The 71435-nt window shown below is 34.1% G+C and overlaps 6 protein-coding genes across 7 annotated transcripts in view; 1 reads left to right on the top strand and 5 right to left on the bottom strand.

The window, feature by feature from the left end:
• Window positions 1–4200, bottom strand: part of LOC100262635 (uncharacterized) — a 15240-nt gene extending 11040 nt beyond the window's left edge. Inside the window, exons 1-5 of the mRNA XM_003634345.4 lie at window positions 3807–4200; window positions 3368–3498; window positions 3033–3260; window positions 2692–2947; window positions 2422–2606 (exon numbers count right to left, since the gene is read on the bottom strand). Coding sequence (XP_003634393.2) covers window positions 2422–2606; window positions 2692–2947; window positions 3033–3260; window positions 3368–3498; window positions 3807–4068 — 1062 coding nt within the window. The 5' untranslated portion in view covers window positions 4069–4200. The remainder of the gene's footprint in view (window positions 1–2421; window positions 2607–2691; window positions 2948–3032; window positions 3261–3367; window positions 3499–3806) is intronic.
• Window positions 4201–15276: 11076 nt separating this feature from the next.
• Window positions 15277–38251, bottom strand: LOC100259195 (protein FREE1). Its single transcript, XM_002271069.4, has 10 exons — window positions 36838–38251; window positions 35824–35910; window positions 35566–35697; window positions 34878–35009; window positions 31055–31120; window positions 30845–30955; window positions 23742–23831; window positions 22835–22868; window positions 15713–15783; window positions 15277–15592 (listed from the first exon to the last, which is right to left on the bottom strand). The coding sequence occupies exons 1-10, from the start codon at window positions 37792–37794 to the stop codon at window positions 15515–15517; spliced, it is 1758 nt and encodes a 585-aa protein (XP_002271105.1). The 5' UTR covers window positions 37795–38251; the 3' UTR covers window positions 15277–15514.
• Window positions 38252–40039: 1788 nt separating this feature from the next.
• LOC100252373 (probable BOI-related E3 ubiquitin-protein ligase 2) lies at window positions 40040–41890 on the bottom strand. The gene is made up of 2 exons (XM_002279367.4): window positions 41161–41890; window positions 40040–41048 (listed from the first exon to the last, which is right to left on the bottom strand). The coding sequence occupies exons 1-2, from the start codon at window positions 41476–41478 to the stop codon at window positions 40506–40508; spliced, it is 861 nt and encodes a 286-aa protein (XP_002279403.1). The 5' UTR covers window positions 41479–41890; the 3' UTR covers window positions 40040–40505.
• Window positions 41891–43641: 1751 nt separating this feature from the next.
• LOC100248972 (uncharacterized) lies at window positions 43642–48471 on the bottom strand. The gene is made up of 6 exons (XM_002271752.4): window positions 48074–48471; window positions 47814–47948; window positions 46121–46208; window positions 45704–45798; window positions 44195–44362; window positions 43642–44086 (listed from the first exon to the last, which is right to left on the bottom strand). The coding sequence occupies exons 1-6, from the start codon at window positions 48393–48395 to the stop codon at window positions 43926–43928; spliced, it is 969 nt and encodes a 322-aa protein (XP_002271788.1). The 5' UTR covers window positions 48396–48471; the 3' UTR covers window positions 43642–43925.
• Window positions 48472–54445: 5974 nt separating this feature from the next.
• On the top strand, window positions 54446–57701 carry LOC100242117 (uncharacterized). 2 transcript variants are annotated; one of them, XM_010666546.3, is made up of 3 exons: window positions 54446–54750; window positions 56192–56531; window positions 56671–57701. In XM_010666546.3, the coding sequence occupies exons 1-3, from the start codon at window positions 54670–54672 to the stop codon at window positions 57579–57581; spliced, it is 1332 nt and encodes a 443-aa protein (XP_010664848.1). In that variant the 5' UTR covers window positions 54446–54669; the 3' UTR covers window positions 57582–57701. The 2 variants fall into 2 exon arrangements, with proteins under 2 accessions (XP_010664848.1, XP_010664847.1); XM_010666545.3 differs by having other exon boundaries at window positions 54451–54750; window positions 56668–57701.
• Window positions 57702–58227: 526 nt separating this feature from the next.
• Window positions 58228–61950, bottom strand: LOC100264402 (protein kinase STUNTED). Its single transcript, XM_002279418.5, has 9 exons — window positions 61406–61950; window positions 61244–61299; window positions 61004–61163; window positions 60022–60930; window positions 59654–59902; window positions 59415–59566; window positions 59085–59312; window positions 58820–58969; window positions 58228–58613 (listed from the first exon to the last, which is right to left on the bottom strand). Exons 1-9 carry the CDS (start codon window positions 61572–61574, stop codon window positions 58401–58403), a joined length of 2286 nt encoding a protein of 761 aa, XP_002279454.1. The 5' UTR covers window positions 61575–61950; the 3' UTR covers window positions 58228–58400.
• Window positions 61951–71435: the final 9485 nt, after the last annotated feature.

Raw genomic sequence — 71435 nt, 5'->3', positions numbered from 1 at the left:
TTTTAAAAAAAAAATAATAATTTTTATTTTCTATATTGTCTCTTTTTGAAAATATGTTTAATTAAAAAATGAGAACTATTTTTAAAAATGAAAATTGAAAACCTTGTTTAGTACTATTTTTTTTATATGAAAAAAAAATTATTTATTCATTTATTGCGCCACTATACAATTGTATTACACTAACTGTATAAAGAAAATGTACTAAGTGTACAAAGACGTACAAGGTTACAATTTGTGAAAGATTATAATAGATTATGAGTCATTCCTTTATTTTTCTTATCACTCATAATTTTGTATATATGTCATGCACTTTATTTAATTCCTCCAATAATTATATTTGGGGAAAAAAAATTTGATATTAAGTCATCCACTATCTTCTCAACTAAATCATTGGAAATATGGTTAAATACTCCTACATGGACATGGACACATAACTTAGGAGGGATATGAAATTTGTGTCATTGTACAAGGGTATTACACTAACTGTATAAGGAAAATGTACTAATTGTACAAATATGTACAAGATTACCCTTTGTAGATTATTTTAATCAATTTTAAACCACTTTTTTATTTTCCTTGTCACCCAAAGATTGTACGCCTATGTCATGCATTTTATTTAACTCTCACATGGAAATTCTAATATTTTCCCCAATAATGATATTTGGGGAAAAAAATTGATCATAACTCATCCACCATTTTCTTAACAAAACCATTGAAAATATGATTAATATACCTACATGAACATATAACTTATGAGAAATATGAAATTTGTGTTATTGTACAAGGGTATTACACTAACTGTACAAAAGAAAAGTGCTAAGTGTACAAGGGTGTATAAGACTCGTAATAGGTTTTGTACAATTTTTAAACAACTTGAAATTGATATTAAGACAATTATTGATAGTTTTTTTTTTTTTTTCTACCAAACTATGTCATTATGACATTCCCTACAAAAATTAACACATGAGAAATAAAATTAAAATCAATCATGTTTGAATTGTTCATTATAAGTAAACTAAATGAAATATATGTTTTTACTATTTTGCCTTTATAAACATAATTTCATTGTTATCAATAGAGATTAAAAAAATAATATTTAAATGGAATTAAAAATAAACAAAAATTATTTTTATAACATTTTTATTTTTTAAAATCATTAATTTAAATTATGAAATTAGTTTTAAAATTAAAAATATTTGTTGTAATTATAGTTTTGAAGATTTCATGATTTTTACTTTGAAAAAATTGCTTTAATAAGAAAATATTTATTTTAATGATTTTAAATATTTAAATCTTTATTAAAAAATATTTAGGATTAGTGTGGAGAGCAATTAGGTCATTTTGGAATGGAGAAATTTTGAATATTTTGAAGACTTTAATTCGGCCAATTACCCAATTTACACTTTCAAAATTATTGGAAGGTTGGTAAATTAGTATTAAAAATATTGTCTTCTTGATTAATATTATATATATATATATATATATATATATATATATATATATATATATATATATATATATATATGCATGTGAGTGTTTACATTATTTTCGAAATAATAAACACCATGTGTCTAATTTGCAAGTTAGAAAAAAAAATTAATAATATTTTATGAGGTATTTAAAAAGTATTTATTATATGTTGTATAAATTTGAAAAAATATAATATTTGATGATACCTAATTTACAAGTTAGAACAAATAAATAATACTAATATTTTAAAACAAATTTGTAACATTTCATATAACTTATTACTAAAAATCATGTTCAAAAAGTTATTAAAATAAGGAAGGAAGAAGATTAAAAAAAAAATTAAACTTTTTATTTTATAATAGTAAAAAAAAACTTTAAAATACTTTTTAGTATAAAAAAATGAAAATAGTGAATATATCTATTTTAAATGGTATTTTAATCATTAAATTATTTACTTCTAAAATGTAAAAGATAAAAATAAATGCAAAAGATAATTTTTATTTATTTAAATTAATATTTTTTTAGAAAGTATTTTCCAAAATAGTCTTTGAATCATTAATATAATTTTTTTTATAATTTAAAAATAAAAAATAATGTTAAATTTTCAATTATTTATAAAAGAGTTTAAAAAAATAAGGAAAAATCCAAAAATGGTTAAATAAGAAATAATAGTGGCAAGTAATAGAATAAAGACAAAAATGAGTCAAATGGGTATTTTTTTCAATTACTATTTCATATCCTTATCATTAATTATGGATGATTGGAGGACCATATCTTAATTATAAACCCAATATGGGTTGAAAACACAATTGTCCCTCGAATATGTTGTATTGGGATTGATACATAAGATAATCACAAAAACAGGAGGATAACATTCAATTTCACCAGTACAAATAATTAAGGCAGTTGGTATATGGGTTGTTGAAAGAGGAATGAGTCTGATCAGAAGAAGCTATCCACATATCCCTGGAAGATCTCACCAATTATAGTCTTGTACGCTCGTTCTGTAGGATGATAGCTGTCCCAAAATACATACTTGGTCGCATCATTGCAAGTAAACGGATTCAATTGGTCACATAGCACTGAAACCTCTATTAACCCCGTGCCACAGCATCCTTTATTCACTACTTCAAATCCTGAAACAATTAAGTGGATAATAGATTTTCCCATACCCGTGAAAGAAAACCGAAAAACAGAACAAAACAAAACAAGAGGTATTACCTGATTTTTGAGGGTTTTGGATGATATCAAGCAAGGGGTTGTAGATATCAACATACACAAACTTTGCAAGGGGAAAGTTGGTGTTGAGAGAATCCAATCCAGATGAGAGCTTAGTGTTGAATAACTGGGATGCTTCGTTGTACTTCTCTACACACTCTCTTTGTATCCCTCCTGCTAAGCTTCTCTGTGATGGCAGGCACCCTAACGGAGGTGCACTGAAAACACCTATTCTTCGTGCCCCCAATCCATACAATTCCTTTAAAATTTGCTTTATATAAGATAATTATTAAATAATTGTATGTTAGGAATTGGAATTGGAAGAGCATGGCAATTGAAAGTACCTTAAAGAAAGAAGAAGCCCAGATTACCAGAAGATCTGCATAAGAAGCAAAATCATACTGCCCTCTGCGTATGTTGAAATATGTAGAGGTAATGTCATTACTGCCTTGTACCACGAAAAATAGGCTTTTGCTTAGAATGGTGTTTGTTCTTTCTTCTCCAACCATGCCTTTCAGCTTTCCTATGTACTCTTTGAACATTTCTAGTTGATCCGACAGTGAAAAAACTGACTGATTTTTTTTGTTTTTACCAGACAGTGGAAAGAAAATTAAATATAAATATAAAGTAAGGAAATGGTTAATAATTTAATATCATCTTTGAAGGAAAATTTATGTACCGGAATCTTAGGTGTTAGAGGGTCATATCCTGAAGCGCCTGAAGCGAAGCTTACTCCAGTGAGGAGATCACTAGGTTGAAGAGTTGGGTCTAAGTATGCCGGCAGTAACTTTTTGATTCCCAATTCTTCGGCTGTTGCTCAAAGTGAGAGAAAAGATTAGTTTAATATCTCTAACATTCAATAATCCAAACATACCAAAAAGAAAAGGAACATGTTATCATTCGAGAATTATTCTGCGAAAATTTAACAAATGGGACAGAAATGTAATTTGGTTTCAGTTGTCAACAGTTTAATGTAGGAGTCTTGTGTATTTACTATTTACTCCTTCAAAATATAAATAATCCTAAATACCAAAAAAGAAAAAGGGTGTTTCATCGATCTGTAGAAGGAGACATGAGGGGGTGCAGGAGAAAAGAGTAAGAGGAGAATGGGGACGGACCAATGAAGTCGGAAGGAATTTTGCCATTGCTAAATCTTCCGGTTGGAATTCCGCCAATGAAGTCCCGCCCATAGGGTGGAAAATTGCACTTAGCCACAGTAACAAGATTGTTGTTATTGCCAGGGTCCACGATCGAATCTCCGAAAACTATCACTGCTGGAACTTTTTCATTGTCCGGTAGCTTTACCAGGGCTTCTGTGCTGCATAAAGAAATAAAAACGAAAACAAGGAGTGGAATAGTGGAAGAAGAAGATGAAAGCATTTTTCATCCACTCTTTTTGTTTGAAACCCTGTCTAAGCTAAAAGCCTATGAGAGGAGGTTGAAAAATTGGTTCTAATGTCATGCTGCTTAAGATCTTTATGTACTGGCAAGAGACCATGATCTGACTCTCCTTTGGGACATTCCAAGTGGGATCCCACACTTCCTCATAAATAAGTTAACTATTCTAGTTACAAATCAATACATGATTTTTTTTTTTTTTTTCCTTTTAATTTGGATGACTTTTTTTGTACATGATGGAAAAAAAATTCTTCCCTTAATGAAGTATGAAAATTGTCAGGAACAAAGAAAAAGACAGCAATTTGAAAATTAAAGACTGAGAGAGCGATACTTAAAATTAGTTGTTGATGCATTAAATTAGGATGACAATTTTATTCAATTGTAGTATTTTGTCTAATATACAATATTCTAGAATGTCTTATCAATTAGAATTGAGTTTGAGTTGCTTCATTATCAATTCATATCAAATAATTTTGATATTTTAGAATACAAGAAATAGCTAATAGATGTGTATTAGGTGAAATTATGAAAAAAAATGTTTCGAAAAACAAAACCAAACAAACGAAATGAAGCGAGGACATTCAAATGTCACGCATGGGATGTTCAAACGTTGCACATAGGGCATTTGATCGTCCATTCAAACATCACACATTGGTCATTTGAACCTCATGCATGAGATATGTTCAAACTTCATGAAGTTCACACATGGAATGTTAATTTAAATGTTCATGGGCAATCAAACTCTTGCTACTAGGTGTTCAAACATCCACAAGATGTTCAAACATGCCTTGCCAGGGGTTCAAAAGCTGATGTCTCCACTTTCATTTCTTTCTTCTTCTTTTTTTTATCCATTTTCGTATTTTAAGTTGTTCTTTAATAATTTTAATTTTCAAAAAATCCCTCCAAAATACTCTCTAAGAGTTTTGATATAAATAAAGGCTTTCTAAAGTTGAAAATTTTGCACAAGAAAACAATCATCTCCCCATCCTAAAATCTCCATCTCTTAGAGCTTTCAAGAGCAATCTTGAAAAAGATTTTAGCAAAGAAAAAGGATGTGACAATCCAGTAGCCTCAACACAAGGGTGTGTCATCTAATATACTTGGTGTATAATTGATTTTATCTTCAATGGTAAAATATTTTGAATATCAAAAATTGGAATAAATTGTTTAGACTATCCATTCACACGATCCCCTCCCCTCTCTCCCTCTAGTTAGTTTTGGAAATCAAGAATAAAATTATAAGTGGTATCAAAGTAAGTAAAAATATTTGATAAACTTTTTGAAATAATGAAATTGGGAGTTAGAGTACAAAAAATGCATAAGATGTTTGAAAGTTAGACATTAAATGTTCGAAAGATCCAAATTAGTGAGGAACATTCAAACATTCCAAGTAGGAAGTTCAAATGCTCTTCTATAGAAAGGCTTTCGTCAACCTTTTAATACCTCATTTCTCATTTTCTTCTCAACCTTTCCTTCCTACATTCTATATTTTCTCATTTCCTATGAACATTTTCTCAAGTTTTTACACAGTGTCACTTCAAATATATCTTCGTAGGGCATTGATCGCAAATTTCTATTGTAAATAAAATTATAAAACTTAAATACATGATAACTCTAGTCAAGAAAAACCAAAGATAGAGTTATCATGATTTTGTAGTATTCAGGGTTGTCATCCTCTAAGATTAGCTCTAATATGTATATTTGTTCTTAGATTAAAATGATTAATTACTTGCTAAGATGAAAACCTAATTTAAATAAGTAGGCATAAACTAATAATAAATATTTCCTAACATATTTAATAAAATAAATCAAATAAAAGTAAGAATGTTTCGAAGAGTTTCACAATCCAATGTCAAATCCTTAAAGAGAGAGCATTATAAATCTAGGGCTTAAGACCAAAGTTAATATGTAATCAAATTGAATCTTAAGACCAATATTGCATCCAAACTTAAATTTTTCCTTTATAAAACAAATTCCTAAAACCATCAAATAAATGAAATTAATTACTGATTTAAGGTTTGTCTTTTTAACCATTCGTACTCCTTGTAGATTTGTTTTGGGATAGATAACGATAAAGAAGATCATGATAACTAATAATCAAGAGTTACCAAGAATCACAAGTATCGACTAGTAATAACCTACCATATCATTCCCTAATATAACTCACAAAAATGGGATTAAATATTCATGATTCATAACCCAACCAATCATTAATCTCATTGTTATAATTCTTAAACCAATTAGTTATGATGGTTAATTTTGATTTTCAATTTTATTCAATCAAAAGTTTATATCCATCTTTGTAGATTTAGCCTTAAGATTTAATAACGACAGGATCAAATTATTGTAACTAGTGATTAAGATCTTTCCAAGAATCACTAGTCTCTTGATAAGAATCCTCTGTAATTTATCTAAGGTGATTTAACATAAAGGAATTATTCCTACCAATTAAAACGTGAAAAAAAAAATCAACCCATTTAATACATTACTATTTTTTGTTACTCTTCTTTGGATTCTTCACCCTCATGTTAGCATCTCTGGATCAATCAAGTTAGCCAAACATGGTGGAGGATTTCTTCTCACAACTCATGTTTTGTTACTAAGAAAATAAAATGCAATATGAAAAAAGAAAAGAAAATAAGAGAAAACTTAAAACTTTATTAAAAACTTTCAACTTGAGAGAACAATCTCTTTTTCTACATTCTATCATCTTCTCTTTTTCCTCCTTTTATTCCTAAAACCTAGAACTAAAAAAGTTTTTATAATAAATTCAATAACCTAACATGTAGCACACTCCCATTGGCCACTTATTACAAAGAAAAATCATAAATATTCTAAAAGACTTAAATTATTAAAAATTCTAAATAAGTATCATGCATGTCAAATTGAATGGAGGCATTTGGAACTCATTTCAACATGTTTTGGGACAAAAAACTTGATCACCAGTGGCTTAGTTCAAATTAAGGTTAGTTTCAAATCAATTTCGAACTCATAAGTGGAGGAAAAATGGCTAATTCGAAGTCCAACATGTGAGTTTGAAATTCTTTATGAATTTCGAACTCACCTATTGCTAGTTTGCTCCCAATGCACATAACTTCCTCCTTTCAACTTCGATTCACACATGGCTTAAAGTGTTGGACTCCTTACTTCCCAAGCTTCGAAATGATATATAGCATGCCTAAAAATGGCATTCCAAATTTCACCTCAAATTCAGAGTACATGTTGTGGCCAGATTTTGAGTTCCAAATTTCCATGTGAACTTGATTGCATTTGCTTTAAACTTCCTCCATTATGGTTGTTTGCCCTCTATCTCACTTCATAACATTTTTTGCTAGTATTTCATGCCTATAACTTACTCATTATGCCCTTGCTTGGACTCTTCATGGTTCACAAGTCTGGAGACTTTCATTTATGCATATTCAAACCCTTCTACTCTCTCGGTTAAGAATGACTTTTGTACTTACCATTCTTTTCATCCCTTAAACCTAGAATTAAGCTCCAAATAAAAGTTACATCCATAACTAAGGTCTTATTATGCATTTAAGTTAAGTTTGATTGTTTGAACTTTTTATAATACATAAAATATGTCATATTTATGTCATTGGAGAGCACATATATTAGCTCCAATCAGGCATTTCAACTCAAATTCTAAGATACTTCTAATCGTACAATTTCTTAGGTTAATTCTTATTTCCTTCATGGCACCTTGTACAGATACTAGGTAGAAACCCACATCTTCTTTTAGGTTCTCAAGCCCTAAGACTCTAATCCATCATTCTTATACCATAAATGATATCTCTCTATCCTTTACTTTCAATCTCCAAAGCATAAGGAGACTTTCTAGCAACGATTATTTGAGATGAGTGTTGAGATTGAGTACTAAATGGATCTTTCCACTTCTGAGGATACTTTAATCCCCTATATTATTTGTGATCATGGGTAGAAACCCTTGACTTTCCATTCAATTAAGGGGGTTGTTAAACTTCATTATACATGAATGTTCTATATGAACATCTTCGACTTATCTATCATGTAAAGGTACACTTTCAATCTCACCCCGAGACTTATCTATCAAGTCACGAGTCTTACATTATACCAGGGCTTTGCTCTACCAATGGTACCTAATGTCCTAACTTTTTCACCATCTAAGTGTGAGGTCATAGTTCATCCTCTTTAAGGAAGGTTGAACCCCTTATTCTTTTATATTCCACTTATAGATGTAGTCAAGCTAACTTGACTTTTGGGCACATTCATATGTTCAGCCTTACTTCTGACCACACTCAGATTTATTGTTTAGTTTCTCAATTTGTTCATTGCATTTTCATCATAAGGGATGTCAGCATGGGTCAATTTATTCTCGATATATAGGTTCTTACCAATGTTATAAAAACCGAATTGAACTTATCAATTTGACCAGTCAAACAATCAAATGGACCTTAATCCGATTTGGTTCACCTAGTTGAGCTAGAATAGAGTTGAACTGACATCAAACCGATCAAACCGACAGTCCAACCGCTATTAGTGAGTCGACACAACCAATTCACCTCAACTTTTCTTTTCTTTTCTTTTTCTTTTTTTCAAAAACCCATTTATGAATATCAAGTTCATAAGCCCAATATCCAACTAAGTTTTAAATTTATCTTAAAGCTCATCAAATTAGTAAGCCCTAAGTGATCAAACAAATTTTTAACTTATTTCTTAAAGCCTACCAAATAAGTAAGCCCAAAGTCATACCCATCCATAATTCTTTGAATGAAGTTCACTGGTGTTGTCTAAATGGCTAATTATAGGGTAAGTTTGGAACTTTGGGTCACTCATTTTTCCAATGTGGGATTCGTCTGGTGTTGTCTAAATGGCCAATTATAGGGTAAATTGGTGAATCATGATTATCGATAGCCTTACATTATAATTCACTATAGGTCCTATTTAATGTGCATCACATACACTAGTGCACTCACAATGGGAAACTCATCCCAAAAGCCAAGATAAGTCACCCCTCTAATTAGAAAGTAATGTACTATAGTTTCTACTAGATTGCTCAAATCTATAAACTGACTATAGACAACTTATCTATTTACAAGGAACTCATAACTTATATCATCTATACAACTCTTAATGCACTTAAGTCATGTATAAATTAAGAGATATAAATTGAATGCTTAAATTAATATCAATGTATAAAAGGGATAGTAAGAAAACAGTTAAGTTTGACTTTGTTACATCATGTCTTGATTTTAGAGACTTAATCCCAACAGATTTGAGCATTGAACTCATATCACTTGCATTGTACATGAGTTCACAGAGGGTACAAGTCATGGGTTTCTTACAAGATGATAAGTTGTTTATAGTTGGTTCATGGATTTAGGCAATCCAGCAAAGACCATAGTGCATTACTTCCTTAATAGAGGGATAATTTGTCTCAGTCATCGAGATAAGTTGTCCCTAGTGAGTATACTAATGTGTATTGTTATTGTTGGCAGATCGAAGGGTTGTCTGCATCCATCAATTCCCCTTGTGTTCGTCGTGGGCACTTGGGTGAATGCACTATAAGGTTAGGGTATGCACATTTCCTACAAGCAACTGCTTTTAGGAGAGTTGGTAGCATCTGAGGTCCTACAAGTGATATTAGAGTCGAGGTCACGGGTTTAAACCCCAAGGATGTCGTTGGGAGGAGGGGGGAATTTTGGAAGATTGGAGGGTTGTCCGCGTCCATCAACTCCCCTTGTGTTCGTCGTGGGCGCTTAGGTGAATGCACTATAAGGCTAGGGTATGCGCCTTTCCTACAAGCAATTGCTTTTAGGAGAGTTGGTTGCACCTGAGGTCCTACAGTTACATATTGGACAAGACCTACAATAAATCATGATGTAAATCTATCATATTGTCATGATTCACCAAGCTACTATATTGTATGGACTCTTAACCTTGAAATGAAATTTAGCTTATATTGAATCAACAGGAGACTTTGTCTTATGGATAAGATCTTAAAGTGGTCAAATATTCCATACAGATTTGGTCACTATTGATATTGATGGAGGCTAGTGGCAATAGGTATTCTTAATAGAGACACCATGATATCTCATAAGATTGAAATAGCGTGTCCCTTTGGGTGATCCAAAGGACATGTGATCATGAAATATATGGTTGCATTAATTCATTTAGTGGAATTTGACATATGCTCCTTGGAGATAGAGCATGTCAGTTGATCGCATAATAGGTAAATTTGTAACTTAAAGATTGGACAGATAATTTTAATGGGTTGATAACATTATCCCATTAAATTACGAACATCAGTTCATAGGAAGTTTGCATGCAATGGATAGTAGGTTATGGACCTGAGTTTTGTCTTATTGTAATTTCATAAGATATTGAAGTGCACTTGACTCTGTTTAGTGGAGTGTCAACCAACTTCATAATCGGATTCTAAATGAGCCAGTATTTTCCTATGGGTCTCAATAGTCCCTATTCAAGCTCCTAATTCATGGTGGCACACACTTTGAGGGTATTTTTGGTATATAGTTCATAAGTGTGGATAACGATTAGATCTTATAAACTAACTTTTTGGAATGGGTTAATTAATTGATTAGAGCTTATTAGGACTAATTAATTAATTAAGACTCAAGTGAGATAGATTAGGTGACCTAAGCCCAATTTGGGCTTAAGTGACTTAAGCCCACGAGGAAGCCTTTATAATCTTAGGGGTTAAAGCTTCAAGCTTACAGTTTAGTTTTCTAAAATTCTAAAGAAAGGAACCCTAACTATCCTTAAGAAAAGAGAAAGAAGCCCACATTTCTCCCATGTCATGACCCATGGAGGGAGAGATCGGGTGGAAGATTGTTGGGTAAATGACTTCTACAACAACCACCACAGATTTAGAGTCTTCATTGGAAGGAAATTTGATTTGGGAATATCCAAATCATAGGTTTGAGTTTTTCTATCTCTAGATCTTTATTCTATAATGGTTTTTAATGCCATGTGTTTTCTCTATGATAAATCTAGAGAACCCTATGGATAGATGCATGCGCCCTACGTGATCCAAGGCTAAGGAATGAAGTAATTTGGATTCCCAGCACTAACACCTATATTGATAACTCAACAGTAAATCTTATCCAATAGCTTGTGTGATTAGTAAACGGGATGACTACTTGCAAAGCTATTAGTGACTCATGATTAGATTTGTTGAAGACTCGAATCTAGAGCATGAAGGAGTAACTTGCAATAGTGGAGTCATTATTCACATCTCAATTTGGACCTAGCTCACACTCATTTCCACCATAAGATTTGTATTTTTATATTTCTTTTTATATATTAAATATTGCAAAAGAGTGTTTTAGGTTGGATGTACTTTGATATTTGTTATTTTCTAGAGACTACTTATATTGCTCTCTCAATTGAGTTATGGTCATCTATTAGATAGTTGATTTGGTATTGGCCAATACTAGACTTCTAAGGGCAAGTGCTTCCATATCACATAAGATTGTGATAACTTCTTTCATATTTAGTAAATTTAATTGCATCCATTAAACGCATGTTCTTTTACATCTATGGAAATATGTGGGAATTTTTTTCATATACCTACGTATGGTGTGTGATTGATTTTCTCTTTTCATTGATAAAATCATTGGAATATTAAAAATGGGATAAATTAAAATTTTAAATATATATATATATGAAGTTTTTAACCACTTATGTATTTCCATTCAGGTAGTTTCTACTAATGATAAATTTAATGAAACTAAACATTAAAAATTAAAGATGAATTTCAGTTTATTTTGATAATTGATTTTGTTATTATATGATTTTTATTTAAATGTTTAATATAATATGTATTTCAATAATATTTTTTTAAGTGTAACTTTCAATTGATGTCTAGAGTTATACTTTGTGGTTTTTTTGTTTGTTTTACTTAAATAAAATAAATAAATAGTTTTTTTTTTTTTTTAATTTATCACTTTTCTTAAGACAATTTTGTCTTAATGAAAAAAAGTCACTTTCTCCTTTTGCTTTTGAATCTTTCACTTTGTTATAATATTCACATTTAATTTCTCATTCAAACTAAAACCAAATTCATTTTAAAAAATTTTGGATGACCCCTATTTTAAAAACTGGTTAAATTACTTTAATTTTGAACATTTTGAATAAAAATTAATTTAATAAAAAATAGTAAATTTATCAATAATTTAATCCAAAAAAAATCTACAAAATTTCAAATCCACAACTAAAATTTTACCACATATTTTTTGCCTTCTAATTCATTCATAATGAAATTAAATTCTATAAATTATTGTAGATTTTTTGTTCATAAAATAAAGTTAAACAACACTAAAATTCATTTAATTTACATTATAAATAAATTTACTGCAAATTCTCAAAATTCAACTTCTTATGTGCAATAAAACTACAATAATTCAACAACCATCAATTTCCAATAAAAAATTAATTAAAATTTCAAAACATAATTCATATTCATCTAAATATTCAGGGGCATTAACATTTTTAAATAATTTTGAAAATAAAAAGTTAGGACTTAATACTTTTTTAAGTTAAAAAATCAAAATTTAATAAATTAATCTCAATAATGAAACAAGTATTTTAATTGCAACTCCATAAATCCAAAAATACACTACATAAAATAAGTTTTAACTTACAAAAATTACTAACATTTTCTGGACAATCAAGCATAATTCAATCCTAATTATTATTCTAATTTCTAATCTCCAATTAATTACATCATTAATCATTATGAAATTTTAGTATGGTAAAAAAAATTTATATTTAAAAATATGCTTAATCTTTTTAATTATTAATCTTAAAATTAAAATTATATATATATATATATAGAATAATTAATTTTATAGATAACTTTATCAAAAATTGTTTTTTAAAGACAAAATCCAACCTGTCATATATTTTGGGTTGAAATGATAGTTTAATGGCATTGCCCACAGGTACCACTTTCCCCTATCCCTCTCCTCGACTCACGCGAAATATTATAGAAGCCACCTCCCAACTATTCAAACGACAACATATTTTAATACGATATGAGAATTAAAAACACAAAAGATAAAAAATAATAAATAATAATAAAGTGGACTATTTTGGGCATTCACAATGAGATATTTTGTGAAAAGTTGATTGTTGGTGAAGACTTAAGAGAGGTGGAATATAATATTTTAACATATTTTATAATAATATTTTTTATTCTTTTCTGATATTTCAAAATTTTAAAATAAAAATATATTACGTCCTCATGTCTAACATTAAAAAAAAAAATTGATTTTTAATTTTTGTACCAATTATTATACCGGATGAATCATGTTCGACTAAGTTAATCTCAAATATGCTTACATCGGATATCCTAAAAAAAAAAAGAATTATGATTTTTAGCTATAAAAATATGCATGATAAATTTTAGATTGAAAATAGCTTTTCAAGAATTATTTTTAAAACCATGATGAATTTTGAAAATAAAATTTGAGATGTTTTTTAAGCGTTTTTCAAATAATATTTTGATGAATAATTATTAATACAATGAATAGATAAAAAATAAAATTGACTTTGGAAACAAAAAATTGTTTCAAAATCCACCATATTAAACAAAATAATTTTATTTGGAAAATAGGTCTTGGTTCGTTTACATTGGAAAATTGTTTCAAAAAATAATATTTTGGTAAAAAACGGGACACCATATTGGGTATTTGGGTTGGGAATTGGGAGAGAGGTTTGGGAAGAGGGCAGGTGTGATAATGTGAGTTAGGAGACTCTCCTTTTCAATAACATCCGTGACCTAAGCACCCAGCATCAGCAGTGAACAACGCTCCACTCGCTTCGTGTCGGCCGAATCTCCACATCAATGCCCTTTCTCAAACGGCACCATCAATTAATTAAGCCACGTTAAATAAATTCACGTTCTTGGCGGTGGATGGAAACTTCTGCAACGCCGTAGTAAATGTGCACCTGTCTACCATGATTTCAGTTTTCAATTTTCAACTGGAAGGTCATTTGGGTCCCCTGAATGGCTTTTTCAACCATATGATTTATTGCCTAGGCCAAGGGGAAATAATTTGAGTCAAATGATTGATTGGCCTTTTCAACCGTTCCATGAACTCAATTGGTATGAACTATGAAGACGACAAAAACAGGTTAAGATAGGCGAAACAGTTGGCTTGAGCAATATTAGAAAAGCCATAATAACGTGGCCCAAGGCTCAAGTAGACAGGAGTGGGATAGCATTAATTTTGGGTACATATCGGATTAGCTTAAAGCCTCAATCAAAGTGGACCACCTAATGGAAGAATCAATCAGCTAGACAACGGACACTTAACCACCCATCAATGGGGTTGGTTTTAGTTGGCTTAATTAATGTCACCAAGGCCAAAGGTCTAACTTGTAGTAGGGCAAAGATCAGCCCGACTTCTCCAGGTCTTAAAGCAAATCATTTTTTCTAATTCCCATTTTTTTTTTTTTTTTTTCACTTTTTAGGACACAAGTAAGAAAACCCTTTAATATCAACTATATTTATGAAGCTAAAGGTATAACTTTCCTCGAATGGCATTACAACATAGGGGTAAGAGTAATGTATCCCAACAGCAGCATCAGCAACAACAATATTGGAAGCATATACGTGGAGTACTTAATTTTGCCACATACAGCTCTAAACTATTTACATTATCGTCCACGTTAATTTCAACTTTAGCAAATGGGAATCAAATATTATTCTTATTCCTGCATAATTTACCACATTCAGCTTCAAACTATTCGCAGAATCTACGTCAAGTTTCTTCTATCTCAGAAAGGAATCACAGATTATTCTTATTTTGACATTATTTTCGTGAATGTAAATTCAATTAATTCCATCTTCACTTTTTATTCACTAAATCTTATGATTTAAGATCAAAATTTTCCTAAGTCCCTCCAATTGCAAAGTAAACATCTAAGCTAATCACTTCTAATGATTTTCAATGTATCAGTCAGGGGGAGAGCGGGAAGACATGCTAGGCATGATGGAACCACCATATAATTACAATTCAATATAATAAATTGAGATAAGCAAGCAGCTTTACTTTTTCCTGTAACAAAACACATCACAAATATCCATTCTCCCACTGAGAAACCAAAGTATCCCTCAAATATTTCCTATTTGGGTTAAATATCCTTCTTTCGTGTCAAGAAATCCACCCACTACTTATGCCATGAACCAAACACATCAATCCATTAGTGAATATAATGATCAATTTTATACATAAAAGGTGCCTTGATTGATAGGCTCCAAAGTAAAATTAACTTCATATACACACTGAGTTGATATCAGATCAAAGCTCACAGAACCAAGAAATTTACCAAATATCAAAATATCAACCAGTAGAAAATAATGAAAAATTTTAACAGAGACATGAGGCTGCCTTCAATGATAATTTGAAATTGTTTGCCATCAATGAGCACTCACAAGGAAAGGATGCTGGCAAACCCCACACTCAATGGTCTCAGATCCTGAGCTGGGAACTTGGACCTGCAATAATCAGCATTACAGCCACCACATTTATAACATTTGATGTAATAAATGTTATATTACATTTAACATTTAAGAATTTCAAACCTAAAATTCTACAAAGCTAAAAGAATTTCAAACCTGCAAATGGACAGTGCAAATGGGACAGGCAACTTCTTTCATCCGCTTCCCAGATCCATCAGACTTGGAGCCTGCAAGAGTAAAATCATAGCTCATAACATGAGGACTGGAAATACTTCTCAAGCTATTTCATTGCAAGGTGTTTGATACTCTAAAAGTGGAGCTAACATGATATCTTGACTTATCAATCACCCAACAACAGGAAGACATTAAACAAAGATTGAATCACACAAAAGCCAATTTTTGTGAACTACACAAGCCTAATCAAATACAGTGTGGAGAACGTACATGACATGATGGATGAGTGGACTCAAAGTTGTAAGTTCTAATCATGTTTAAGCAGTAGATCAAATACAGAATCTGATGTCACACCAATTCCACCCTTTCCCTTCTTGTCAGGAAAGGGTTTCAGAAGGGGCCTGTGATAATGGTTGTGGCCCAGGTGTGGAGCTTTTGAAAGTGGAAGCAAACCTTTGTCCCCTAAGTGTGGTTTTGGCTGACGGTAGCTCTGCAGCAATCTCTTCTGGGAAGGAAAGGGCTCTGGTAGTGGTAGAGGAAGAGGGTCAAGAGGAAAGGTACAGTGAGATGAGGAGGCTAGGGTTTGAGGCAGAATCTGTTGAGGCTTGGAACTCAAGTTGCCTCGCTCAGTTCAGTAATTTTCTGAGCATGCCGACTAAGGGCTAAGAGGAGAAGATCTTAGCTTTGCTTAAAAAATTGAAAATGAGAAAAGATCAGAAGGCCCAGTTGTCTGGTTCTAAAAAGAGTAAGATTGGATCCTAAAGGTTTGAAAGGGAGCTTAGAAGGTTGGAATGTTCAATTAACTTTAGAGGTTCAGGCTGTGGAAGAGTTCTCTCTAGACAGAATTGGGGTTTGGATCCTGTTGGTAAATGAGACTAAGAGGATGTTTGCTTTTTTAACTTTTTGCTGAAAGCAAATTGCTTTCAAACTTTAGGTTATTTATTTTTCTACTTTTTTACAACTTATTATAAATTTTTGACTGAATAGAAAAAGCTAAAATATTTGGCTCTTCTTAATAGAAAAAGTTACATGTTGGTTTTTCTTTACCTTTTAATACTTAATAAAAATAAAATATTACAAAAACAAACAAATTAATACTTAACACTATTAAACACTATTTAGTTTTAAATTCTATTTAGAATTGAAGAAAAAACCAAACACCACCTAAGAATTCTTTCATGGAATGTGAGAGGATCAAATCAGTGATTACGGCTCAGAGAGCGGATTTGGTCTTGTCTTCAGGAAACTAAGTTTTAAAGTCTATCGTGTAGCTTGGTTCATTCATTAGGAGTGGGCAGGTTCTTGGAGTGGGGTGCTCTCAATTCTCAGGTTATGGTAGGGGGGGTGTTAGTCTTTTGGGATAACAGGGTATTAAAGCTGATTGGTATGGAAATTAGGGATTTTTTGATTTCCAATCGATTTAAAAATATTGAGAATGGTTCTGTTGGGTTTTTATGGGGTGGTATGGCCACTACTATTGGGAGGCTCATAGAAGCTTTTTGGGAGGAGTTGGGGACTATCGGGGGTTTGTGTCAGGATCCTTGGTGCTTAGGAGGAGATTTTAATGTAATCAGATTCATGAGAGAGCGAAAATGAGCTTCTAGGTTGTCTTCAACAATGAGAAGATTTTCAGTAGTCATTGAGGACTTGGAACTGCAGGATCTCCCTTTGCAGGGGGGTTCTTTCATGTGGAAGGGAAGATTGAACAATCAATTTCAATCAAGATTAGAAAAATTCTTAGTCTCTGAGGATTGGGAGTGCTACTTCAGTGGGGTTCTTTAGTGTCTTCTCTGCAGACCTGTTTTTGACCACGGCCCAATTTTTGTTACATGGTGGAGGCATAAAAGGAAAGGTCCATCCCCGTTCAAATTCGAGAATATGTGGTTGAAGGAGAATGGTTTTAAGGATTTGCTAAGAATTTGGTGGATGCGTCTCCATTTCAGAGGGTCCTTCAATTTCATTCTATCTGAAAAACTGAAAGTGCTTGAGGCTATTTTAAAGATTTGCAACAGAGATGTGTTTGGAAATACTACTACTAGAAAAGAGGCAACCTTGAACCAGGTGCTGTTTTGGGATCTATAGAAGGGAATAGGGCTTTGTCTGTAGAAAACAGAATCTCAGGAAGCAAGCTATGGAGGAGTATAATAAGTGGGTGTTGATGGAAGAAACCTCTTAGAGGCAAAAATCTAGGGAGTTATGGTTGAGGGAGGGAGATAGAAATACCGGTTTTTTTCCACAAAATGGCCTCAGCTCATAAGAGAGGAAACCCAATGGTGAAGAGCAGGATCAATGGGACTTTGGTAGCAGAGGAGAGAGAGATCAAAGAAGGGGTGGTTCACTTCTTCCACTCTCTTTTGTCTGAATCAAAGGAGTGGAGACCCAACTGCAGTGAGCTGTCGGTTGGGGTCTTAGGAGGTGAGGATGCAGCGATGTTAGAGGTCCTTTTTTCCGAGGAAGAGGTATTCGGTGCTCTCTCAAATCTTAGTGGGGATAAAGCTCCCATACCCAATGGCTTCTCTATGGATTTTTGGCAATTCATTTAGGATTTTTTGAAGTAAGAAGTTATGGGGTTTTTTAAGGACTTTCATGAACGTGGTAGGTTTGTGAAGAGCATTAAGGCCTCTTTTCTAGTGTTAATTCCTAAGAGAGGGGGAGCTGAAGATCTTAGGGATTTTAGGCCTATAAGCTTGGTGGATAGCCTTTACAAGTTGTTAGCTAAAGTGTTAACTAATGGGCTTAAGAAGATAGTGGGAAAGGTTGTATCTAGGTCCCAAAATGCTTTTATGGAGGGTAGGCAAATCCTTGATGCCTCTTTGATTGCTAATGAGACTATTGATTCAATGCAGAAAGGCGATGGTGGTGGTATTCTATGCAAGCTTGATATTAAGAAGGCGTACGATGTAAATTGGAATTTCATATTTTGGTTGCTAGAAAAAATGGGTTTTGGAGCTAAATGGATTAGTTGGATCCACTAGTGTATTTCTATTGTGAGCTTCTTTGTCCTTATCAACAGAACTCCCACTGGTTTCTTCCAAAGCTCTTGGGGGGCTTAAGGCAGGGGGATCCTCTATCCCCTTACTTTTTTGTGATTGTCATGGGGGCCCTCAGTTGTTTGTTGAATAGAGCTAAGGGAGGAGTCTTATCAGGGTGGCAATTTAATGGTAGAGGAGGAGTGGGAGTGGAAATCTCTCAATTGTTGTTTGCATATGACACTTCAGTATTCTGTGAGCCTCCTCTGAATCAATTGACTTCTTTGAGTTGGCTACTTATATGGTTTGAGGTAATGCCAGGGTTGAGAGTATACTTGGAAAAAAGTGAGCTCATTCTGATGGGGGGGCTAGAGAATGTAGGAGAGTTGGCTCATGAGTTTGGTTGCAAGTTGAGCGCGCTCCCATCTTCTTACTTGGGTCTTCCCTTGCGTACTCGTTTCAAGGATGTGGAAATTTGGGATGGTGTGGAGGAAAGGCTTTGGAAAAGACCATATATTTCCAAAGGAGGTAGGCATACCTTGATTCAGAGTACTCTTTCTAGTATGCCAATTTATTGTCTTTGCTTTGTATTCTAAGGAAAGTTAAATTGAATTTAAAGCAGATCCAACGAGATTTTCTTTAGGGAGGTTGGGCTCTTGAGAGAAAGCCTCATTTAGTTAGTCAATTGTCTACTCAAATAAATGCAAGGGTGGTTTAGGAGTGAGGAATTTGGTGTTGATTAATAAGGCCTTCCTATGCAAGTGGAGTTTGCGTTTGGCACTAGATAGGGAGGCCTTTTGGAGGCAAGTTATTTGTGGGAAGTATGGGGAAGAAAAGGATGGCTGGCATTCTTGTGAAGTGAGAGAAAGATTTGGGGTAGTTTTGTTGAAAGCCATCAGGAGAGAATGGGATATGGTGGGCGGCAATATGGTTTTTTCTATGGGGAATGAGAGGAAAGTTAGATTTTGGTAGGACAAGTGGTGTGGAGACAATCCTTTGTGCACCTCTTTTCCCTCCTTATTTGCTATTTTGTTGGCTAAAGAGGCTTGGGTGGAAGATGTTGGAACCATTCTAGAGAGGGAGTTTAGGATCCTTGTTTCTCTAGACATCTCAATGACTAGGTGGTGATTGATGTAGAGTGTTTTTTTCCAAGATTGCAAGGGAGGAGGGTGTGTAGTGACGTGGAAGATCAAGTGGTATGGACAAAGTCAAAGGAAGATAAATTTATTGTCAAATATCTTTATAAGGCTTTGAACCAAAAAGACAAGGGGATTTTCCTGCAAAGTGTAATTTTTTGAGGCGCTCTTAGGCATCCTTTGTAAACTACCTATGTACTTTGGGGCACTTTTCTAAAGTGCCTTGTTTTAATATATTGCTATTTATCCATCAAAAAAAAACTTGAACTTGCCATATTGGTTGGACTAATAACTAGAATTCTTACCTAAAATATGAACCATTCTTTTTTTCTTTAGTCTTTATTTATTATTATTTGTTTTCTTTTTTTGACAGGGACTGTTTTATTTTTCATTCATTGAATCAAACCTAGAACATCCTCTCATCCCCACCCTATCCTTTTTACCACTTGAGCCAGGCCACCTATCCCAAGCTTTAAGGGCATTAAAATTGAACATTCACAAGGACAAGCAATAATTATCAGCATTAACTGAGATATAGTGATGAGAATGAATCTCCGATATATATATCAAGAAAGGGAATTAGAATTAGAATTAGTTACAATTAGAGTAGGATTAGTATTACTTGGAATTAAATTAGGAATAATATTTGTTGGAGTCTAATTAGGATTAGTTAGTTAAGTTATAATAAAATTAGAATTTAAATCATGATAGATTATTAGAGTCCTAATAGACTTTGGATGTTATAATTAGAATTAGAATCATAATAAGTTATTAGAATCCTAATAGACTTTGGATTTCTTAGAGAAACTTATAAATAAGCTAATCAACGTAAATCAAAGGGATGATTGAGATTAATAATATTATGTTTTCTTTCATTGCAAGGTTGCAACCCTCAATGGTTAGATTCCATTGATTTTCTTCTAGGTGAGACTCCTTCGTTGTTTTTTTCTTTTTCTCTATTTCTTATCTTATATTTTTCTCTACCATAAAATTTATTCCTTGTTCCTCTTCTTACACCCTAAAAATAAAACCCTAGCCCACCTACTCTTAAGTCTAGGCAACAATCCTAGGGTTGTCGTACATCAATTTTGGTATCAAAGCAAAAATTCTTGGCATGAAGGCATATGTAATTGAGGAGTGGAGCAACATATGCAAACATAGTTGACGGCTACAACTTTTTTATGCAGTCATTGGTGAACATACCAAGGCTAAATGAAGAGGAGGATTGGCGACGTACTAGCATCTTCCATACTCGTGTTGCTTTGCCAAGGGAGACTATGTACTTTGATTATTGATGGAGGTAGTTGTTCCAATCTAGCTTCAGAGGAGTTTGTTGAGAAACTTAATATAAAGACAGAAGATCATCCAAATCCCTATCAAAGAGCATGGGTAAATGACACATCTATTTTGGTGAGTTCTCGTTGTCTAGTGACGTTTAATTTCAATAATAATTTTGAGTTATCAGCATGGTGTGATGTTTTGCCGATGAAAGCCGCCCATATTATGCTTGGAAGACCATGACTTTTTGATGAAAGGGTCCAAAATGATGGATATGAGAACACTTAACACACTTGTGTGCAATGGGCATAAGAAGATCCTTCATCCAATGAAGGAAATTCCACCACATAAGCAACCAAAGGAAAAATTAGCAGCCTTAAAACTAGAAGAGCCATCAAATACTCTTACTAAAAAGCAAGTCGAAGTTACTAGAAATGAGGAAAAAATCATCAATGATGAATTTAGAAAGCAAGAGGTGATGAAACTAATCCTAGATCAACCAGTAGAAGAGCTCAAGGAACTTGTAGAAGCTTCAGAAGAATCGATTCTTGACTTCCCAAGGCCAAGCATTATCATGAGTGGTGGAAAACATGAAGAATCTACTAAAATTTCTTTTGAACATAGGGAATTCAAAAATCTTATTCTTCCACAAGACAATTCACAAGAAGAGTGTGGGAAACAACTTTCCACAAGCTTGTTGAAGACACATAATTATTTGGAGAATTATCAACTTGTTGTACAACATCAAAAAAATTTTCAAAGTCTAGTATTTATTTTGCATGAAATTGAACAAGTTCAAGAGATCCTGAGATCCTATCTTACCATGGGAAAGAGACGACGAAGAAAGAAAGGGTGGAAGGCATAGCTTGGAATTTCAATTGATCGTGGAAAATCACTAAAACTCAAGGTCAAGTTTTTTTTCAAGTCGGGGGGAATTGATGAGGATGAATCTCCAAGATATATATATCAAGAAAGGGAATTAGTATTAGTTACAATTAAAGTAGGATTAATATTACTTAGAATTAAATTAGGATTAATATTTGTTGGAGTCTAATTAGGATTAGCTAGTTAAGTTATAATATAACTTCAATTTCAATCATGATAGGTTATTAGAGTCATAGTAGACTTTGAATGTTATAATTAGAATTAGAATTAGAATCATAATAGGTTACTAGAGTCTTAATAGACTTTGGATTTCTTAGAGAAACCTATAAATAGGATAATAAATGTAAATCAAAGGGATGATTGATATTAATAATATTATGTTTTCTTTCCTTGCAAGGTTGCAACCCTCAATGGTGAGACTCCATTGATTTTCTTTTAGGTGACTCCTAGAAGGCCTTAATGAGACTCTAAGGTTTTCGATCTTTTCTTCGTTCTTTTTTTCTTTTTCTCTATTTCTTATCTTATATTTTTCTCTACCATAAAATTTATTCCTTATTCCTCTTCTTACACCTAAAAATAAAACCCTAACCCACCTACCCTTGAGTGTAGGCAACTATCTTAGGATTGTCCTACATCATAGACTTTAATTATGAAGATTGCCAACTAAAGAACCCCTATTGAGTGAGCTCGCAGATATCTACTAGTTTCATTTCATAGGTCCTGTAGTGCACATACATATACAAAATGTGGAACAAGATAACAGATAAGACTACAGGCTAAAGCATATACAACTGCCACCTCTGATATAAAACAAATATTCCAGCACAGAAGATTACCTGATGATGCCTTGCGATTTCTCTCCATCTCCTCCTGTCACAAATCAACACCATCAGGACAAAAACAAAACCAAAAGTAGACATACAGGCATATAAAAGAATAGATGCTCCATGGTGGCAAAATCTAAATCTAGGATCCAATATTTTATTAACCAAAACTGCAAGAAGCATTTCCAAATTCAATGAAATGTTTTGCAAAGTCAAATTTATTCAGGTATCATAACAATAATCAGCAACTAGATCTAGTGTGTTGGAAACGGAGACCATGAGGAAAGAGTTAATGGGATTTTGAAAACAAGTAATTATTGCTGGGTGATGCCGGAGCCAGGAACAGTTAAGTAGAGCAAATTGTAACAAGGTAGCCATAATGGAAGATATAGCCAGATCACATCCTTTTCAGGAAGATCTAATGCTTATTAGGTATTTATATGTTAATGAAAATTTAAAATTTTTTCCAGAAGGGGAAAAAAAATAGAAGAGGAAATTACAACAAGATTAATGGATTCAAAATTGGTCAATCAGAAGGTAATAAGAAACAGCTGCAGGTGAGTACATCCACGGAAGAGAAATAGGAAGGGCAGAAGTGACTCATAGTTTAGTAGCAGCTTTCATAAATACAGGATTCACCCTCAAAATAAGAAATCTGAACATCCTCACTAGAAAAGCTTAACATGTTTAACAATTTACAGAATGAAATAATTTATCAGCTCAGCGTAGGTAGAGCAAGATGTGATTTCATAAACAAATTTAGACTCATCAGCACAAAAATAATGGTCAGACTTGAGTATTGCCATATTAAGCAAAAAAGAAATTCCTCTATTTAAATTTAAATCTTAATATTTGTACCATGCAGAAATGAAACTGAGGCATAAAACCCCATAGGTTTAAATTGCAAATTATAAGTCACCTGAAGTTTCCGTGCAAGATCCTCATGACTTTGCAATGCAGGTTTGTTGGCTGCTTCCTTAGCATTACTCAACCTCTGTGTCACTTCAGCCTGCAATGGAACATGAAATCAATAGATCTGAAGATATCGGTTTTATTTGCAAGATATACATGTCTATACAAAGTGAACCAAATGCTGCCTAAAAGGCCATCCTTAGAATGCTAATAGTTGACATTTGTGTCTCAATAGTTCTACCAGTTTCGTGTCTATTCAGTTTCCTGTCCCTTCAGAAACTACGAGGATATTTTGTTTGGATGTTTACGGGGGTTTATGGTCCTATTTTGGCTGTGAGAGAACATTTTTGGAATGAGTTGAGTGATATTAGAGGCCTCTAGAACAACTTTGGTGTGTGGGAGGGGACTTCAAATGTAGTGAGATTCCTGGAGGAAAGGAGGAACTGTCAAAGATTCTCAGTTTCCATGAAGCACTTTTCAAAGGTTATCAAGGAGATGTGTCGTACAGATCTCCCTCTGTCTGGTGGATTGTTTACTTGGTGTGGCAGATTAAATAGCTGGATCATTTTCTTGTGTTCGATGATTGGGAGAATCAGTTCAGTGGTCTGATCCAAAGCACCCTTCCAAATCCAGCCTTAGATCATGCACCAATCCTGCTTGATGGTAGAGGGATAAGGAAAAGAAAGACACCATTCAAATTTGAAAATATGTGGTTAAAGGTGGAAGGCTTCAAAGATCTTATCAGGAACTAGTGGGAGGGGTACAGTGTTCAGGGTTCCTTTAGTCACATTCCAGCGGTTAAGCTTAAAGCTTTGAAATAGGACCCTGGAATAAGGAGGTTTTCGATAATTTTTCCACAAAAAAACTCGAGGTCTTTGGTGTAATTAAGGTTGTGGGATGAAAAGGAAAGGGAAAGGGCCCTCACAGTGGAGGAATATGAGGTTAGAAGGGGGTGGTGAATGAGTTTACAAAATGGGCAAAGATGAAGGAGATCTCTTAGAGACAAAAATCAAGAGAGTTGTGACTAAAAGAAGGGGACAAAAAGACTAGGTACTTGTCTGGCAACTATTTTTTAGAATAGTTTTTTGTTTTCCAGAACAAAAAAACTAAAAAACACGTTTGATAATCAAAAACTGTTTTTTGTTTTTTGTTCTCTGAAAACATAAAATAGGGTGTTTTCAGATAATATCTTTTAATTGTTTTCAGTTATTTTTACTTGTTTTTTGAGAGTTGTTTTAAATTATAATTATATAAACATTTATAATGATTAAAAATAAAACTCTAGACATAAAAATTATTTTTTAAATATATTTAAAAATATTAAAAACATGTTACAAACATTTCAGGTTCCCAAACAAACTTTTACTCTACAAAACATCATAAAACAGTTTTCAAAAACTATTTTTAAAAACTATTTTTTAGAACTATTTTTAAAAACAGTTACCAAACAAGACCTGGATTTTTCCTCAAAATGATCAATATTCGAAGGAGGCATTTTTTGGTCAAGTTAAGGGTAAATGGTGAATTGCTAGTCGGGGAAGACAACATTAAAGAAGGGGTGGCAAATTCTTTTCAAAGGGTTCTTACTAAGGCGGGGGAGTGGAGGTCGAGTATAGATGAGCTGATTTTTTATTCCTTGTTGTTTGCAAATTTAGAAGCCTTAGAGATCCCCTTCTCTAAAGAGGTCTTTACAACTTTATCTAGCTTGGGTGGTGATAAGGCCCCTAGTCCGAATGGCTTTTCCTTGGCTTTTTGGCATGTTGTTAGGATTTTGTGAAATGTGAGGTTATGGAGTTTTTCGGAGAATTCTATAACTTAGGGTACTTTGAGAGGAGTTCAAATGTAATGTTTTTAGTATTGGTGCCTAAGAAAGGGGAGGCAAAAGATCTAAAGGACTTTAGACCTATTAGCTTGGTAGGAAGTTTATACAAACTCCTAGCTAAGGTTCTAGCAAACAAACTTAAAAAGGTGGTCGATACCTTAGTCTCAAATTTTCAGAATGCCTTTGTGATAGGGAGACAAATTTTAGATGTTTTGATAACAAATGAGGCCATTGATTCTAGATTTAAAGACAATTTGAGAGAAATGTTATGCAAGTTTGACATTGAAAAGGTTTATGACCATATGAATTGGAGTTTGTCCTTGTAGTTTTGGAAAATAAAAATTTTTGATAGGCTTGCAGTTCTAGAAAAAAATGGTATTTGACTCCAAGTAGATAGGATGGATTAGATGGTGTATCCTCACAACACGTTTTTCTGTCTAGGTAAATGGTTCCCCTTCAGGCTTTTTCCAAAGATCTAGGGATTTGAGACAAGGAGACCCTATGTCTCCTCATTTGTTCATCTTGGCAATGAAGACTCTCTCCAACTTACTCTTTAGGGAAAGGGAAGGTGGTTTATTGATGGATTCATAGTCAAAGGAAGGCACGATGTGGGAGTAGAGGTTTCCCATTTGGTTTTTTGCAAATGATATCTTCATCCTTTGAGATGCTAGTAAGGAAAATCTAAAGCACTTGAGTTGGTTCTTCATGTGGTTCAAGGCATGTTCATGGCTCAAGATTAATCTGGAGAAAAGTGAGTTGATTCTAGTTGGGGATGTCCCAAATATGGAGGAGCCTTGTTAAGGTTCTAAGCTGCAAGGTGGGTGCAGTCCCAACCACCTAATTAGGTCTCCCTTTGGTTGCTCCTTACAAGTCTTCTAGGGTTTGGGAAGGGATGGAGGAGTGATTCCAAAAAAGGCTTGCTTTGTGGAAGAGCTAGTATTCCTCAAAAGGTGAAGACAGATATTAAGAGCACCTTATCTAGCTTACCAATTTGATTAAGAGGCAGTAACTCTTGAACTCCTATAAGAGCTAGCCTTTTTTACTTGGGAAGCAACTTAGACCAAGATTTTAACTCAAGATCAGCTCAAAAAGAGGGGTTGGAAGATGCCTAATAGATACTATATGTGCAAAGCAGAAGAAAAAATAGGTGATCATTTTCTCCTTCATTGTTTGAAAGTTCGCATTTTGTGGCAATTGATTTTAGCTCTACTTTATGTATAGTGGGTGATGCATGCTTCAGTGAGAGGGTTGCTCTTGAGTTGGAGAGGCCATTGTGTTGGCAAAAAAAAAGGAAAAAGACTTCAAAAGTTGTTCCTTTATACCCTTTTTGGTCCATTTAGTGGGAGAGAAATAAGAGTCTTCAAGAATTGTGAAAGTTTGGACTAAACAATTAAAAGTTCTTTTTTGTATCTTTTTTGGAATTGGGTTTGTACATTGAGAATAGATCTATGTCGATTTTAGATTTTGTGGACAAGTTAGGCTTTTTGTAGGGTGTGGTTACTAGTTTGTTTGTATTAGTGCCTTCTTACTTTTTGGTTACTTGGTATACATCGTGTATACTTTTTAAAATTTTAATACAATCTGCATTCACTTATAAAAAAAAAAAAGTCTATGCAAGTGTGTGTACCAAACATGAATAGGATGATAACTAGAGTTTTGGGTCAAAATGGCCCATTTTTTAAACTTAACGTTGAAAACGGGCTCATTTTCAAACTATTGTTCAAAATGGCCTCTTTGATGCCACGTAGGCGCCACGTAAGGGTCTCCAACGGGCCGGCTATCCGAACGGGCTTGCGGGGGCCGACTGGACGGGCTGTCCGGACGGGCTTGCGCGGGCCGGCTGGGCGGACTGCCCGGGTGAGTTTGGGTAAAAATTAAAATAGTTTTCAGTTTTGAAGGGAAAGGGATTAGAACCCCTTCCCTTATGAATCCATAAGGGAGCTAGCCACCAATTGAGCTAGCCCTCTTTTGTGTAAGTATTTTGCATTAGTTATATATATATTAAAAACTCAATTTAATTAAGCCCAACAGCTGCAATGGGAGGGCCTCGGTTTTTTGTAACAATAATTTACTCTCCTTGTAGCCAATTCTCACCAACCAAACATAGCAACAAAACACAATCAACACAGTCACAATCAACACAGCCACAATCAACACAGCCCAACAAAAAAAAATTCTAAAAACCGAGATTTTGAGATGGGAAAAAAAATTGAAAAGTGCCAAAAACTTTATATAAGCCAAAAAGAAGATTATGACTCACCTTAAACTTTTTTGTAGCTCCACCGTCTTTTTTAGTGGCCCACTGGTGGGGCTAGGGTTTACAAAAAAAAATCGCACAGAGAGATAGCAGAATGGGAGAGAACAGAGCTCGGGGATGGCTGGAGAAAAGGTGAAGTAAAAAGGGTATAAAATATTGATTTTATGGGCTGATGTGGCTTCAAAGGGCTATTTTGAACAATAGTTTCAAAATCAGCCCGTTGTCAACTTTAAGTTTAAAAAGTGGGCCATTTTGGCCCAAAAGTCGAGGACTTGAGTGTGAATTCATCACAGAGCATAGTTTGGGACTTTTGGGCCAAAATGGCCCACTTTTTAAACTTAAAGTTGACAACGGGCTGATTTTGAAACTATTGTTCAAAATAGCCCTTTGAAGCCACATCAGCCCATAAAATCAATATTTTATACCCTTTTTACTTTACCTTTTCTCCGGCCATCCCCGAGCTCTGTTCTCTCCCATTCTGCTATCTCTCTGTGCGATTTTTTTTTGTAAACCCTAGCCTCACCAGTGGGCCACTAAAAAAGACGGTGGAACTACAAAAAAGTTTAAGGTGAGTCCTAATCTTCTTTTTGGCTTATATAAAGTTTTTGGCACTTTCCAATTTTTCTTCCCACCTCAAAATCTCGGTTTTAGAATTTTTTTTTGTTGGGCTGTGTTGATTGTGGCTGTGTTGATTGTGTTTTGTTGCTATGTTTGGTTGGTGAGAATTGGCTACAAGGAGAGTAAATTATTGTTACAAAAAACCGAGGCCCTCCCATTGCAGCTGTTGGGCTTAATTAAAATGAGTTTTTAATATATATATAACTAATGCAAAATACTTACACAAAAGAGGACTAGCTCAATTGGTGGCTAGCTCCCTTATGGATCCATAAGGGAAGGGATTCGAATCCCCTTCCCTTCAAAACTGAAAACTATTTTAATTTTTACCCAAACCCACCCGGGCAGCCCGCCCAGCCGGCCCGTTGGAGACCCTTACGTGGCGCCTACGTGGCATCAAAGAGGCCATTTTGAACAATAGTTTGAAAATGAGCCCGTTTTCAACGTTAAGTTTAAAAAATGGGTCATTTTGACCCAAAACTCTAATAACTAGTTGTGTGTCCTTTTCTAAAAGGTTTAACATGACTAAATGTCCCTAATCAACCAAGCAACATACAAACCCCTAAATCTTTCTCAAGCTTGCAAAATCATAATAACTCATCAATAAACCTAATGTTGGTTTTATTTATAAGATATACATGTTTATGCAAGTGTGTGCACCAGACATGAGTAGAAGGATGACTAGATGCAAGTCCTCTTCTGCAAGGTTGAACAACTAAATATCCTTAATTAACCTAGCAACATTCAAACCCCTAAATCTTTCTCAAGCTTACAAAATCATGATAGGTCATTAATCAACCTGACAATGCTCAAACCCCTGCACTTTTCAAAAGCTTGAAAAACCAATGAGAGGTGATGTCTCATTGCTGAACCAACTTCATCGATGGTCCATTTAATCATTCCCAGTTTTTTTGTTTCTAAACACACGACCAAACAACTGATTTTTTGTCTTGTTTTTAGTCTTTGAAAATAGTAACATGTTTGGTAATCCCAGTAGTTGCATAACTAAAAACATTGGGCTGGTGGCAGTGCTTCAACCTTCAACAACATATGGCCTTGAGTAAGGGTGGAAAAGGATGGAGAAGTTCAGTCTCCTTGCAAACAAACAAGAAAAGGGTTACTGTTTAGGTAGGATAGACGGATGTAGGCCAATGACTTATCCTCTGCCAGCTGCTTGTAGCAGAGTTTGAAGTATCAGCCTCGGCCAAGCCTGCCACAAAACAGATATCCAAGTTTGACTCGGAGATGGCGTGGATCAATTCAAAAGGAGAAGCAGCTTGGAACTTGAGCCTTGAGGAAAATCAATCGCAGATGGTTTTATTCTCATTCACCCAGTTGCAGAGAAAGAAAAAAAAAATGGGTTTGATAGAGAAGAAGAGGGCGGGGAGGATGAAGAAATGGGTCTTGGATAATGAGGTAATGGGTTTACCCGATGGGTGTTTGAGTATTTATAAAATCGGTAATGAACAAAGCAGTATTTATACAATGGGCAATGAATATAATGAGATAAATAGAAATATAAATATAATTGATAAGAATTTAATTTAATTACATTTTAAATAAAACAAGGCCATCAGAACAGTATTTTCTCCTCCTCTATTTGATTTTCTTAAAAAATCAACAGCAGAAAAAATGAAGCAGCAACATTCCAGAACAACCTGGGCATTTTTAAAGAACAAAATGAAACCAAACTGATCCAACAGTGAATCAATTTATTGGTAACATACCAAATGAGGAGTTTTGTCTACTACTTTATTTCATTTTATGCAGCAAGTTCTGGCTCTCACACATAGTTTTAGAAGACGTGCTTAATGCTTGGTCTAGGCCCAAGGTGCAACCACTCCCTAGTTACAGCACCTCGCTTATCAAGGCATCCACCTTGTGGGAGAAGTGTGTCTAGTCTACTTACTTTTCCTTTTTACATATTTTTATTCTTGAGATTTCTAACTGAATATTGAAATTTATGGAATTTCATTATTATTTTTTTTATGCTTCTTTTAACTGTTTAGAAAATAAAATATTTCCTTGATTAAATTAGATTTGATATCATATTCATATACTATAAAATTGATATGCATCTTAGGTCACATTTCACTTCACTCAAAAGCACACCTAGTGTTGTGCCCAAGCTGTAGGAGACTTTTGTGGTTTAGGTGCACCTTGTGCATTTTAAAACTATGCTCTCACCTAAAATGCTCTCAACATCAAAAGATACACTCACATTGCCACATTGCCGTTTTAGTGGAGCTATCTGTTTGCCCAAGTGCAAATTAAAATGTACTTCATTACAATTCTATTTCTTGTGCATTAAACTGTCCAATATTAATGGATATAGGGCAATCATCCAATATTACACTAGAAATTACGTAGAAAGGGATACAAAGAAAAATGATAAAAAGGGATTATAAGTGCATACCATGCATCGATCACAAACTCGAACTGGCTGAGCGCTCTCATCAGCTGTTAAAGCTATTCTACCATGAGTACACTTGTCACAGAAAATATCTCCGCAATTCCGGCAGTGATGCTGTAAATAAAGAGAGACAATACAAGGTTTACCAAAAATGCGAAATATCCATAAGAACATGAATTTTATTTAACACTTAACCCACAGGTAAAGGCATACCCTACGCACAAAAGCCCCAAAATCTGTCCCACAGGCTGTACACTTGGTAACTGCTTCATCAGGGACCTGAGAAATTAATTAAAACAAAAGGGCGGGGGAAAATGAGAAATTAAATTTTTAGAGGATTAATAGTGCACAATAATTATACCCTACTCAAACATGATCAGTCAATTCACAAGTTGGGAAAGAACCCATTCTTTTTCAGTAAACTCTCCCAAACCAGTACATGAAAGAAAATTATTTAATTATCACCTATTTCACAATTGGAAGTAAGCAAAGAGAGCATTGTGATTGCTTCCTATAAAGCTTGCTCAGCATTCACGTAATCTTTCTAAGAACGGGAACTGTTTATGTTTTAAACTTGCATCCACATAGTTTAGAAAACACTTCTGTAAGAAATACTTAAAATAAATTAAATAAACAGCTTCTGAAAATTTACCAGCGCCAAGTTTGAGCCATATATTGGGTAAGCTATATCTAAAACAAACTGAGACCCAAGAAAGGAGCTTTAACCCTTCTTTTTTTTCTTTTTTTCTTTTGATAGGCAAAATGGGAGAATATATTAAAAGTGCCTGAAAAGAGTGCACTCTGACACAACATATACAGATAGAACCCCAATCAGGAAAGCAAAACAGGAGAAAGAAAACAAAAAACAATCTCTCTCTCCTTACTTAGTACTCAAGCAATCTACAAAGTCTATCGTAGGCGGATCATCTATATAGACTCTAATCTAATCCAAAAAATTCATAAAAAGGAAGATTTGATTCCTTTAACCCATAATTTTGCATCTTCGAATGACCACCTATTCCTTTCATAAAATACAAAACAAACACAAAGGAGGGACCCTCGAGGCTCTCTTCTGCTTCTTCCTCACAAAAGAGTCATACCAATTCAGAAGAATTCCTTTTACATATGTCTACATCACCCAAAGTACTCTGAACAGCGAAAAACCCTGCTGTCATGTGATTATTGCTTTGGAACAGGGAAAGAGCAACTGACCAGCCAACTTTCTTCCCATTCAGACATGTAACATCAGTTCGGAATACTCCATCCCCTTCTTCTAAGCTGATCAAGCTTTAAGATCCTTGCCCAAATAGTTTCCCGAGCAAAGAAACTCACTTTTGTTGGCACCCATGGGCTTCAAACTAACGCTGCACTTCTTCCCTGAGCTAGGAAAGTGTAGAAATATTTGACAGAAAAATTGCCAGTCTTGGTTTCCTTCAAGCTCAACCAGTCCTCAACATCCCTTAATGAACTTGAATGTGGTCTTAAAGCTCCACTTCTTCCAATTCCCAATAATAAAGTTATCTACACAAGTAGGGACTCCATGCCCTCCTCCCCTGATCTGTTCCCACATCCCAACTACCCAAGAGTCTTTAGCATGACAATAGAGAATAACAACAGGCAGGCTACTTCCAAAGCACATTCATCGCATCATCTTTCCAAAACTTTACCCTTTTTCCATTATCCATGATGAAACAAGATCTGCTTCTAAATACCATCCAGTCAATTCTGATAACCTTCCACGACCTCACTGGATTCCAGAAGAAGCTTCAACCTTTAATAGTTTAAAATACTCCCTAGTTCATAACATTTCAGACATTTCTATCATGTAACCACATAGTTTTAAAAGGCGCAAGGCTCACCTAAGACGCAAAAGTATCCTATAGCTTAGGCGCAAGGCACAACACAAGGTGTGCGCCTAAGTGAAGTGAAACCCGACCTAGTATGCATATCAATTTTATAAAAAATGATCCAAAATCCAATTTAATCAACCAAAAAAATTAAAATTTCAAACATTTAATAAAAAAAAGTACTGAAATTATATAAATTTCAATATACAATTAAAAATTTCAAGAATAAAAAGTGTTTAAAAATGAAAAGTAAAATATACAAGGCGAGCCTCTTCAACAAGGCGCATGTCTTGGCAAGCAAGGCACTATAGCTATGGAGTGATTGCACCTTGAGCCTAGGCAAGCTTTAAGCATGCCTTTTAAAACTATGAGTAACCATCATCCCAAGATTCTCCTTTTTTTGTTTTTCAATTATTGGAATTAAAAACAGGGTCTAAGAATGTTAGTTGAACAAACACCATAAGAAATGTAATTCTCGGATCGGGCTTTAACCAACTCGTCTAAAAATCAATTGGTGTTCAATGAGGGTAGGCCAAACCTTTTCAGAGCCATCATTTGGGTGACCTATCCCCAGACTTAAGAGTAGCATTGTTGCATCCCAACAATCCCTCCCCCAACATGACGCTCCCATGACTCGAATCCATGACCTTTGGCTCTAATACCAATTCTTGGATCGAGCTTTAACCATCTCATCTAAAAACCAATTAGTGTTCAATGAGAATAGGCTAAACCTTTTATGGCATTCAACATCACACCCTGCGGGCTTATTCTAAAACCATCATTTAGGTGACCCATACCCAGACTTAAGAGCAGCATTATTGCACCCCAACAGTAATCATTCCACCAACTTTGGACAATTAGATAACTCACACTTGAGTCGAGCATCAGCACCCCAAAGCGAAAACCGATTGGGTAGAGGATGACATGTAAATTTTTATGTTACTCCCTATTTCAACATCATTTTTTCACAGGTTTCTACGTCATTTTGAGACCATCTTCTGCTATCAATTCCCAATTTCTTCCACATCATGTTAATCATATGTATTCATTTAGTCATCCAGCTCTCCTTCATGTGATTTCATGAATTTAAGATTAAAAAATGCATGGCAGGAATTCAATCAATGGTAAGCAGATGTTTTCTTTGTAAAGACGAGGAAGAACCCATTCATATCCTCTTTCACCCTGCCAAGACAAGGGTTATGCTGACAGTTGTTGTTTTCCTTGTTTGGTGTATCTTGGGTGTTATCTTCCACGGTCGGAGACTATCCCAAAATAGCATGACTCCTTTGTGGGGAAAAAACGAAAGGTGTTGAAAGTCATACCTTTGTGCATTTTTTAGACAATACGAAAAAAAATGAATCAAAGATCGTTTGAAAATGAGGAGCATTCTTATGAAAAACTAAAAAACATGTTCTTGGTAATCTTGCATTGTGGGTGAAGCTATACATAAATGGCGGTCCAATATTTTTAATTGATTTTGCTGATTGGTTGAGTTCACATTAAGGGAGAGTGGTTTTTTATGTTTCATCTTGTTTCATTGTGCCTTTCAATGACCGTTGTATATGTCCTATGTACTCTGGTGCACTAATTTTGGCACTTTTTTTAATATTATGCTTGCTTTATTTGCCTATCAAAAAAAATTATTTGTTTATGACTCACATAGAATTGACATGTAGTAGCATCATAGGACTCATGACATTGCTTACCCTGAAAAGAAAATGATATTATTTGTATATACACAATCTCATGTTCTAGCCTAAAGGTTTATTTCATGCACTAAGCCTATATTTTGCAAATTTTTTCTAAATCTGTAATGACGCAAGCATTAATCACTCAAAAACATTTTGAATAGCCAATTTGATAAAACAGACATCTAGAATTTCATCTCACGAAAGGCTATGTTCATAAAAGAGAGTGGAGAAGAAAGAAGTAGATGACTAAAGAGGGTGATTATCTCCCTTGAGGAAGACTTCTTTCTTCCTTCAAATATACTAATCATGAAAAGTTAATAATTTCAAGTACATAGACACCTAATAAGCATAAGAACAATAAAAGAACCCCACAACAAAACACACTCATTCCATACTTTCACAATGCATATAAGCAAATACAAATTTACAACAATATCATGGCCATTTTAATAAGAAATGCACAATTAAAATGATACCATCTCAAGAATTTCAACATACCCAATGATCTTTCTCCTCATTTCCAGGCTTTATTATGTTCATCCAGTCAGCAAAACCTTTCTTCTTCTCGGTAGGTTGCTCAGTTGTCTTTAAAGATTCGGAAGGCCTGCTTCTACCACCCATCTCCTTAATCTATATTTAGAAGAAGAAAAAATCTATTAGCAAAAATTACAAATAACTGAATGCTGCAGAGTAGTTCCTCCCTCTAGCTTAGATGTCCATGCGCAACAAGTAGAAGACATGATCAAAGTTCACATAGGAGCTTGGTCAAAAAAGAGACACCCACAACAAAAGTTACTCAATTAACACAGAGATAACAAAACATTCTCTTTCTATCCCTTCATACTGTTTTCTAACATTATAGATTTCGCAATGCATATCACTCGTATCATGAGTTTTCTTAAAGGGGGTAAAAAAATTTAAGGGTAGTTCAAATTGTTGTATCTTTTAAATAATATTCAAACAAAAAATGCCCGTGAAGTTCACACAGACACAAATGATAATGAATTTGAGAACTACCCCAAGATTACAGACAATGAAACAATCTTTTAAAGGGTCTAAAGTGAACTTCAAGGTTTCCCAAACTGGTCCTTCAAAATTATAAACACATGCATGTATAACTGAACTCTAAGGCATCATATATATTTATATAATTTTTTATTAATCATCAATGAACTAGGAAAACAACCTGCACGGTTGCAGCTGTCACTGTGTCCAAAATAGTATTAGTGGTATAGCTATTTGATTGCAGCCTGATCCGTCTTGGTTCAATATCCACAGAACTTTTGGACCAAAATGCAAAAGTGGATGAGTCAGTGACCTGAACAAAAAGAGAAAACATTTCAAGATAATGCTACATATCCACCATAGTATACCATAACAAAATATAGTGCTAAAAACTAAGACAGTAGAGGGAAATCCAAAAAAAGGGAAGCAACCAACTCACTTCACATCTTGTTATTGTCTCAAGTGGATATATTCTCAATGTTCGACTAGTGCTGGGTTCAAGCATACGAATTCCATCCAAACCAATCTGAGATGAAAATCATAAATCAAAAGGTGAGTAAAAAAATTAGTAAATATGCAATAAAAAGGAGAAAGAAGCAAAACAAAACTTGGCACTTATATTATATACTATGATGAAAGCATTCCAAACTCAAGTTTTTTTAACATAAATAACTATACACATTCATTCCTCCAAAGGAAGCATGCAAATGCATCACATCCATTTGATTGGTCTACATCAACAAGCCCCATAAGTCAATTAGCGTTCTAAAAAACAAAAAATAAAAATTTTGGCAAATGGAAAATGGAACCAAAATAAGGCTCTGTTCTTCAAAAGAATAAGGGGATCAGAAAGTAAAATGCAGATTATTGTTCAACAAAAAAAGACAATCTATTTTGGTATTTCCTTTCCTTTCCCTTCCCTCATTCTTCTTACATCCAAAGTCCAAAATGGGCAAAAATCTTGTGACATTGGTAATCAGAGGTTTTAGCAGGATAGGACATCAGAACCAAAACTAATACATATAAAGAGTATGGATCCTTAGTTCCAAAGAAGAGGTCTTAATTATAGATGGGACGTTATAAACTTAATAACAAGCAGATTTACCAGTTAGGCAATTGACAAAAAATTGAATTCAGTTCAGATGAAAAAGTTTCAGATAGGTCTAAACAATAAATAAGTCCATGGCAAAAATTGATAAAACAAAGAAATAAAACATAAATCATAAAGCAAATCTGTTAAAGCGAGCTTAGAAATTCCTAGGAAGTTCTCTGTGACATCTTAGATCTATGAATAAAGTAAATAACCCAATGCCATTCAACTAACCAATATGATCAATCTATCTACTAATAATGATGCTTGTTCAACGAAGGATTCATAGACCACGCCACATTCTCGTCCTCATCAATTCCAATATGACTAAAATAACAATGAGATAAGCAAATCCATACGAACCTGACAAAGAACATCCATGGAGCTCTGTCCTCCACCTTCAGACAATAGCTTGACCCGAAACTTCTGCACCCCGCTCTTTACATCTTGCTGGGTCTCCGCCTTGGGCACTGCTCTCACGATCTTGGCAGATGGCTGGTCTTTACCAGAAGGAAAACTGATTGACCTCCCGTAATCATCAAAACCCACCCAAGTCGACGACTTTGGAGCTGTGCCTCTTGCACCATAGGGCTCCACCTTGCTCCCTTCGTAAGCATACACTCCATCACCATACCCATCATCTCGAATTGAACCTAGATCGTACCTCGACGACACCCCACTATCCGATCTCTTCGAATACATTTCGGATCCTAAATCGGACCGTGTCCGGCTATAGCCTCCATATCTACCCGAAGTTTCATCAAAATATCCGCCAGTTTGATCAAATTTTGGAGTAGTCTCATACGGGTTCTCGTAAACGGGCGGCACGGAAGAGCCTACGTGGCTGTACGAAGCCGAGTAGGCAGGAGGATTTGCGTACGACGGATTAGCATTGGAATTGGGAATAGGGTTGGAGAAATTGGGAGCCGTCAGATGTTGATCGTACTGTGGATGATACGGAGGCTGCTGCGCCGGAGGTTGATACGAACCCTGAGCTTCGAAAGGAGGAAAAGACGACGGCTGAGGCGATGGATTGAATGACTGCAAATTAGGGCTCGGAGAATATGAAGGAGCCGTGGGAGGGATATTGGGGACAGGCTCGGGATTTTGCGGATATGGAGGATACGCGGGGGTATAAACAGAGTAATCGGAGGGAGAATAACTAGTGGTAAACGGAGGCGCAGAAGCGTAGGTCGAAGGCGAAGGATTTGGCTGGGGATCGATCGGAATCGAATTAGGATTGGGGATAGGGTTGGGGTTAGGGTTTTGAGGGTGTTGATATTGATAATAGGAAACAGAATTGTAATCTCCCTGTTGCATTGCTATCTCCGAATTAGGCTTTCGCAACCAGAGGAAGAGAGACGAAGCACCAACAGAACAACTCTCTGCTTGCTATATTTCTTCACCTTCTTTCCCACGCAGAAAGAAAAAAAAAAAAAGAATATTGAAAAACCGGGGACTTCTTGCGTATGGATTACGTAGACGAAACTTTCCGTGCTTGATATTTGCCAATCATAGGATCATAGAGATGCGGACTCTGATACCCCGCAAGATCTAATCTTTCTCAGTCCAAAAAAATTATAATTATTTAAAAATCGAAACTAATTTTTCATATATCATTTAAGAAATTGGTAAATAAATTAGAAAATAAGTAATAATTATCTTATAAATTTAAATTTTTGGGTGATTTTATAGTTTCAATGATTTGAAAAATCCAGCTTGGGATGCACTCTCTTCTCTTTGAATTCAGACTTAACACCTAGCTTTAATAAGACAAAAAGCAATGAATTGATTGATTGAAAAACACTAAAAATCTATGAGTATCAATTATTTTTTTTCTTGAAAAATATAGAAGATTAATTTCATTCCGATTCCTTTGTGCTCCAAGGAAAGAGAAAATTTACCAGTTACTATTTATAATAAATAGTAACTTTTATATTTTATATAAAGAAATAAAATTTTATAATTTATACTTTCTTAAATAAATCTTATATATTTACTATTTATAATAAATTAAATATCTAAAATTTTCATATTTTTTTATATTTCACGATAAATCAAATAGAAAATTATTGAAATTGATTTCTGAAAACTTCTATTATTAAAAAAAACATAAAACTAAAAACTCATTTAACAACTATTTTTTTAGAATAATTTTTTAGTTTTCCAAATAAAAAAAATTGAAAAACTTGGTTAATAACCATAAAAATGTTTTATATTTTTTATTATTAATAATAGAAAATATGGTATTTTTAAATAACATCTTTTAATTAATTTTTTAGAATTGTTTAAAAAATAATTATATAAATATAAATAATGATTAAAAATAAAGTTTTAAATATAAAATTATTTAAAAATATGTAAAAAACAATTCAAATTCACAAATAAACTTTTGGCTCATAAAACATTATAAAATCATTTTTAAAACTATTTTAAAAAACTGTTACCAAGACTTAATTTTTCATTTTTCAACAAGATATTTATAATAACTCTTCACTCATTATATAGTTAAATAAATAATCAAAATAAAATGTCTTTTTCTTTGTAAAAATCATCGTCCATAATGTCCCATGATGGAGAATAATTTATCCTATAAGGAAAAATTATGACTAATGATTTATTTTTTCAATTAAAAAAATTAAAACATTTTATTTTGAAGTGGAAAATAATTCTAAGTGGAATATGATGTTAGAAATTGGGATGAAGATATTTAAATGATATGAAGATTTTGAGAGGAAAAGAAAAAAAAATTACAATTTTAATTTATAGATAATATTTATGGACTATAGTTTATTGTTATTTTATTATATGATAGTTTATATTTGAAAAATTAAAAATTAAAAAATGGGTGATAAATGTCTTTAAATAAAATAAAATATATTTTAATTTTTTATGTAAAAAATGTAAAACAAATATGCCGATATTTCATAAATGGAAGGGGTCAGAAACGAGATCAAAATGCTCCAAAAGACAACAATGAGTAAGTCGCGCCAACAATCGGTCCAAATCCGCTACTGTCCACCGCAATCAGATATAGTCAAGTGAAGGGACGGAGGGGCAGAGCATCGAGGCCGTCCAGGTGGACATCATCCACGCGTACGGCAAAGGATCCGCACCCAGCGGAAGATTGAGCATGAAGCAAGGGAACCAATACTCCCTCGGAAAAGGTTATTTCCGCAAAAAATGAAAAACCTGCTTGGTGGGGTCCTACCTCCAAATCAAGTGGGACCCGGCCCACTGCCACATCTTCATTTGCCTTTTAACACGTGTCCCACGAGTACAAACACACCAGTTTCCAGTGCTATTATTCGATTAACTTAAATAAAATCTATACGTATTTGGATAAAGAACATTCAATATAAAACGTATAAAATATTAATAAGAATTACAGCAAAGACCCAAAAATATCGTACTTTAATTCTCATAAAAGAAAAAACCCAGTTCCTGATTTGAAATTGATTTGTTCAAAAAGAAAATTAATTGTGGCAGTCTAAATCAAAAGAGAGACAGGGAGAGGGAGAGGGAGAGGGAGGGGGAGAGGGATCAGCCTGTAATGGCGGTTCCATGATAAATGACAGCTTTGCTTTCAAATCTCGGGTGTCAGTTAACAGGACACTGTTACGGCTAAGGGAGCTGCCAATTTCTTCTCCTTGTAAACCACAACAGAAAGAGAAACAAAATAACAAGAGAAAAAGAAAAGGTGCAAATCAGTCTCTATCGCTAAATCAGGAAAATTAATAAAGCCAGAAAAGGAAAAGGCACCGAGATTCTCATCCTGCAATTTCACAATGCTACTGCTATCATCATCATCATTTCGATTGAGATGGGCCGTCCGTTGTACGCCAAAAAAAATTGATATCAGAGAGCCCGGAAAAAGAAAATGAGGAACGCCATGAACACCGTAAAGGAATCCAAAAAGTGTTCTTCCCAAAAAATTTTCCTTTCCTTTTTTTTTTTTTTTTTTTTTTCTTTTCTGTTTTTTCCATTGCTTGGGCCTTTTTCTTTTCATTTTTTCTCTTTTAATCTTCTTCTTAGACCAAGAAAACCTCCATGCTTGCCTCCTTTACAGATTTACAGACTGGGCAGCAACCAAGAAGGGGCTCACAAGACTTGCACGAACAAAGGTGTCTGCAAGGGAAGAAAAGAAAGCACGAGGTCCGAGAATTACAGCGTTTGCATGCCATCTTTTTGCACTGGTCTTTCACTTCTTCTCCTCCTTCTCCTCTGTCTCTTCCCCTGCCTTCGTCCTCTCTTCTGTCAATGGGACCACCCCCATACGACTCTGCATCTTCGGCTCCGTTGCTCAGCAATAAGTGCGTTTCTCTGACCTGTTCCAGCATGTTGTTTAGATATTTGACCATCGCTTCGTTCTCTGTCGCCACTCGCTGCCATCCTTGGCTTTCCACTTCTCTCCTTCTCAACCAATCTTCCAGCTCCATCATCTTCTTCGTCGCTCTTGCCAAGTCTTCCTCCTTTTGTCTCATTAGGGTTATAGTCTTTGATTCCAATCTGTTCAACAGCGACCCCAGTTGTTGCTTTCGTTGTTCTTGTAAAGCAAATTTCAATCTCTCAAGCTATTGCACAAAATATCAACAAAACTCAAATTCAAAGAAAACACAAAAAGAAAAAAAAAAAGAAAAAGAAAAAAAGAAACCCCTTATTAAAAGAATAGACATTGTTTCTGACCTGAAAATGAAGAAGCCAATCGATTTCGAGTCTCTGGGTCTCAAGCTGATCGGCCAAAGATTGAGAGAACGCCATTGGGAGAAGCTTATCACTGCTTGAAGAAGAGGGGAAGGGATTTGGACTCGTGTTATCGTCAACACAGAGATCCTGAATGCTGTAGTGGTTATGAAGATGATGAACCTGAGGCAGTTGCTGCGGATTGAAATTGGAAGCATCAACGTCAAGCCCAGAAGAAGAAACGGGGTTCACCCACCAATCCTGTACGCCACACATGGCCAAACCCATACTTTCAGAATAATACTGTGCATCAACAGCCATGCCAACCGCTACCAAAAAATCACGAACAAACGCCAAAGCAAAACTATTCTCTTCGCACACTCGACAGCCCTTTAATAATAAAAAGAACCCTAACGCAAACCAAACTGGTTAGGTTTTAAACCAGAAGAAAAAGGGAAATCATATTTCTTGTTAAATCAGAAGAGATGCATGACCCTCTCCCTCTCTCTCTCTCTCTCTCTCTCTCTCTCTCTCTTAATTGGTGCTTTGGTTTCTGGTTTAACTGAAAGAGACCATTATGAACGAAACCCGTGGACGGTATGGCATATATAAAGAGTGGAAAAAAACTGACAAATGTTTCTTTTCCCCCTCATTTATTAATTAAATTACAATTTATCCACAAGTTTAGTGTTTACCACCCCAACCTAAAAATGGAAAATAAATAAAGAGAGGTTTATGATTCTCTCCACCTCCCCGTTTCGTCAAAGCCCAAAAGCCTCGAAAGCATTTAAGAAAGGAGGAGAGATGCAAGGGAGGCGGTGTACAAAAACGTACGCATCCAGATTTTGTGACAGAAGTTTTGGAATGCATATATGTGAGATAAGAGAGATTGAAGGAAAATACTGTGACAAATTTTTGATTCAATTCAGACGTGAAAGGCGTCATAGGCATTGGAAAACTTGTCAGTTTGGTCATCGGGAAAAGCTGAAGATTGAGTTATCTTCTTTTTATTTTTTTATTTATTATTATTATTATTATTTTGAATATGAAAAAAAAAAACGCGAGAATAATCCGAAAATATGGGGTGCATCAGTGATTATTGTAAATTTTTTTTTTGAACGTGCATTGGAGGCTGGTGCCGTTTGGATTGAGATGAGGCTTTTTGATTGCCTGGCCAATTATAGCCGTTGGATTTGAATTTCTTTGTAGATGGAACGGTCCACCATGTATGAGCTGGGGAAGTTTTAAGCAAACACGTGTCCTCTTCTGGCCACGTTGCACCTTGAGACCTCCGCCTACATGTCACGTCAAATCTCGATTTACAGTGACCCGATCTTATCCGTTGAATGCAATGACCTTGATATATTGACCCGCACGTGGAGGGTTTTTGAAACAATTAGAGTGTGGAAAGAGGCCAAGGGTCGCCACGCGGTTACTGCACTCATCTTAAGGTCTAGGGGTGTGATATTATATATATATATAATTTTTAGAATAATTTTTCTAAATTATTAAATTATAAACTATATCATATATTTTTTCTTTTTTCTAAAAATATATAAAATTTGCTTTTTTCTTATTTACTATTTAAATATTTGTATAAATATATTAATAAATAAATAAAGATATTACAAATGGATTTTGAATATACATTTTAAGTATGATCCAAATATATTAAATTTGATCTGAATTTAGCCTAAACTTTAAAAATTGAGATTGACTTCAATTTTGATTAAGTTTAAATTAATTATTTTTTAATTCAAGTGAACCATCAACTTAAGTTTATCTAACCAAATTAGAAACCTAATTCAATCTCAACTCGTTTAAAATTTGATTTTGAATAAATTAGTTAATAAAATATCACATTGAAAAATCAATCATATTGACCCACATAAAATCTAACTGGATCTAATTACATATTAGATCATATTTATGTGTTACCTATTTATAATTATATCCTATTAAGTTCATGCTTTTTAATTCAATTGTATTTGAATTGACATATTTAATTTAATTATCTTAGTTTTGATTCATATCAACACAAAAACAAACAGAAAACAAGAATTAGCAACCCCACAATCCTCACCTCACCCCAATGCTATTGGCACGACTAAAAGTAAGTTCATGCATTACATATTTTGCTTTTGCATTCAAAGGCCTGTTTGGGAAACCCGACCGGAAAGAAAACGTTTTAAATTAAACCATTTTTTCTTTTCTTTCCCTCTTCTCAATGCTGAGTCTGCTACACATGAGTGCTCTCGGCCCCTCTATTTGTTTTTAACATAAAACGCAACTTCTTTTCCAAAGGTTCAGCACGCTGAACCCATACTTTTGTCTGCAACTTCCCAATTCAAAGCATTGCACTCCACCGACTAGCGGCCGCCCCAAATTCAAGGCACGGCAGCATGGTGAGATGCTCACTGTTACTGCTAGCATGGAAACACACAACTGCCTAGGTCGTAGTATAAGACAACAGCATCATACACATTTGAAACAATAAAAGAAGTGCTTAATTTTATCATCGATCATCACTTTTACTCGTTCCAAAGTATTCAATGAATAAAAGTAATAATAAACAGCTGATCAATGTCTTTTTATAAATAACTCAAGATGCCATGCACTTTCTCTTCCACCTACCAAAACGCATAAGCATCTCGAGATTATTAGTGTTGATCTCTGTTTAGTCATACTAGAGTTGAAGAGCATATTGAAGGTCCTGAGGTTGAGGCTGACAATATTTTGACCCAACCGACAAACAAGAGACGAAGGCTCTACACCTTGATTCGAGATGACTCCCCCACGGCAGCTTCCATTCGACTGTACCATTCGCCAATCCCAGTGTGTTCCACCATGTCTCTCCCAGACTTCAGGTGTCGGATGGGTCTCAGGACACCAAATACAGCTAGATCAGCTAAATTAGGTTCCAGGCCACCTGTAATGAGTGAAGAGAGGAAACATCAGAGATGTTAATGGTCTCACCGCCAAGACCAAATATTTCATATCCAATTAATTAATTAACACATGGTCTTTTGAAGCATACCAAGGAATTTCCTGCCCTTTAGAGCATCCACCCATGTTTCTGCAGCTCCATACAAGGCGGCACGTTCATCAGTGATGCTATGCCTCTTCTTCAGTTTCTTTGACACAAAATACATGGCTGCAGCTCCGCCATATTTTGCTATTATTCTCTCTGTGAAGCTGAAATTGCCTGCAATCTCAAAAGAGAATTACAATAATTATGTTAGTAGCTAATTTGATGTGTTCAATGCTAATCAAGCACAAATTATGATCTAAACCATATGGACAAAAAACAGAAGAAATTTCTGACACTAAGCAATCAACTATATGATTGAAGTTGAAACTACCAATCCATCTTCAGTAGAATTTGCAAGAAGGCATGACCTAACCATAAAATTATTTCTCCATGGACAGCGTGAGCTAAATGACTGAGGTTAAACTGAAAAATTTTACATTTTTTTTCCCTTTTTGTTGTGGAAATTTCAATATAGAAAGTCTTTTTAGCCCAAGATCCACATGCAAACAACACAATGAAATTTGAGCTCAAAGTTTCAAATGAGGATCCAAAGTCGTGATTCTTCATGGTTTTCTCTGAACAGGTTGGATATGGATCAGAGGAATTGATCTTTAGTGATTTGTTAATTTAAACACATAAAAATACACTCAGTGAGACTTAATTACTCTGGCTTAAATGCTTGTCTGTGAACTGCTCTCTGAGACAGCAGAGTCATCAAGAGGCTAAATAAGCCAAAAGAACAGAAAAATTGATACTCCAACCAGCAAATATTTTATTGTGCCACCCTGCTTTTCTCTCTTTAAAGTATTAGTCACCATCCTTTCTACTCTTCTTTTCTACCTTTCTTTACATCCATCCCCCATCTCTCCCTTTTCAAAAGCAATCATTCTACTCAATCTCAAAGCCAACATCTTTTTCAAATCTAATCACTTGCTCCAATCACAATACCAGGATAATTTAAGTTTGAAGAGTGATTTTGCCACTCTATATATAATCCAGATATCTAGAACTGCCAATTCAACCTTGTTACTTTTGCAAATCCAAAACACTTTATAACACCTTGTCCTCTAAACTATCCAGCAGAGGTACACAGTTTAAGAGAAGTAGAAGAAATACAACATATTAAATTATATATCAACCTTTTAATGAGAGATCTTGATGCATCCAGACTGCTTACTTTCCAAATGAGCCCTCATGTATATGAGATAAAAATTGAAAAAGAAAAGATCAAACTTGTTTAGACATGAGATAATCTAACTAGGGAATATCAACCACCATGACAAACATTGAGATTATTAAGCAGCAATCCAGGCAAAACATTGAGATCAGTGAATCTGTGCATTTATGTTGCCCTGCTGCAGTCATATACACTACTTTATATCAACGTGCTCGTGTTTGACAAATACAGATGGACATAAAAAACAATATATTAAAGGTCTTCTGCATCCACAGCATATACTAAAGGAGAAACTCATTGATCTTAAACTACCTTAAAAAGATGGACTAAAATCTTACCATGGGTTGTGATATAGTCAAATGATTCGATAGCCTCAGAAGCACTCCGGTATATGTTTGGAGATAAGACATGCACCAAGTGATTATCAACCCACCTGCATTATGAGTAGTTGCATTATCAGTTCACACTTTATGTTAAAATCCATATTTCAGCAATCAAAAGTGGGGGAAAATGCTTACTTTAATAGCCAATAAATATAATGTGAAAACAGACGAGCAATTTGATAATGGAAGCATCAACATAAACAATGACAGCAATCAATTCATATAAGAAGCAACTAGATTAAACCTATATTATGATATCGACCGATTGACCATTTGAATTGAAGTAGATAAATCATAAGAATCAACACCGGACAATAACCTAAGTAGCTTCAAAATGCTTAGAGTTGGTCAATGAAAGAGAAGCACACATACCCAAGCCATTTTCTTTCTTCATCACCATCTGGGACAGAATCAAGGTATTTCTCAGGATGAATCCTTTGGAACAACTTATTAATTATATCTGCACACAAAAAGCATATTGGTTTTACTTATAGAAACTAACCTCAAAACAAAATAACTGAAAGTCATTGTGGTAATTTGCTTTACCATCATGAAGAACCAAAGTATTTTCAAGAAAGGAAAAATATTACCCTATATTTTGTTGTTGAAAGAAATAGAAAAGCAGAAAATAACACAAGATCTGTTTGGTTTCCCAGATCACAAATTTAGATGTAGGCAGGAGGTCTTTTTGGGGAAAATTCATTTTTCAGTCATTTCTTTTCTTCAATAGAAATCACAAACATAAAATGAATAATCATTGAAGGCACCTCAGTTTGAAAGGCAGTTCGGACCGGCTCAAACTATATGCAAAGTTCAACTCTGATATTCTCCTCAAGATTAGTTCAGCTAGATTAATGGTTAAACAGACACTCAAGACAAACCCATGAAAAAGCCTGTTCCCTGCAGATCTATTTGGTTGCTAAAAGAATTAGAAAAGCAGAAAATAGCATAAGATTTGTTTGGTTTCCCAGATCACACCTTTAGATATAGGCAGGAGGTCTTTTTGGGGAAAATTCATTTTTCAGTTGTTTCTTTTCTTCAACAGAAATCGCAAACATAAAATGAAGAACCATTGAAGGCACCTCAGTTTGAAAGGCAGTTCAGACAGGCCCAAACTAAATGCAAAGTTCAACTCTCACATTCTACTCTAGATTAGTTCAGCTAGATTAATGGTTAAACAGACACTCAAGACAAACCCATGAAAAAGCTTGTTCCCTGCAGACAAGTTAGTGCTGGACGGATTCAGTGAAGGACGGCAATGCAGTTCAGTCCTACCTGCCACTTGAGAGTAGAAGTCTACCCATCTACAGGTGTTGTCTGAAATGGCTGTCCATGCATTTTCTTAACCAAGTTGACAAAATGGATTCAATGAGGAAAAAGTGAAGAAGGCTGCCCTTAAGACCATATTCACAGAGAACACTGCCAAGCAGCCATGATCATGAAGAACACGAATCATAACCCCGGTTCCCCAATGCCCCTGGTGCCATTTTTTAAACCATGGTCGAGTCCCAATAATCCCGGGTATCCTTTCCTCACAAGGGAGAGCCTGAACATATAAATATCAGAGGTGAGATTATTGTAGGCTAAGCCAATTCCAAAGGAAAACTCTACAAAAATTTTGCTTAGATTCTCTCTCCTCTACCCTGCACCGTGGGGAATCTCTGGTTATCATTGTCATAGGTGATATTGATGGTACTATGTGAAGTGTAATCTTAGGGAGGAGAGTGATGGACCTCACTCGTTGCCCCAACAAACATCTTGTCCAATTTTTCCAAAGGAGGAACCAAACACACCCTAGAATCTCAAATCACGTGTTCTCTATTCTAATCGTTCCCAATTAACGAGTTTATCTCCATTCAACTAAGCCAAATAGTTGCCTTAGCCCCACTGGAATTGAGGTATAGTACTCTCCTCTCCCAACACAAATAATGAAAACTATTAATTCAGAATTAGCAATTCCTTTTCTTCTCTTACATTTTCTCCTCAACCAAACCGAACATAAAGGGATTACCCAAAAAACAAAACAGAAAAAAGAAACAGAGGGGGGGAAACATATATCAAGAACCTGATGAATCGACCATTTGTTCACCGTCAACTGTTAGTATAGGCACCTTCTTGTACTGGGACCATTTTATCTCCTTTTTGTTTATGGGGTTCACCTCCACAACTTTGTATCCAATATCATAGTAATCCAGGAATGCTGAGAAAATTAGATAAAAAAGAGAAATTTTGAATATTTAAAAACAAAAAATTATAATCAATAAAGATAGATTCGACTAAAATGAAATAAAATTGATAATATATAGATAGAAATTCATTGATTACCTTTAACTTTGTTGCAGAAAGGGCAGGCTTCGTACTGATACAGAACTACGTCGTTTGGAAGGAACTTCTTGGGATGCACCGGATCCTCGGCAGGAACATCCTGAGCCAGTCCGGACAATAACCTAGTTCCAGATACGGCAAGAGCGGGTAGGGGGAAGTGACCGGCGAGCTTATGAGGGAACCGCTGTAGCTTGCTCGCTGAGTTAAGACCCAACATAGCCGGTTGCAGAAGCCGGCGTTGAGTGGTGAGACCGATGCCGGCGGCCGAGGCCCGGCCGCCAACGGCTCGGCCGAGGACGGTGAGTTTGTTAACCTTGTTCATGCCTGCTCAATTAAACCGCGCCTTCTAGGTTTCTAACCCCCTCAGAAGAGTGCCATAGACGTAACAAATGTCGGTTTAAGTGGTTCAACCGTGGAAGCCAATTGTTTCGATTTGTCCAAAATGCCCCTAACTTTCACCGAGCGACTCTCTCAAACGGTCAAAATTTTTCTTCTTCTTTAAAATTGATATAAAGTTTGAATTTTAATTTAATATTTCATAATTATTATTTTTTCATTTTTCCAACGAATTAATATATCACTGAACTTTATCTTTGGGATGCATTTAATACACACCAAGATGAATGAAACTAAGAACAATAATGAAGGTAAAAGTTTTAAAAATAAGATTTTGACTTATTATTTTCTTTTCAAAAATAAAAGTTTAATAATATACAAAAATATGACATTCATTCACCAAATATGCACATTTTTTTTAGTTTATATTCAAATACTTGGTTATATTTTTTGTCTTTTATTTTTATAAATAAAAACACAGCTTTATATATATATAAAAAAAAAGATCAAAAAGGGATAGAACATAATTCTCATAAATTTGTTAAAATGTAGATTTATTTGTTTGTTACGGGTTTGCCTAATATGTTTTTCCTATGGCACCCCGGGTAATCTCCAAGAAACTTAAAAAATGAATGTATATGTTTACAAAAACAATATAGTTTACGTTTTGTAAAGGATTAGAAGCTTTTGGTTTTTGACAAATGTAAGTAATTTTTTTCGGTCTTTTTATTTGTCTAGTAATCCATTTTGGGATGGCCTAGGATGGGGGAAGTAGGTGACTATCTTCCTTCTTCCTATCGGTCTCTTTCTATTCAATGTATTGTTGATAAAGAGTAAATTTATTTATTATATAAAATAAAACAAATTTTTATAACTTACTCTAAAATAATAGTTGTAGACCCCCATTTTGGGAGGCTTTTCTGCAGCTCATTTGTTTTGCCAGGTGGAGCAATCCTGGAGGGCCACATGTCGATTCCTCATTGATCCTTATGGAATCAAGTAGTGGTTTAAATGAGCCAATGAAAGGTTGACGCCTAGAAAGGAGCGTTCAAAAGGGAGCATATTTTGTTATGGAGAGTAGCCAGCTGCCAGAGAGGGGGTGGTGTTTTTGTTGCTGGTTTTTGGGGGGAGATATTTGGGAGAGAGGTTAACTTGGAGGGCAAGCTAGAGGTTAGCTAGGAGAGTATTTTGGCAAGAGGTGGTGGTGCTTTTGTTGCTGGTTTTGGGGAGATATTTAGGAAGGATTAGTTGGCTTGAGGGGCAAGCAAGGTAGCAGACTGATTTTCTAGGAGGGTAGCCAACTGCCAGAGGAAGATGAGGCTTTTGTTGCTGGTTTTTTTAGAGATCTTGGGAGAAACAGAGAAGGAAGAAGAACCTGAGACATAAAGAGTTGCAGGCGGCTTGAGAAAGAGATCAGTTGGAGAATTTTTGGAGTAAGGGCAGTTAGAAATACATCCCACTTTGCAGGCGAGGAGCATTTTCAGGTATAATTATTATGGATTTCATATGTGCTTCAACTGATATGCTTCTTTTCTCTTTCTTTTTCTTTTTTTTTCTCCGTTGGATCTTGAGTTCTATTTTGATTTAGCTTTGTTCATTTTCCTCATGAGATATCTACAATCATGTCCCTGTTCTCATTTAATATTCGTTTGACTTCACACACCATCATCAAGGCACGTTGATAACAATATGAAACATGGCATGTATGATTTTCATTTTATTTTTTTGTTTCTACCATTTGTGCTCAGTTTTGGCTATCTTCCCTTATTCCTGGTACCCCTCCATGGCATGCATCTGTTTCCTCATTTCCACCTGAAGAGGTAAGACACTGTAAGAAACATGTTCTCAGACTATGGGTATGAAGAGCCGCAACACGCTTGACATGGTTGGGTGACATTATGCATGCATGTATTTGTTGGGCATGTGAACAAGGAAATTCGGATCGGGTTCTGGGAGCTGTGTGAGAATTTTCAGCAGGCATTTTGGGTTCAGTCAATCTCTAGGATGGCAGTTCAATGATGGCGATATTGACTCATGGAAAACCCCCAGAAGGAAGAAAAGCGAAGTTGATAGATAGTGGACCCTATTAGTGTGAAAACAAATGGGCGGCCCTAATGAAGGAGCCTTTGGTCCAAACCTCTAAACCACACTTGGAAGTCTGTAATTTCCTTGAAGGTGTTTACAGTGAACCCATCATTCTCTAGTCATTAATTAGCATCCATAGCTGTAGAGTTGAACAACATTGCTTGGGTCAAGAGTAGCCTTGTGAATAGCAGCAGCAGCATGCAGGACGAAACAACCAGACAAAGACTGTGTATGGGAGCTGCAATACAACTAAAGCATGAAGAGTAACAAGCTCTGCCACTTCTTCTGTCACTTATATTCCTAATCCGCAATATACATTCAACAGAGCCCATCATCATACCCTCCATGCCCCCATGCTTTCTCTTTCTACACCACACCACGTACCCATTTTTTCTTTGAAACCCATCAAACCCATTCTGCATCACATTTGCATGGCCATGCATAGCCATATTAATCTCCATACCTATCCTTCATGCTTCGTGTATATCCCTATTATTTAACACCACGTACTCATCACCACTTTCTCTCTACATCTTCACACCCCCACATGCCCATCTCCTCGCACCATGCCCCAATAAACCCATTTTCATACCACATTTCCAATACCCATCTCACCATTATCTTCCAATACCCATAATCCACTCCTCACATCATCCATTTTGCTAATGATGTCCACACCTTTCATACCTATCAGTCCTCATGCATTGGGGTCTCGTCATTGTGGCTACAAGAAGGAGTTCTATGATTGCAAGTCTTATACATGCCGTGAAATCCACTGTGAAAGGTTCATGCAGAGGCTATAAGCAAGGAGCTCATGTAGATGTTGCAGGAGAAGTAATGTTGGTGACCTATTTTTTGGGTCATAGACTGGAAAATCTAGTTGAACAGCTTACCATGAATGATAAGAGGAGTCCTCCCCAGCAACTCGTTCTTCCATTAATGTTATTCCCACTATTAAAGTCACGCAGAGGCATCTTGCTCTAACTCACACCTCCCGGTTTGTAAAGATAAGCTTGAGTTGGGTTTTGAAGCAAATCAGATGCCATGGTTGTCGCCAAAATCCAAGGTTCTAGAACACTGGCCAGTGTTGATCAGCCGTCATCCTAATCACCGATGCCTTCACTCAGCCTCATCAACATAAACACATCTCCATTCAACAAACACCGGGTTTTTTTTTTTTTTTATGATGATCTAATTCTATGAAGGAACACTAAGGAGAGAGGGGAAGACTTAAGGAGAGGAAGTGGTGATTTGAGAGAGAAATGGAGAACCCATTTGGGTGTTTGGTCTTCAACGAATGGATCGTCTCGGTGTCTAGAGATAGAGGTTCGATGGAAGCCAAGATGTTTCTTGACTGTAATCCACGTTTAGCCATGTATTCCACCTTCAACGGGCTCAACTCGCCTTTCCATTTCACGACCGCGGAAGGCCGCAATGAGATTGTTGCTTTGCTGCTAAAGAATGAAGCTGATGTGAATCCCAGAAGTTACAATGGCCATACGACATTGATGCAAGCTTGTAGATATGGGTATTGAGAAGTTGTTCAGTTTCTACTACTCTTCAGATGCAACGTCACAAGGGCAGATTACTTGAGTAGAAGAACATATCTACATTTTACAGTGGTAAATTGGCACGTAAGATGCATGAGACTTGTGGTGACTAACCTTGTTCCGAGTGTTTCTCATAAAGCTACAAATGTTTAAAATAATGGTAATGGAGGTATTGGTTTCAATTAAAAGAATGCATATGATCAGAGTGCTTTGGCCAAGTCTAAAAACAAGGCAGCTAGTGGGGGAATCATAACTCTTCATATGGTTGCGTTGAATAGGTATTTTGATTGTGTATAGCTCCCACTTGACGTCCATGTAAACGTGTCAACTACGACTTTTCACCATGGAACTGTGGAGTCTTTGTTTAGAAGATACACCGAGCATGGAACGAGTGGGGATCCGACTTACGAAAACACTCTTGAGTGCATTACTAGAATTATGTCGAAGACCGTTTCAACTCGGGGTATGTTGGTTGTGTGCAAGTGCCTTGTCAGAAGACGGAAAAAGGGATTTGAGGTTGCGTACAATGCCACATACTATCCCTGTATGGACATTTTGTGTGAATGCTTGGAAGATAAAGCCAGTGGAAGTGAAACCTGTAGTGTTGTGTTGGCTGGGAGTCGTTTTTATAAAAATAATGGTTTATCAGTCTTCTCTATGGGTAAGATTGGTCATACAAGAATGTGGAAACTTAGTAAGAGAGTATGCTCAACACAACCAGCTGGTGATTTGGGTCCGTTATGCCCCTTCACTATTGGTGTGTATGTGGCTTTAATGATGGCACAAATTGAGTTTTTGAGGAAGAAAATGCACTCATACTCAGAGATTGTCAATGGAGCACGTCTAGGATCAAGGAATAGGGTCCTACGATTTGATCTCATCATCACCCAATAGGCGCAGGTGGTAATAGAAACTGGTATTCCCATCACTCTTCACTTTGACAATGGAGACTCCAATAAAGATGGAGAGATATCTTGATACTGGATGTCGGGCACTCACAATATGGGGAAGAGAATCACTGGCCTTGGTGCATTTGATTCGCTTGTCCTAGAGGTGACCAAATCAGTGATCAGTTGGGCATCATGTACACATTTCTCCTGCATGCTTCCAGTCCGCATGGTTTACATGGCCACCTTTGGGTCATGTGTCATCCTCCACTTTCTCATCCTCTCATTTTTGAAAATAATTTTCTCAACCCCATTTTGTAAATGATTTTCCAAATTCTGGTTTTCAAATAATTTCGAATCTCCACATTTTTCATCTTTAGAATTTTTAAATCCCAAAAATCCATCTCTTTCAATAAAATCGATTGCCATTTTCTCTTTAGCAAACCATTTTCACATTTTCCATGTTTTTTAAAAATGTTTTAAAATAAGTGTGAATTTAATTTCGTAATTCCTAGTGATAGAATTTACGAAATTGATTCATTCAAAAATAAAAATGGCCTTTGGTGGGGCCCAACATCAAAGAAATCTTATTTAAAATAAAAATGAACTTGAGTGAAGTGCCATGTGTGCCATTGATGATTTTGTATCATGTTTAGTGACATGCGAGCTATATTTTGTATTCATCAATTATGCACTAACCCCATTTATTGATAGCGCATTGTGGTTTGTTGCCTAGGTACGCATCCACTCTCATTTTAGTCATTCTCTATGCATGTTTTGATTTCCATATGTACATGATTGATTTGAGTATCCATTGATTTTCTCATTGATTGCAACGTCGGCTTCATTTTATTAGTAGAGACCCGATTTTAGGGACTTAGAGAAGTGCTACGATCTTTACCATATCTTCCCGATAAGTAACCTGACCCCCGAACCCGATCAGGTTTTTCACAGGCTACCTTTTCCAAAAATAAATAAAATCATTTTAAAATAAAATCGAACTCGCCTTCGAGTAGAAGAGTGTGAGCCAAAATGCGGAGTCCATAATAGTGCTTTTCAAAAATTATTTTAAAAATATCATGATTTAAAAAAAATTATTCTCTTAATTTTAAATTTTTTAAAAACAAACTTTAGGGTGATAATCTAAATTAATATATATTTTTATATAAGAGTTATTGTTATTTTAATTTTGTTACTATTTTTTAATTTAAAAAATATAAAATAAAAAGTGTATCCAAAATAGAAACGCTCTCTATATAAAAGAGATTTAATTAGAATCCTACACTAAATCTAATTAATCAAAATATTTTTAAAATTTATTACAAGATAAAAGTGAAATAAAAACAATCCAAAAAAATTTCGCCTGAGATTCTGAGAAGGAGGCGGTGGTAAGGAAAACACGTGGAAAGCCCATCGAGAGTTTGAAGGAAATAGAAATAAAGTTCAAGGGCATGATAGGTAAAAAGAAAAAGCGAACAAGCAAAGGACGGTGGATCTCATCCTATAAATAACCCTGTCCGCCCAGCGATTGGAGAACATAGACGCGGTTTGAGTCTTCTTTCTGTAGCCGCCTCGACCCAAAACCTAGGGTTTCCGAACTTAGCTTTCTTTGATCTGCGATCTTCGATTTTCGATTTTTTTTCCTCAATCGAACATCAGATTGTTGAATTCTCACCTTTGTTCTGTTAGGATCCGGATTTTTTCCATACATTTTTTGGTCATTTGAGTAGGAAGGAGGATGTCTCGATGCTTTCCTTACCCGCCTCCAGGGTATTTTCCAAGGAGGACAGTCGATGAGGCCTTGATCGAGTCGACTAAGGTTGGTTGAGCGCTTGGTTTTTCGGTTTATGCTCGACTTTGTATGCTGATCTGATTGTAAGCAATCGTATTTATGTATATATGAAATTACGAGAAGAAACGTTTTGTTAGGGTTTATTGGTTCTACGGGTATAGGAGAATCGTCGGTTCTTTTGTGGGTGGTTCTGATTTCGATGAGAGGTTGTTGCGTAAACGGGATACGATCTGAAATTTACTGAGAGAAAAAACTTGGATTTGGTCCTTCGTTTCTTGGATGTGTATATTGGGTTAACTGGATTCGAGGATATGCGAGGTTATGGAGATCTTGTACTATTTTTGACTGCCAAGGGGCTTAAAATTGATTGGCGATGGAAGAATGGTATAGGTTGGGTGTAGATTTGAGTCACCTTATTTACAAATTATAAAATCCCATTTTTTTTGAGTTATCTAAATCTTTATTCCAAAGAAAACTAGAACTGTGAAAATTTTTATGCTTTACAAATGGATGTACCAATTCTAATTGCCAAAGGCTTAACAAACAATTATTTTCCAATTGATTAATCGTTACAAATTGAAAATTTAGGTCGAGCGATTCGTTGTGGCTAAATTTTAAGCTAATGGGACATGGCACTGTTATTAGCTGAGTGTTGAGCAAGATGGGTATAAGGAGAGATGGATCCCTGGCTAAGCTTGCTCTTATCGAGGCTAGATGGGCCGTTATTGCCGAAACCCCCTAAGCCATGGGATGGAGAGAAAGGGATATTGCATTTCAAAGTGTATTTAGGGTTTTAATTATGACGCCCTTTCTTGTATCATAGTGGGTGCGCAACAATCTTTGATTTTGTTGATTGTTAAGACAATTATGCTCTTATTATCCACTCTTATTATGTTGTAGGATTTTGTTGTCACAGTTATTCATTCATCACAGCATTGCACTTTCCAAACAGGGTTGTAGAGTTTACTTGATATTAGGTAGAGGATATGCAGCTTAATTTTATCTTTCATCCGTATCCCATCCAGCAATATTCTGGAATGACTTGAAAGCTGTTGAATTAAGATAGAAATGCCTGTATCCTGCTTGTTACCAAAGAAAATTGATGCGGGGTTTTAGAAATTCAAGACTAATTAAATCAATCATTTTTCAGTTGGCATTTTCTTGTCAAATGGCATTTGGTAAACTCTTGTTAGGCTGAGTAGTAAAGTGTGATGGTAGTGTATTCATCCTTTCAAATCAAAAAAGCTATTGGTTGGCATCCTTTTGATTTTCAAGAATGCTTTAGTAATCATATGAAAACCTTGGAATAGTTGATACTTTGTATTAGGACGTGTTATGTGAGTCTATCTTCCTTTTTGGGATTATATTTATCACAAGCACAGATTATCCATGTCATTAGGTTGGTCATGCTTCACTCTTTGGTCTACACTAGCCCTATATTCTAAAATGTCTTTCTGGTGCTTTAAAGCTCCAGAGAGAAAAGAAGGCCAAGGAAGACAGACATCAGAAGGACAGGAAAGAGAGAAAGAGAGAGAAGAAAGAGAAGAAGGAGAAGAAGAGGGAGAAAAAAGAGAAAGAGAAGGGCAAGGATATAGCCAGTGACATCGGTGATGGTAACCTCAATGACAAGAAGGGGCAGTCTCAAAGGATTAGAAAAGATGAAGCTGAGCAGTTGGAGAAGAGTGATCTCACTGAAGAATATGGACAGCCTATCTATTCACAGAACTCCTGCCATTCATCTGACAGCACCCAGAACAGCCGCAAGAGGAAAAGGGATACCTCACTCTCAAGTGGCAGCAGTAATCATGGTGAGTATGTGATTTTCCACTTGTTAGAGGTGTATGTTGTTTGCTTCTCCTCTGGCTCCCCCTCTCTTTGTCTGTGTCTGTTAGTTTAAACCCTCAGCGGGCACTTAATAATTTTTAAATCATTATGAACATCAAGCAGGGAACATTATTCGGTTACGTCTGCCACTTCCAAAGCCCAAAGAACCGGAGGCATCACTCACCAAAGAGCAGAACTGCTCAGAACGGCTGCCACTTCCAAAGGACTATGGACCTGAGGCATCACTCGGCAAGGAACAGAGCAGTTCCATGCGACTGCCACTCCTAAAGCACAAGGAACCTGAGGCATCAGTCAGCAAGGAACACAGCAGTTCCATGCGGCTGCCACTCCTAAAGCGCAAAGAACCTGAGGCATCAGTCAGCAAGGAACAGAGCAGTTCTATGCAGCTGCCACTTCTAAAGCACAAAGAACCTGAGGCATCACTCAACAAAGAGAAGAGCTGCTCTATATCAAAGCACAAAGAACCTGAAACATTACTCAGAAAAGAACAGAACCGCTCAGTATGGATGCCACTTACAAATCTGAGAGAGCCTGAGGCATCACTGAGAGCGGAGAGCTGCAGTACCTCTGGAAGGGTGGATTTACCTGCCCAACAAAAGTATGAAATATCTGGTCAATCTATTGAAGCGCCACCAATCTTTTCTATGAGAACCAGTACTGTTGACCAGAAACTCAACCCTGACCAGCAATTGCTTTGTTCAACCTCCAAGGTGCCTGAAATTGTTGTACAAAATGATGCCAATGCCAGCAAAGGATCAAGGTCAAGCAAAAGTAAGAAGCAGAGAGCAGAATCTCGGTATAAAGCTCTAGTAGAGGACTGGGTCCCTCCGCTGTTGCAGGCTGAGCAGACTGATTTGGATGATCAAGAATGGCTATTTCAAAAACATGGAGACAGGCACGAGAGTAAGCGGCATGAAACTATCAACTATGACCTGAGTTATGGAAGCTGGCCTCGCGCACAGTATCTTCCGGAGGCTGATGTATATGCATTGCCTTATACTGTCCCTTTTTAAATTTTGGCGGACCTTATAAATCTTGTATATAAAGAATCATAACATTGACTCCAAATTTGTCAGCGGTGCAGACGATTTTATAAAGAATCATGGTACACCCCTCTTTATGGTTTTATGCCAGATTACTTGCAGTGTGATCAATGCAACATCTAAGTTGACATTAGAGCGTTTAACGGGGCATTTTCTCATTTATTTCCAAATTTTTTATTCACAATTTGAGAAGTGATATATTTTTTATTTTTTATCTTTAAAAATATTAGCTTTTTTTATTTTTTTATTTTTTTTATATAAAAAATCATACAATATTTCAAAGTAAATTTCTAAAAATTTCTCATTACTATTTTTACTTTTAAAAGTAAAAAATAGAAACACTATTGTTATATTCTAATGAGCATGAGCTTAAAAAGAAAAAAAAATCAGGCATTTGACCACGCGGCTTCAAAAGAAATACTATTATTTTGGTGGTTTCACCTGACTTACGTTCAATTGGTTTTGTTATCAAGGGGTCTGTTGAGCCCCAATTCCCACGAATATGGTGAGAAGAAGGATAGGAAAGAAATCAAATGCCCTTTTGGTTGATTGGGCAACTTATCCAAAGAAAAAAAAAGAAAAAAAAAAAGAAAGAAAGAAAAACAGAAGATCATTATTTGCCAATGGGCACTTATATTTATCAATCCCCTCAGTAATACTGTACTAGTACAACTCAACAGACACTTTTACGCTTCCCCAGTTTGTTGGCTAAAATTGCCTCCATCCAGGGTCACGTCATTCCAGGCTAAAAAGAATGAGACGAGATCGGTGATGGCAGTCATTCCCATGTCATCCTTTCAAGTATTCTTCCAATGTAAAATGTTTCCTTTGTTCTGCTGCACAATTATGTGATGTAATATAATCCTCCACATCAAGCAATGGCTTGGAAATAAGTTGCAGATCAAATTCATCATCCTCCCTCTTCCCTCGCTCCTTCAATTCTTTAACATGCATCTTGAACCATTCTTCCCCGTCCTTCTCCCCTCGTAATAGCTTGAGTATCTGAATCAGGGACAATACAATTGAATAAATAGCATCATGCCACTGGTTCGGTTCGATTAGAGGGCAAATTCATAGAGAAATTTAAAAAAGTTTTGACATTGGGGATGCTTCTGAGCTTTCAAAAGCCTCCAAAACTTTCCCATATCCTGCCAAGTTCTCAATTACGGTAAGTAGGACTGTAGGAATGAGGATCAGATTATTAGTACCTGGCTGCCTTTAGGACGGAGTTCAGCTGACTCATTGATACAGGAGGTTGCTGCTAGAACTACTCTATGCATTTGAACACTGTCAAATTTCCCATCCAAATTTGGATCCACCAAGGCCTCTAGGTCCCCGCTCTCCAGTATCGGTTTTGCCTGGATTAAATAAATAGACATACCTTGGTTATGCTTCCATGTATCGAGTCTTTAAAAATGAACATTTTTTCTATTAGACATTAAGAAAGCATGTATGCAAAGTAAGTTCTCTTACCCACTTGACCAAACTTGCTTCTTCTGTGAGGGTCTTGGAATTAATTGGCCTTCTTCCAGATAACAGCTCAAGAAGAACCACCCCAAAAGAATATATATCAATTTTATCACTGACCCTTCCATGCATGAAATACTCCGGAGAAATATACCCAAATGTCCCTACTACATCACTGTCTAATATTTCAGTTGAATCTGTAGGTCCCATTATGGCTAGCCCAAAATCAGATAGCTGCAATATAAACAGAAGAGCTGTAAATCCGCTTAACTTTGAACTTCAAGGTGCATATCCCCAGTGTTGCTGCTGAACACAAAAATATGTGAAAGTTAGTACCTGTGGTTGAAAGTCATCTGAGAGAAGAATGTTTGATGATTTTATGTCTCTGTGAATCACAGGCGGAGAACATTCATCATGCAGATAATTCAGGGCTTCAGCAACCACAACAGCCACTTTGAACCTCACTTCCCATGGCAATACCCGATCACCTGTCTTGCAGAAAAAACTCATGTAAATATAACTTCAGCCCAAAAGTTTTTAAGTAGTTGTAAACTCTTTTATGTGACGGGAGATACCATGTAGGTTTTCCTCTAAACTTCCTTTGGGTACAAAGTCATAGACCGATATAAGATGGCTGTCTTCAACACATATGCCAATGAGGGGTGCGATGTACTTGTGATTTAACGAAGTGGTGATGTTGATTTCCTGGGAAAAATTGTTCCATGCTTCCTTGTATGATTTTGAAATCTTTACTGCCACTGGCTGGCCGCAGGGAAGATGCCCCTTGTATACACTGCTGCAACCTCCCTCTCCTATGAGGTTTTCTGTTGAAAAAAACCATAATTTAGAAATGGGACTATGTCAAATGCCTTGAATAAGAAAAAGACTTATATGGCAACTAGAGAAGGCTTGTGCCTCAGAAATTGATAAATGATTATTGGACCTGAGGAGAATTGAGAAGTTGCCCTCTTTAGCTCCTCATAGCTGAACCATCTGCAACCAGATGAGTTTGTTTTGTGAAGATCCAACTCCTTGGGTAGCTTTGCTGATACTGCCGGAGAATTAATGTTGTTTTCATTAACTTCAGAATCATTGGTTTCTCTTTCAAGAGGAGTACTTTCTATTGTGTTTGAACCCAAGCCAATTTGGTTTCGATCTGGCAGTTTCATTGCCCATTGAACCACACTCAATTTATTAGCTAATTTGGATTCTCTGAAGGCTTCTGGAGTTGCAGAAGCTGTTTTCTGGAGAAGAGGCCAACCTAGCATTGATTGTTGCAGGCAAACTTGCCCCTTGTATTCACTAGCGTGGCCAAAATCCTCATTTTCTGTGTTCTCACTGCCATCCATTGATTTGTCTTCAGAAGCTTGAATAGCTTGAAGGCTAAGATTCTCATCTTTCTGATTGCCATATAATGATTTGCCTTCAGAGGTTTGAACAACTTGGACACTTGTTGTTTCGATCTCCCATTCATCATGAACTATAGAATTATCATTTTCTTCATTCTGAGTTCGCATAATTACAGGGCATGACCGGTTAGGCAGACTCATCACCCACTGGACCACAGACAATTCTCTTGCTTCTGATTTACTCAAAGCTTCCTCACTCACCGGAACAGCTGTTCGGAGGAGGGGCCAACCAGGAGTAGATTCTTGCAGCTCTTTTAAGCAAAGAGATGATGTGCTCAAAGGAGCTTCCCCGTGTTCATGGACAAGGCTGACAAAGCCATCTTCCAAGGCTCCACCCCCACCACCAACCGATGCACTTTCAGAATTACTAGTTCTTTCAACATCTCTGAATCCAGTTTTATTTTCTTTAGGATAGAGAATTGACTTCAACTCTAATTCAGGACCTGCATAATTGACAGAACTCAGCAATCCGCTTCAACAATTTAAAGGGATTCACTATGACAATACAAATCAAACCTGCCGAATGACAGCGTAAACGTCTTCTGGAGGTAATCTTCTTCCGGGCTATGGATAAAACAGCAGTAGTCCCAGGAACTCGTTTGGAAGAATGCTTTGACACCCGCTTCAAAGCCTTTCCTCCTGAATTTGCTTCACATATTGGACTTAAAAAATTTACCTGAATTACAAGTATGATAACTCGAATTAGAAGGACAAGTTAGCAACAGAGGTATAATGGTCGAAGTTGGAGAAACATACCTGCTCTGATTTACACACGTCTCTACAATTTGAAGGCATCTCTTTCCAAACAGGATCTGGAAGGATGGATTAATTGAAAAGCAGAGAAATTAACAAAACTCAGCCCAACTCTCCCGAAAAACAGACAACTTGCAGAGAAAATCAGAAAACTGAAACAAATACCAGAATCTGGGCAAACTTGGATTGCAACTAGGCCGTGTTTCAGCTTGGCAACTTCAATGAAATCACAACTGAGCATTTCTGCATAAGGGTTCTTCATGGCTATCCTATAAAGCACTTGCCTCTTCTTCTCTTTTCTCTTCTCTGCATTTCCCTTGTTAATGATAGACATTTTCTCTATGAATTAGGTACAGAAATGAGAAATCTTCTAACCTCTGCCCCTTGTATGTGTAGAACTCCCACGGCTCTTTTCTGGTGACATGTCTATATACCATCTTTCCACACAAGCCATCACACCAATAATATTCTTTATATGCCCATTTGAAGTTTCAAATTACAAGACATCATCGAAATTTGAACAAATCCCAAGAAAATTCTTTCCCTTAATGATTATTTTATAAGGAAAAAACACACAACGCCAAGCTCAAAAGTGTTGAAGAGAATACAAGATTAAAAAAAATGAAGGATGATGGTGCACGGATTTACCTAATTTTGACTGATTTGTTAACACAACTCGACATCTTGGGTCGCGGCCTAACATAGTCAAGTCCACCTAGTATGACCCAATGTAAAAATTACATTCTTAGGACAGAAGGGAAAATGAAAGGAAGCCATCTTTAGAACGAAGCCATTGACTTCCAATTATTTTTTAATTCAACCTTATCACATTTCACAGGGTGGGCTGCTGCAGTGCAAAACATGCTTTCATCTTCCTAATAAACAAAGATTTTTCTGTCCCTCCCTTTGGTTGACCACCCACTATTTATTATAGATCTGATGGCTATAATCATCCATTTAAGTTCATCCCCCTTTGTACAAACATTCTTATGAAACGAGACTCATCCCCTCCATTGTGTTACCCATGGATCCAAATGATTGATCCGATGAGGACAAAAAAGAAAAGGCAGATATCTGAAGAGGAACCGCCTCTCGCTTATTAAAGGTCCATCTTCTTTTGGTTCCTCTATTATTAAAAGTGGAGGGGAACCACCACTTTGAAAAAGACACATCCCATATACAAGAATCTTTAATTTCATAAAGATGACATTCATGGATAAAATCTAATTAATATCTACACAAATATCCACAACAAATTTGAGTTAATTAATCTATCCTTACATAATTGTATACATAAAGTAGATTAAAAGTCTGTTTGTCAATGATTTTAGAAAGCGTTTCTAACATTTTTAACACTTAAAATTTTTTATCTTTTAAATATTATAAAAGTTAGAAACACTTTCTGAAATTACTATCAAATGCACTCTAAAAACGGTAGAAATAAAAGAAAAAGAAGATGGATCATAGGGTACCTTTGTAAGAAGCTCTTTAGAACTTTTTTCTAGGTCTTTGGGCATTGATGAATTGAGTTGTTTTAAATGAGTAGATCTTGTATTCTAATTGCATTAATTGGGTAGGACTCAAATGTAATATGATTGAATGTTTGATGGATATAAGATTGCTTGGCTAAGAAGGGTACTTGTAATTTAGAATCGTTTCTAAATTCATCATAATTGATTTTACTAATTTCTTTCTTACCTATAATCATATGATATTTTTTACTAATCAAATGAATTTTAAATCCAATAAAAATTATTTAAAACACAAAAAGACGGGTTATTACCATAAATTTAAATAAAATTTAGTATGAAACCATTGTTGTTTTTCATGTAATCATTTTTTATTTTTTATTTTTCTAGCTATGTCTTTGAATCAAACAAGATTTAATATCTTAATGGTTTTGCACAACTCAACATACACTATTTATTTGTTAAAAATATATATTTTTTTTATATTTTATTTTTTTACGTGATTATTAATACTTAAGATTAGAGTTTTAATTAGGTGTTGGTGTCAACACATGAGGTGTTACAACCTAAAGCCCAAATGTTCAGATGGCCCAAAACTTAAAATTTGAGAGAAAAAAAATTCAAAAGTCCAATTCTAGGCCCAAACAGGCTTCCAACCTTTGAAGCCCAATGCATTCTTAAACCTTTAAACCATTTTAATTGTTAAAACTAATATTACGATAATTTGGCAGAGTCTGTTCCAATGTTTTAGAAATAAACCAACTGATGAAATTTGATGCGAGAAAAACAAAAATAAATTAATGAAAATATAAAAAACAAAACCTCTTATAAAATTTCATGCTCATGTGATTAAATGCAAGAAAAAAAAATATAAAGAAAAGAAGAAGTGAAATGATTTGAAAACGATTTCTTAATAAAAATAATGAAAAATATAAAAAAATAAATTAATTTCTTATTTTATAATTAATTGATATAAATTAATTTTTAACATAAATTTATATTGATAAAAATAATTCATTATTCATTTTAGTATATAAAAATAATTAATTTAATAATACATATATTTATAATAATTTTATTGTTTAAATATATTATTAGTTAAAATATTATTAAAATATATGAAAACATATAGTATTTTTTTTTTTTTAGAATTTTTTTTTTTTTTTGTTCTTTAAGAAATCGTCTCCTAAGAAATGATTTTGCTTTTTTAATTTGGAAATATGTTTTAAGCTTTTTTTATTTTGCTTGAATATTTAAAAAAAAATAAATGGTAATATTTATAAGGAAAAATTAAGTACACCTGGCTCCAAATTTGTTAGTTCATGGGCATTCCATTTTTTCTTTTGGACGGCTTCTATGTTCAATTTTCAATAACAAAAAACCCATGCTTCCACCCTACTACTACTCCCTTAAAAAGCCATGGACAATGGAGTGTCACACGCTTGCTAAGAGCAACCTATATCATTAGGCTTGCACCTTCTCTAAAACAAAGGCATGAAAGGGCATATGACATTAGGCCTGCACCCTCTCTAAGAGGGAGGCCTGAAAAGGTAACTTAGACAAGGCTAGCTGACTGACGCATAGGCCGAGGCTTTAGGATGGCACGACGCCCACCCCAGCATCCTCACATCATATACACAGGTGTGCCAGCTTTTAGACAGAAAAAATATGATTGAACTTTTTTGGGTCTATCTTTAACAAGAATTTTGGGTCAAAATGGTCCGTGTCTACAAATAAATATATATATATATATATATATATATATATATATTAATATTAGAAGTAACCACTTTATTAAACTTATATTCAACTTTATTAAACTTATATTCAAATTGATTTCTTGATGTTACATAACACTTATGTCATACAAATATATATATTTTCTTAAAATTTTAATTAAAGCAGTAATTGACATATGAGGCTTTATTTTTGAATTAAAGCCACAGTGTAAACCCCCATTCTGGGCTTGCTTTTATGCAGCCATTTTTTACAGGTGTGGTTTTTAGGGTGGCCACGTGTCAATCTCTGGTTGGTTGTTGGGGCACCAGAATTGTGTTTTTGATGGCCAACCATAGGTCGACACGTGTCCAAAGAATTTGCAAAAAGCTGCAGACGGTTAGAGGAGCGAGGTGGCCAGCTGCTTGGTCTCTCTTTGCTGGCCGTTGGGAGATTTTTTTGGAGCAAGAAAGAAAAGCTTGGGCTGCAAGCAAGAGGGGGGAAGCTGCTACAAGGAAGAGCTAGGAGCAGCAAGCTAGAGAGGCTGGAGCTGGAGAAGGAAGAGGGCAGAGCACAGAGGAAAACCAGAGAGAAATTAAAAGAAAACAGAGGGAAGAAAAGGAGCATCCTCAGCGCATTGAGGATCGTTGCCAAGGTACGCATCCACTCCATTTCTGATTTTTTTCTATATGCATGTTTAGATTCTCACATGTGCATCATCACTCTGAGTATTCGTTGATTCCCTCATCCATTGTCATGATTGCTTCATCTCATTAGTAGAGACTCGACTTTAGGGACTTAGAGGGGTGCTACGGTCTTTACCGTACCTTCCCGATAAGTAACTAAACTCCCGAACCCGATCCGGTTTTTTGTAGACCAACCTTTTCCAAAACAAGGAGTCACACCTGGAGTCACACCTAGGGTTTTCTTTCTTATTTTGTTTACCCTCTTAAAAATAAAACAAAAATAAGTGGTGTCTCCAAGTCAATTTTTTTAATCAATAAAAATCAATTTTTCAAATAAAAATTAGGCTCGCCATTCGAGTGGGAAACGCATTGAGCACGAAAATGCGGGGTCCACACACATTTATTAATTGAGATTTTAATTTTTAAACTGAAGTCACAGTTATCAATTGAGACTTTATTTTTTAACAAAAGCTTCAATTAACAACTAATATTTCATTTTTGAACTAAAACCTTAATTGTCAACTAAGACTTAAGTTATTTTTTTTTTAATTTAAAATTTAATTAAAAACTATTAAATTATAATTTATTATTGAAATTAAAAATATATATTTTAATAATAAATTATTTATATTTAGGATTAAGAATCTAGTATTACTTCAACAAATAGAAATTGATAGATAGAAGATATTATAAATGAATATTTTATTTATTAATAAAATAATAAATTTATATAGCATATAAATAAAATATAAAATTCTATAATTTATTAATTTAAGATACTTAATTTATTGTTTTTTAAAGATATTAATTTATTTGTATTATGTCAAATTTATTCATAGGTTCTCTCCTTGTGGAGACATATGAGATTATATATGGTTTTATTTTTCTAGCATATAAATGTTTAGTGGGTATATTTTGTGACTTTGATGAAACTACTAAAAATTATATTTTGTAGTAAGCTTTTTCTAATTAATTTCATTAACTAATTTTGTCAAAAAATCTATATATGGAAACTTAAGAGTATACTATGATTTCGATAAAGATTAATTTATCATAATACAAATAAATTAATATTTTAAAAAACAACAAATTAAATATCTTAAATTAATAAATTATAAAATTTTATAACTTATTTGTATGTCATATAATTTTATTATTTTAACATTATTAATTTATTGATAAATAAAACATTCATTTATTGTATTATATTTATCAATTTATGTTTATTGAAGTAATACTAGATTTTTAAGTTTAAACATAAATAATTTATTATTAAAGTATATATTTTAATTTCAATAATAAGTTGTAATTTAATAGTTTTTAATTAAATTTGAAAGTAAAAAAAAAAATATTAACTAAAACCTCAATTGGGAACTGCGGCTTAGGAGTATACTATTATTTTGATAAAGATAAATTTGTCATAATATAAATAAATTAATATCTTAAAAAATAAAAAATTAAATATCTTAAATTAATAAATTATATAATTTTATATCTTATTTATATGTTATATAAATTTATTATTTTAAAATTATTAATTTATTAATAAATAAAATATTCATTTATAATATATTTTATTTATCAATTTATGTTTGTTGAAGTAATACTAGATTCTTAAGTTTAAATATAAATAATTTATTATTAAAGTATATATTTTTAATTAAATTTTAAAGTAAAAATAATAATAATAATAATAATTGAAGTCTTAGTTGACAATTGAGACTTTAGTTAAAAAGTGAAGCTTTAGATGCCAATTGAGGCTTCAATTAAAAAATGAAACCTTAATTGACAATTGCGACTTTAGTTAAAAAAACTAAAGCCTCAATTGGTAATTACGGTTTTAGTTCAAAAATAAAGTCTCGGTTGCCAATTGAGGCTTTAACTAAAATTTTGAAGAAAAAAAAAATTCTATGACATAACTCTGTATTAATACAAGATAAAGAAACATCAAATACAATATCCACAAATACAAGATTCCAAACACAAATCAATAAAATAAAATAAAACAATCGATTTATAGAGAAAAAGAAAGACAAATAAAAAAGTAGAAGAAGAAAGAGGGAAGAAGGTAAACCTGATCGGAGATGTAGAAGAGAGTTTTTAGAACCTAGTTGCAGCGAACAATGACGAATCCTGGATCCAACAATCAAAATGAACATCCAAAACCTTAGAAATTAGAAATTGAAATTTTTTTTTTTTAAATGTCGTGGAAGGTTTGATTGATTCAATTTGGGAGAATCACTTGTTGCAGAAAAGTGGATGACGAATGAGTCTCTATCTTTGTAAAGAAGATAAGCATCGGGCTTGAAGAATGGGATAAGAGGGTAAAATAGTAATTTTAGGTTATTTTATATTATCAAATGAGTTCAATGAATCATAATACCACCTACTTTTGATGAATTCAAATCCGACTTATAAGTTAGATTTAATTTATGCCTGAATAATTTTTTATTCCATTTATTCATTCTTAATATTTATCCAAACATAGGAATAAAGGAGAAAATGAATGAGATGTCCATTCTCACTCTGTATTCTCGTGTACCAAACACCCCCCTAAGAGCTGCATGCACAAATGGTGATATCATTCCATTAGAAGAAATAACGGAAATCAAAAGTGGTGTTGAATCAAATTTTAAGCCACTTAACTACCTTTATTTTTTATTTTTTTTATTTTTAGTAAAAGCCACGGTAGCCACCCAAAACAAGTGAATTTGTTTAATAAAATAGACTAAACTAACCACTAATGGCAAAATATAGTAAATGAATTTTAAATTTCTAAAACTCTTCTTATTTCAGGTTTATTATTTTTGAAATATAAGGATTTTTATTATTAAATAATGTTATATAGCTTATGTCTTGAAATTGTATTAGATTCCTTTATATTTAATTAATTTATGTTGAAATTAAAAGTGCGTTTGATAGTAATTTTAGAAAGTGTTTGTAATATTTTTAATATTTAAAATTTTTTATTTTTCAAGCATTAAATATATTAAAAACATTTCTTACAATCACCCTAAAACACACTCTAAATTCCTTTTAAAATAAAATCTTTTAATTTTAATTATTTATAAACTATTTACCTTATATGAGATTTTTTTTTCTTTTCTATTGCAATGTTTTACACTATAATTTATTTTCATTGATTTTCTTATTATATATTGCTTTAAAAAATATTATATTTAGTTATCATAAAGTAAAAAAAAAAAAAGGAAAATTAGAAAGAAAAAATAGAAAAAAAATGAATAAAATCTCCATAGTTGGTTTATCCTTTGAAATTTTGGGTGACTAAAATTAAATCGTTAATAAATACATTTTTATAAACTTTTTTTTTAGGAAAATATCAAAGAAAATATTTTAAATTTTTCATTTTTTTTTTCTATCTCATTTTTCCATATCATCCAAACAAAGGAGAATCATTTTTCTTGATATATTTTTCTCTTTTCATATTGTTTTTTTTTTTTTTTATTGGTTATTATTATTATTATTAACTATTTATGAGATATTTTTAGGATAAATATATAATTAATTTAGTATTTATAATTAAATTATATTACTTAAGATTAAAAAAATATAATAACAAAAGTGGTGGATTTATGAGAAGTATATTGAATCCTTTATTAAATTAGAATGAAATTTCTTTTCAAATGATATTGTGGATAATCCAAAATGGGTTACATGAACCTTGTGTAGTTTACTAGATAAATTGAGTTGTCGGGTTGCCACCTACCAAGCAAAACCGGTGGTTCCTTTGTCGCAATCGGGTAAAGCTAATATTACTTCTTATAGAAATTCTATTTTAACTTATGTTACTTATTATACAAACTTTATTTCAACTTATATAATAAGTTTTTTCATATTTAATAAAACTTTTACGATATCTATATCACTTTTTAAAAATTGTGATTTTGATAGGTATGTATTACAATTGATAACTAACCGTCTTCTTAGCACTTTTTTTGACACAAAGTGGATATTTGGTAAAACTTAATACTTATAATTTAAATTGATTTTAAATTAAATTGTTCTTAAGTTATTAATTTAAAACTTATTATTTATTTTTTACTTTAAGTAATAAAGTTGTTTGGTAAAGTTAACTTAAAATTTAATCAAAGTGATTCTAAGTAATTAAATTAACATATTTACTCTATTATTTGTAATTAATGTTTATTATTAAAAAATTAATTAATATTTATTTTTACTTAATTTTAAGCAATGATTTTGTTTATTAAACATCCATACTCTAAAATGTTGTTAACTTTTAAGATAATCTTGAAGTATTTACTATAAAAAAAAAATGAGTCAGATTTGAAGTTGTAGTTGTTGAGTGTATTATTATTAGATGTGGACAAATAAGACACTTAAGATTAAGAATAAGTTAACTATTTTAATTTAATACTTAAAATCATTTTTAACTTTAAGTTGTAATATCAAGTTGTTCTACTAAATATGTTTAATCTACTTAATAATTTAAATTAAATTATTAAGTCACTTTTAGTCATTAAGTTTTAAATTTAATATTTATTACTTAAGTTGATTTTAAGTTAAATTGTAGTTAAGTTGTTGACTTAAAATTTATTACTTAATTATTAATTGAAGTATTAAAATTGTTTAATAAAGTTATCTTAAAATTTATTTCAAATCATTGACATATTTATTATCATAAATTACAAGTAGGACAAAAGAGGTCGAGTAACAATAGATGTTGTGGAATAGTAAAAACGATCATTGAGGTAGTTAGGGTAGATGAGGATAAAAAGACAAAATAAATATATGAACTTAAAAATTGTTTTTATTTATTTTTAACTTTAATTCATGTCATTAAGTTATTTATATTTAATTTACTTAATAACTTAAATTAAGTTATTAAATCACTTTCCATTGTTAAATTAGTTTACCAAACACCTTCAAAGTTCTCAAATGCTTTGCTCCAAATTTGTGTCTTAGTAATGAAAAACATAAACTTGAGATATATTTAGTAACCACAGCAGCTTAGTCAAACGAGGGACCACATTAATCTTCTTCTACAATACTTTTTCTCTCAAAAATTTTAACTCTTAACTCAATATGTTTTTGTCATACTTTTTCTCCCAAAATTTTTAACCCTTCACTCAATATGTTTTTGTCTTTGTATGCAACACTGGATTTATTGTCAACATGACTATATTTAATTTGTCACACCTAAACAACGACAACAATAAATAACAACAATAACATCAAGAAGAAGAAGAATGTGTTATTGTTTATTCTAAAATTTTTACAAAGCAAAGGTTTTTATTTTAATATGTTATATATAGATGTCAAATTAATGACCCTTTATTAATAATAAAATATAAATTTTAAGCACTTATATAGCAGACTTTATGTGGATGGACGTAATACTATATTAAAATGATATCTATTTAAATAAGTTATTTTAAATGGCTATATAAAATTTTATAATAAGGTATTTTTCAAATCATATTTCTAACCCTCACCTCATTGTTTATGTTTGGTTCCTAGAAAGTACAAAGGAAAGAAAAAAAATGTTAAAGAAAATGATTTTCTCATGTTTGGTTGTCCTATAAAATATTCCAAAGAAAATTAAATATAATTAAAATTAGTTAGAAATTTATGTATTTTAAAATTATTTAATCTTTATATTGATGAGTTAAAATAAATAAAATGAGTTTGAAGTAATAAATAAAAATAATTTATCATCTTTAACTTTATTTTTTATTTTCCTTTACTTTTTCTTTTCTTTTATTTTTCTTCTCTATTTTATTTCCTTTGTATTTTTCCTCAAATTTTTCGAGAACCAAACATAGCAGTATAGGGATTTGGATAGAAAAGATAATAATTGATTTGAGGTATTTAGAATGGGGATTTACAATAAAATTTTGAAGTTTTTAAGTCCAAACATGGTGGGATTTCTAAGGATTTTGATTTCATCATAAGTCTATGCTCATTGAAAACGATTTTTTCCTTTCTGTTTTTTTTTTCTTCTATCTATTCAAAAAGTTTATTACAAAATCCGGTAGGCTCGTGTATGATATGAAAGAAAAAAATTATTTATAATAATTAATATATTGTTTTGGTAAGTTCCTATATAAATTCAATGAAAAAATCATAATACATAATTATTATATTTTATTAACCTATGTTTGGTTCCCTAAAAATTTAAGGTAAAATATATGAAAAAAATAGAAGAAAAAAATAGATTTAAAATTAATAAATTATTTTTATATGGTCATTTAAACTTATTTCGTTTATTTTCTTCTATCATGTAAAAATTAAATAATTTTAAAATATATAAAATTCAATTAATTTTAATTTTATTTATTTATT

The sequence above is a fragment of the Vitis vinifera genome, chromosome 18, assembly GCF_030704535.1.
Source record: "Vitis vinifera cultivar Pinot Noir 40024 chromosome 18, ASM3070453v1".
Classification (NCBI taxonomy): Eukaryota; Viridiplantae; Streptophyta; class Magnoliopsida; order Vitales; family Vitaceae; genus Vitis; species Vitis vinifera.
Note: the sequence above shows the minus strand (reverse complement) of the source record. Positions and strands in the feature narration are given on the sequence as shown.

Bases quoted from the DNA above. Each gene is read 5' to 3' on its own strand.
- LOC100248972 (XM_002271752.4), bottom strand. From the start codon at position 48,395: ATGAACAAGGTTAACAAACTCACCGTCCTCGGCCGAGCCGTTGGCGGC. The intron at 47,949-48,073 runs GTAATCAATGAA...TAATTTTCTCAG, and splicing joins TTTCTGCAACAAAGTTAAAG to CATTCCTGGATTACTATGAT. The intron at 45,799-46,120 runs GTATGTGTGCTT...CTCATAATGCAG, and splicing joins GAAGAAAGAAAATGGCTTGG to GTGGGTTGATAATCACTTGG.
- LOC100259195 (XM_002271069.4), bottom strand. From the start codon at position 37,794: ATGCAACAGGGAGATTACAATTCTGTTTCCTATTATCAATATCAACAC. The intron at 31,121-34,877 runs GTATGTTGAAAT...TTAATTTCTCAG, and splicing joins ATGAGGAGAAAGATCATTGG to GTCCCTGATGAAGCAGTTAC. The intron at 23,832-30,844 runs GTATGCACTTAT...GTTCCATTGCAG, and splicing joins GAGTTTGTGATCGATGCATG to GCTGAAGTGACACAGAGGTT.
- LOC100242117 (XM_010666545.3), top strand. From the start codon at position 54,670: ATGTCTCGATGCTTTCCTTACCCGCCTCCAGGGTATTTTCCAAGGAGG. The intron at 54,751-56,191 runs GTTGGTTGAGCG...GGTGCTTTAAAG, and splicing joins CCTTGATCGAGTCGACTAAG to CTCCAGAGAGAAAAGAAGGC. The intron at 56,532-56,667 runs GTGAGTATGTGA...ATGAACATCAAG, and splicing joins AAGTGGCAGCAGTAATCATG to CAGGGAACATTATTCGGTTA.
- LOC100252373 (XM_002279367.4), bottom strand. From the start codon at position 41,478: ATGGCTGTTGATGCACAGTATTATTCTGAAAGTATGGGTTTGGCCATG. The intron at 41,049-41,160 runs GTCAGAAACAAT...TTTGTGCAATAG, and splicing joins ATTGGCTTCTTCATTTTCAG to CTTGAGAGATTGAAATTTGC.
- LOC100264402 (XM_002279418.5), bottom strand. From the start codon at position 61,574: ATGTCTATCATTAACAAGGGAAATGCAGAGAAGAGAAAAGAGAAGAAG. The intron at 59,903-60,021 runs GTCCAATAATCA...TTTTTTCAACAG, and splicing joins AACTTCTCAATTCTCCTCAG to AAAACCTCATAGGAGAGGGA. The intron at 58,970-59,084 runs GTAAGAGAACTT...TATTTAATCCAG, and splicing joins AAGCAAGTTTGGTCAAGTGG to GCAAAACCGATACTGGAGAG.